Source organism: Brassica napus, chromosome C8 (genome assembly GCF_020379485.1).
Source record: "Brassica napus cultivar Da-Ae chromosome C8, Da-Ae, whole genome shotgun sequence".
NCBI lineage: Eukaryota > Viridiplantae > Streptophyta > Magnoliopsida > Brassicales > Brassicaceae > Brassica > Brassica napus.
Window position 1 is genome coordinate 22186094 of NC_063451.1, and position 67482 is coordinate 22253575.

At 38.7% G+C, this 67482-nt stretch overlaps 5 protein-coding genes, 1 long non-coding RNA gene and 1 pseudogene across 6 annotated transcripts in view; 4 read left to right on the top strand and 3 right to left on the bottom strand.

Annotated features, from left to right (window-relative positions):
* Positions 1-48, top strand: part of LOC125591545 — a 387-nt gene extending 339 nt beyond the window's left edge. The window contains exon 3 of the long non-coding RNA XR_007327604.1: positions 1-48. This exon is cut by the window's left edge and continues 14 nt beyond it. This is a non-coding gene — a long non-coding RNA (uncharacterized LOC125591545).
* A 29668-nt stretch (positions 49-29716) lies between these two features.
* LOC106377714 lies at positions 29717-32844 on the bottom strand. The gene is made up of 2 exons (XM_048766821.1): positions 32110-32844; positions 29717-32019 (listed from the first exon to the last, which is right to left on the bottom strand). The coding sequence occupies exons 1-2, from the start codon at positions 32842-32844 to the stop codon at positions 29926-29928; spliced, it is 2829 nt and encodes a 942-aa protein (XP_048622778.1). The 3' UTR covers positions 29717-29925.
* A 4320-nt stretch (positions 32845-37164) lies between these two features.
* On the bottom strand, positions 37165-37938 carry LOC125591904 (glutathione S-transferase T3-like). The gene has a single exon (XM_048766822.1). The coding sequence runs from the start codon at positions 37936-37938 to the stop codon at positions 37165-37167; it is 774 nt and encodes a 257-aa protein (XP_048622779.1).
* A 4945-nt stretch (positions 37939-42883) lies between these two features.
* Positions 42884-44331, bottom strand: LOC106450666. The gene is made up of 4 exons (XM_048765944.1): positions 43902-44331; positions 43609-43829; positions 43426-43531; positions 42884-43354 (listed from the first exon to the last, which is right to left on the bottom strand). The coding sequence occupies exons 1-4, from the start codon at positions 44036-44038 to the stop codon at positions 43069-43071; spliced, it is 750 nt and encodes a 249-aa protein (XP_048621901.1). The 5' UTR covers positions 44039-44331; the 3' UTR covers positions 42884-43068.
* LOC106438852 (26S proteasome non-ATPase regulatory subunit 6 homolog) lies at positions 44314-48181 on the top strand (the record flags this gene model as incomplete). The annotated part of the gene is made up of 15 exons (XM_048766823.1): positions 44314-44497; positions 44597-44711; positions 45151-45241; positions 45312-45457; positions 45541-45760; positions 45836-45944; positions 46063-46267; positions 46703-46754; positions 46854-47049; positions 47135-47215; positions 47314-47430; positions 47601-47651; positions 47729-47795; positions 47905-48010; positions 48083-48181. Coding segments are annotated over 7 exons (915 nt in total), but the record flags the coding sequence as incomplete, so codon positions are not given.
* On the top strand, positions 46184-48500 carry LOC106438851 (annotated as a pseudogene).
* Positions 48501-48558: 58 nt separating this feature from the next.
* Positions 48559-50031, top strand: LOC125591905 (60S ribosomal protein L7a-1-like). The gene is made up of 4 exons (XM_048766824.1): positions 48559-48651; positions 49534-49587; positions 49670-49819; positions 49918-50031. Exons 1-4 carry the CDS (start codon positions 48559-48561, stop codon positions 50029-50031), a joined length of 411 nt encoding a protein of 136 aa, XP_048622781.1.
* Positions 50032-67482: the final 17451 nt, after the last annotated feature.

Genomic DNA, 67482 nt, shown 5'->3' on the forward strand with positions numbered 1-67482 from the left:
GGCCAGAGGTGAAACATTTGACGATTGGATACGCGAGATGGTCGTTGGACCAAACTTTGTTGTGAAGTCATATCTGAGATTTTGTACTCGAGGATATGCATTCACAACTCAGAAGAGGAGACGTTCGAGTACGACTTATGATGCTGGCGTTTGTTCTGCATCAGGAGATGATGTATACTACGGACACATACATGAGATTTTGGAAATCAGGTATTTGGGCATGGTTGGATTGCGCTGTACTGTTTTCTATTGTGATTGGCACGACAACACTCCAGATCGAGGTGTGAGAACAGATGCATTTGGTGTTACATCAGTAAATTCGAGGCGAAAGCTGCAATATTATGATCCTTTCATTCTTGCTTCTCAGGCCGATCAGGTAATTAAATGTTAATTATTCAGAATGATTCATCATCATGTGTATTAATTTATAATTTTTCTAAATGTTACAGGTTTGTTATATCAAGTACCCCCGGGTAAGGAACAGAGATGATCCATGGGTTACTGTTACAAGACTCAACCCGAGAGGCCGAGTTCAGGGAAGTTCTGAGCTGGAAGACCCACTACAACCAAGCACATCCGGCAACTTAAGTGCAGCAGAAGATTTAGCTGGAGTTGGCCTTGTAGTCGATTTAACCGACTTCGGAGAGGAAGCCATCGTTCACGTAGAGGATGAACCAGTGATTGGAGAGTTTCACCAAGATCCAGATTCAGATTCATCTAGTGATGATGACTCGAAAACAGACTACCATTGATTTTTTTTTTTTTTTAAAGAAATACCGAGGAAATTCCGAGGAACACTTGATATAACCTCTTTCCTCGGATATTAGTTATTTGGTTTATCTAGCAAGGCAAAGCTGAATACGAATTAAAAACTACTCAAACCACAACCAAATAAAACGAAGAAACCATGTAAAAGATATAGGAACTCATAATTAAGAAAAAAAATAAAATTAAAGACAAAGTTCAAAACTAAGTTCAAAATTAACCGGAAAAAAAACATAGCTCCTACTCCTCGTCTCCTGCTCCAGATGTTCCTGCATCTTTGGGTCTCTTAGACCTCTTTCTTACTCTGTGTGTACCACTCGAACCCAAACCAGAGCTGGATGGAGAGTTGTCCCGATGAACTACATCATCCTTTTGGCAACGACACGGCCTGATACGTGAAATGGCAGCCCAGATCTTGTGTAGCATGTCGTTGTTTGTCTTTATGCTCTGATCTCTCCAATGTTGTTGCTGGCGCGAAGTGGCGTTCGGTGGAAGCTCTTGCAGCTTGTACTGGCTGGAGTCTGATGGGAGTAGCTGATGGGGTTGTGAATCATCTGGAATGGCTTGTGCAGCCTCATCTTCTCCTTCTTCATCATCCACGGCCTTGCCTTTGGTCTGATATTTTGGCGTGAAGAAGGATGGCTTGTCTACTAGTGCGGTAGCAGGGGGTAGGAACTCAACTGCAGCCTCTGAAAGTAGAGCAGTCAGGCCGATCTGAGGCAGGTGGCAGTAGAGTGTTTTCTTCGCTCGGTCCTGGAATACGTAGACGTAAGGACCATCCCGATGGATCCTCGAGTGGGGACCAGCTATGAACTCCTTACTTACTAGAGAAATGACATCCAGGTAGTTCCAAGCAATGTTGTTCGATCTGTCCAGTGCTACCTGATGGTTCTCGCAGTCTACACCCACATGTGTAAGGATCCGAGTAATCACTGCACCAAATCCACATGCACTGCTCTTGGATTTGGTTAATTTCCCCTTGTATCCTGCTAAGTTTGCGGCCAGCACCGCTCCCATGTTGAAGGCAGTAGCAGGTGGGAATGTAGAGTTTCCAAATGCCGGTAGCAAATGCCTCACACCTTGGTACAAGAGGCACAACTCCCATTGCGTGACTGATGCGGCTGTGGTTGTCCCGTATAGCAATGAGCCAATGAGGCGTGTGGCATATCTCAGTACTGGGCTTCGGATAAGTGACTCCTTTGCCTGAGAAGATCTATAAACCCCTGTGCCAATCGTTTCCCAGAAGTTCAACAGCTCTGAAGTCCAATAAAGACCAGATGTCCTCTCCCCTGCACTCAATCCAAATAGTCCGCAGAGGTCTGTGAAAGATACCTCAAAGTATACTTTCTGAACTACGAATGCCAGAAAACCTTCCTGATGGCTATCATCGGGATGGCTGACGTATGCGGATGCTATGAACTGGCGTACCAACTCCGGATAAGTGGGTTCGTTGAGGTTGCATAGTTGGCCTAGACCCATGTTCTGGAACAGCCCTTCAATGTCTGATTTGATTCCCAATATTGTCATCGTCTCAGGACATGCTAGTTGTGTAGCCGGAACGGCTACCTTCTTCATGTTGTTGTAGTGGGTGGTATAAAACTTATCCCACTTCTTTGGCCTTTGCTTCTCTCGCTGAGACGAACCCTCTTCTTGTGTGTTCTTCTTTGCTGATGTTTTCGTGCGCTTCATTCTCTACAAAATAGAATCTTTGAAACAAGTGAGTATGCAGTATATGTTTTGATAAAAAACAAGCGAGTTGTGATAAAAAAAACCAAATTGAAAAAAATTCTCAATCCCTAAATCATCTCAAATCCTGTTCCAAACTCCTTGATCACAGACAATTGTGTTCTATTCCATGTTTAAACATCTGTTTCATGCATATTTGATCAAGGAATCAACACGGAAATAAGAAATTCACAAAACCCAAAAAATTGCTCAAGAACACGATTTGAGAATGTGGAGATTCGCGGAGTATACCTGTCTTAGGGTGAAAACGAGTGTAGGAATCAGGTAGAGCTCGAAAAATCAAGGGGAATAGAGCCCAAAATTGTTCAAATCGGATGATTATAGAGAGATAAAAAGGGGGGGGGGTCGAATTATAGGGGAAATCGGAGGGGATGAGAGTTCTGAGGTTTAGATCCAAAAAGTTCGGGTTTTGCCTTATAATTCTGTTCGCACACGCATCGATCGATGCATTTTTGTACAAATACGCATCGATCGATCCGTTTATAAAAAAACGTATGAGATTTTCGGAGGATATTCCGAGGAACGCTTGAAATTTTGTTCGATCGATCGATGGTATAATCTAATCGATCGATCACATTGTTACGGCTTTCGTCCATCTGATGATCGATCGATGCGTTTTTGTACAAATACGCATCGATCGATCCGTTTATAAAAAAACGTACGAGATTTTCCGAGGATATTCCGAGGAACGCTTGAGATTTTGTTCGATCGATATGGTATAATCTCATCGATCGATCACAATGTTACGGCTTTCGTCCATCTAGTGATCGATCGATGCATTTTTGTACAAATACGCATCGATCGATCTGTTTATAAAAAAACGTACGAGATTTTCCGAGTAGAAACAAAAATTGACGTATTGAAACCCCAAACACTAGTTCCTCAGAATTTCCTCGGAATATTCCGACGGAATTACGAGGAAGAAAAGGGTTTCTTCGTAATTCCCTCGGAATAGTCCGAGGAAATTCCGAGGAAATAGGGGTTTTAAACCGAAAACAACGTTTTGTGGTTTGAATAACACCTATATAACCCTTATTAAGTGTCTTACTTCGTTATGAAGTCTAAAATTTGTTCCTTACCCCTTAATTAACACTTTTCCGATTGTATGAACGAAATCCCACAACATAAGAGAAACACTTGTACGTTTTAATGAACGGTATAGGGAATACTTTCAATTAGTTTTGAAATTTGTTATTTCATGGTTTATGCTCATCTATACGAAAAATCCTCAATGGTATACATTACAATTGTATAAGACAAAAAATTGATGTTTTGAAACCCCAAACACTAGTTCCTCGGTATTTCTTCGGAATATTCCGAGGAAATTCAGACGGATATTTTACTATCCGTCGGAATGTCCTCGGAATATTTTCATTTTACCGGGCAAATATTTCGCGAAAATTGAAATTAGAATCCCGTCGGAATTTTCCGTCGGACCCTAGGTTTTATAACCACAAGCCCCTTCTTCTTCCCCATTTCTTTCTTCTTCCTCTGCGCGACTCCTCTCTTTTTTCTCCGGCGATTTCTCCCTGAAATCCGACGATATCTCCGGCGATCTCTCCCTTTTTTTACACAAATCATGTAAGGACCCTATCCCACTCTCTTAGGTTCTATTTGTTAGGTTTTTGTGTAGTTTTGATAGATTTTTGTTAGGGTGATTGGTTAGGATTGTGATTTGGTTGTATAATAGGTTTAGAATTGTGATTTGGTTGAATAATTTGTTTTGTTGAATTGATTTATAATTTTTTTATAATTTTTTTTATTTTTTTTGTATTTATAAAATAGACTTTTGTATATAAAATCGATTTTTGTATTTTACAAAACGATTTTTGTATTTTACAAAACGATTTTTCTATATAAATTTGATTTTTTGGATTTTACAAAATCTTTTTTGTATATAAATTCGAACTTTTGGATTTTACAAAACATTTTTTAATATCTATAAAACTTTTTTTGTGATTAAAAACTATTATTTGGGATTTAAAAATATTTTTAATATATATATATTATTAAAAAAATTTTTTGTAATTATTAAACTATTTTTTATTTATTAAAACTATTTTTTTTATTAGAACTATTTTTATATATTTATTAAAAAATTTAATATCTATAAATCTTTTTTTGTGATTAAATTATTTGAGACTTTTTTATTTTAAAAAAATTAATTTATATATTTCTGTATTTATTAAATATATTTTTTTAATTTACAGGTCTCATGATGATCAGATCCGGGCTCGACAGCGTCGTGGTCGTGGTGGTACGGGGAGCGAGTCTCGGGATTCCAGCCATTTTCAGGATTCTCCTTCGCCCCACAGCTCCAACCATACATCTCCCTCTGCTGCACCCGCTTCTGCTCCTCTCGCTCCCGCTGCTGCATCCGCTCCTCCTCCTCCGGGTCCTCCGGGTCCTCCGGGAGTGATGAGTGTTGCGGAGTTGGTTCAACAGCCCGGTCGTGACCATCTTCCGTATCTCACTCCGTATCCACATGGACGGGGTCAAACATGGTAATTAAACATTTTTTTCTTTAAATTTGGATTCATTATTAACCGTTTGTTCTTTTTATTAGGTTCAACCAATCCGGGAACGGGATCAGCGCATGGATCAACCGTATGATGTACCCGGCCCTCGACAGGGGACATCCGACTTTCACTTACTTCCCTACCGACAAGCAGGTTCTGTGGTTTCGTCAGTTTGCGGTAAGTATTCTAATTTTTTACTTATATTTTTAATCTTTAATATAAATTTTCTACTAATTGTGTTTTTTTTCAGCAAGAGTTCAACTGGAATTCCGATGAGACGCTCTTTATCTATCACCACTTCGTCCATAAAGTTATGGACAACTATGGGAAGCAGATCCACGAGTGGAAGAAGAAGTGGAAAATCAATAAGGTTCGATTTAATTTATTAAACAATTTTTTAATTTAATAAACTATTTTTTTTATTTTTTATTAAAAGGTCTCAAAGTCGATGAACGACACGGTCTGGAAGGAGTTGTGTGCGCATTGGGATAAGGAAGAGACGAAAGAAACTTCTTCCACCAACTCCACCAACCGCAGGAGCGACCGTAAAGGGAAGGGCATCTACAAGCATAACTTGGGTGATCAATCTATTGCCACTCTGGGAGATCGCATGATAAGTTCAACCGTTTTTTCTTCAATTATTTGAGTTTCAGAATTTTAATTTATTGTGCATTTCTTCTAATTTCTAATGTTTCTTCAATTTATGTTTTTTTTCAAGGCGGAAGAAAATGATGGCGAGCCGGTTGATGATCTCGCCCTAATGAGGAGGGCGTATACCAACAAGAAGACCGGCCAAATTGATGACGGTCTTGTGAGGGACTTGGTCGACCTGGTCCAAACTCAGGTGGTAGACAAAGTGTCTCAGCTTCAAACCGAGGATGACGCTTCGACGGCTTCGACCAACTTGTCCCGGTTTCGAATCAACGAAATCGTTGAATCCGTAAGTTCTTTTTTTTTTAAAGTTCAATTCATTTATTTCTTGGTTTAAATTTGTAAATTTGGCTATTTTCTATTCAGACGGTTCCAAGGAAGAAGGGACGTTTGGTCGGTTTGGGTCGTCGCACCCGGTCGGTTCCTCCTTCTTCTGCACCACCACCCTTTGTTGATCCAGAAGTACTTACGGCTCAGTTGAAGGACAAAGATGATCGCATATCTTTGTTGGAGACCCAGATGGCGGCTCAACAGGCGGGCTATGAGGCACAGAGGAGGCTGAAGCAGCAAATGATGGAGATGATGCAGAGGATGTACCCGAACGAGGTGTTCCCGGACGTGCCAGACCCGTAGTTTTTTTTTTTCCAAAAACTCAGAATGTTTTATTTTTATTTCTGAAACTTTGAATATTAATTAATATGATTTCAATTTTAATTTTAATTTTATATTTTCGAATTTAAATTTCAAAAAATTTTTTTTTATAAAAAATTAATATTTTTTACATTCCGAGGAAATTAATTATATTTTTTAGTCGATCGATCGATGTGTTTTTGACATATATCCATCGATCAATCCGTTTATATAAAAACTTTCGGAATATACCGAGGGACATCTTCCTCGGAATATACCGAGGGACATGTTCCTCGGAATATTCCGAGGAAAGGTGTCCCTCGGTATATTCCGAACGTGTTTTTATAAACGGATCGATCGATGAATATATGTCCAAAAACGCATCGATCGATGTATATCCCGACGAAGTTCTCCCTCGGTATATTCCGAGGAGATTTCCGACAAACTAGTGCTCCTCAGAATTTCCTCGGAAATGTGTTTCCTCAGAATTCCGTCGGAAAAATCCGAGGGACTTCCGAGGAAAGAAGAAATTCCGAGGAATTATTTCCAAGGACTTGTTTCGTCGGTATGTCGTCGGAATAACGTTATTCCAACGAAATTCCGACGATTTTTTCCCTCAGTATCCATGTTGTTTTCATGTACTGTCCTTCCAATTTACTTTTCACTAACAACTAAAAGTTCTCACACTTTTAATATATTAAAACAAAAATACACACGCTCTTGTAAGATTCCAAAAACTGAGAGTACAGTAGTACACCACCGTTCTCACTTCCTAACGGTCAAACTTTATCTGCTCTGCCATTACAGCTGAGAAAAAAAATACACCAACAATGGAGCTATTAATAATCACACAGAGAAGAAGCAAGCAAAATGCATACACAAATAAGACAGTTCAGCAAGCTAATCTGGACACTGTTTTGTACTAACCAAATGCTGAGAAAAACGCCTCGTACTTGCACTCGTACAGGGACAATATTAACCGCGGCCAAATTCGTACTAACTTACTCGTAAAAGAAGCTTTACGAGGAATAAGCGAAGAAACACGATTCGTCGTTATACGTTCGTCATAACGCATATTTCCTCGCCAATTCGTCGTAAATTAGCGACAAAAATTTTCATCGTAAAAACGAAGAACATTATTCGTCGTAAAAACCACATAAACTTTCTACGTAAGGACGACGCTACATTTCCTCGTAAATACCTCGCAAGTGTTTCCTCGTAAATTACACATAAATCTTTCCACGTAAAATACTCGTTAAATATTCCTCGTAGTGTTGACGTAAATATTATGCTCGTTACTTCCTCATAACTTTTCGACGTAAAGTAGTCGTAATTTAGCTACGAATTTACTTCGATTTTGATATTTCCAGAATTAAAAAATATAATAAAAATTATTTATTTTTTTAATAAAAATCTAATTTAAAAATAAAAATAAATACAAAAATATTTTATACATAAATAAGTTTTGAATATAATACAACCAACGAAAAGTTAAAAAAAAAAACTACGGGTCATTCATCGCCCGGTAGAATTCCTTACTCTTCCTCTCTACATCCGCGTCGGCATGTGTGTCGGATGACGACTCGCCTGGAATGGGATTTTGTCGTCGCATGTTCCTCAACAAGGACTCCCATTCCGGATTTGTGGCCGCTATAACGTCCAAGAAGCCCTCAACTCCACCCACACGAGCTGTGAACGCAGTTCGCGTCGAGTCCAACTCGTTACGCAGCTGAGTGACTTCATCTTCCCGTCTCTGACCATAAGAAGATGTCGCTCTCGGAACATCGTTGACGGAACCAATCCCCAACGTACATCCCTTTTTCTTAGAGACAACCTTAAAAACAAAAAATAAATATTGTTAGTAAAAAGTTAAAGTTAAATTAAATGAATAATAAAAACATTTAAATTTTTTAAAAAGTTACCTCTTCGTAAATTTTATCCACTTCAAGTGTGGATAAGGTGACGGGTAATCCGTCGGTGGACTGCTGGGTCAGCTGGGTCTGGCGTTCTTCAACGTGACCAACCAAGTCGTTGAAGATCTACTCGGACCTAGCATCTAGAAATTGGTCCGCCTTGTTCTTGTGGGTCCTCTCGTAAAGTTGCAAAAGAGACGGGAGTTCTCCCGTCTCTTTGGACTAAAAAACATTTAAGAAAGTTAGAATATATATATATATATATATATATATATATAATGAATGGCGTCACGATTCCGTCAATAACAGATGAGGCCATCCCACACATCCGTGGTGAGCTCAGGGGGTTTGCCACACTCATATCCCTTCACGATCCAGTCACCCTTCCAGTTGGAGACCGTGTCCAACAAGAGTTTTTGCGCCTTCGCGTTAAACGCTTTCTTCACCATCTCATTGACCCCCATGGACCAATGGTATTTTTGCTGTAACACGAAAAAGATAAATTAAGAATTAGTTTTAAAATATTTAAAATTCTAAATCATAAAAAAATTAAAGTATATATAATTAATTAATAGTAACTTACATCAAAAATTTTGAACCACGTCTTTCTGACGTGGATCGGCGTCTTTCTCCAGTTTGGATGTGGCTCGGAGAAGTAACATTTGCTCGTCTCGGTTACGTTCCGAGCAACACATCCGTCAACCCCAAACCTGAAAAAAAAAATTTAAAGTATAAATTATTTATTATTTTTATAAAAAAATTTAAAAAGAATTTTTTAAAAAATGTAATGTACCACAAAGTTCCGTCCGGTCGGTCGGGGTCTAAGACTGGTAAGCCTTCTATGCCTGACTGAGCGAGAAGGTCTTCCACAGTGTACTGCGAGTAAGGAGCACTCGGCGGCACCATCAAATCGGGATGAATCCCAGCCGGCATCGGAGGAGCCATCGGAGGAGGCACATGATCATGAGGAGCCGGTGGTGCAACGAATCGAGGAGCCGATGGTGCACCAGAAGGAGGGGACGAGAGAGTCTCTGAGAAGACTGAGTCTCGGGGACAGTCTTTGGACCCGAAGAACCGGGAGCTGAAGAAGACGGGTCAAAACGACTACCAGGCTCACCGACATCTCTCTGTAATGGGGAGTAAGTCTGTTCTTTCGAACCGTCTAGAAAAAAATTAATTTTAAAATTAACATCAACAGTAATTAACAAATTTTATAATTAACCACCGAATCCGTAAACCTATCTAAATTCCCTACTCTAACCACCTAATGTACCCTAAACTAATCAAATTAGAGAGGAAATAGAGAGAGCGTACCATTGCTACGAAAGACAGAGGAAGTTGAGACGAAATGGAAGTCAGAAGCTCGCGTGTACATATAGAAAATTAGGAATCATCGTAAATTCGTCGTAAAGTTACGAGGAACTCGCGAGGCCCGTGTTTTTTACGAGGAATTAGCGAGGCCCGCGCTTGGTTTCCTCATAACGTCCTCGTTCATTTACGAGGAATTAGCAAGGCCCGCTTTTTTATTTACGAAGAATTAGCGAGGCTCGCGTTCTTAAAATTTCCTATAAATACTCACCAGTTTGCTTCTCAAATCAAAGATAAACTCACCAATTTGCTTCTCAAATCAGAGATAATTACTCACCAGTTTGCTTCTCAAATTAGAAAGATTTGAAAAAAAGAAGGAGATGAAAGATACTGGAACACATGTGGTCGGAGACAAGGCTAGACTTACGTAGGTCTCGCCTTGTTTCTTCCCACCTGTGATTGTAGTATCTTTCTTCTCTTTTTTTTTCAAATATTACAACGGTAGTCCCTAATTTGTCTTTTTATTTACGAGGAATTATCGAGACCTGCTTTTTTTTATTTACGAGGAATGAGTGAGGCCCGCGTTTTCTTATTACGAGTTTTTACGACGAATATGGCTTACGTGGAATTAACGAGTCTCGCGTTCTTTATTTTTAAAAGTCATCATAAGTTCCTCGTTAATATACTAGGAAATCACGAGGATTATGTTTAGATCCCTAAAATCCGAAACCCCAAACCCCATCTTCCTTATCTTCTACTTCATATATTGAAAACCCCAACCCCATCCTCCCTTTAACCTCAAATCCATTCCAAACTCCAAATTCTAAAACCACAATTCCTTAACTTATAATCTCAATCTCTTCTTTCTAATTCAAACCCCCCCCCCCCCCCCCATTACCTTACACAAAATCAAATTATATAAATAGATTTTCATGATTAAATCCGTCAAATAACATGCATTAAGTCTGAAAATCAATCTTATTAAAAACATCAATCGGATACATCGACATTCTTGTCATCAATAGAAACATCATCATTTCATTAAACTCGTCTTCAACAGCTTTGTCCGTGGCATCGTCGGTAAGATCTTCGTACTCATGATTATGCGGATCAATGAGAAGGATGTCATCAATTTGTTGTTCAGGTTCCTCGACTTCATTTATCTGTTCTTCTTGCAATGGTGGTTCTTCTCCACTGATGATTCGTCCACGAGGTGTAACTTTGATCACGACTAACCAATTTATTCATGATTATCTCATCCGAGGGTATGGAAGGAAGCTAACTTGGTCTGCTTGTGAAGCTAAGATGAAAGGCTCAAATTTGTTGTACCTGCAAAAATAAAGACAACGTAGAAACTAATCATACATATCATGTATGCCAAAAAACTTTGTTGTACCTTCGTCCACCATTGACATCAACTACACCGAATTTGTTAAGCCGAACACCTCTGTTGACGACGGGGTCGAACCATTCACATTTGAAGAGGATGCATTTCAGCTTCAATAACCCTGGATTTCCACTTCAGTAATATCCTGCAAGATCCCGTAGAAATCTGTCTCGTCTTTCACACATATTCCATAGTTACTGGTCGCCCGCTGTCTACCATACTCATATGTGTGAAAAGTATAGCCTCGTGTGAAATACATCTGTGATGTGGTGACCTTTGCAAGTGTAGCTTGAATGACTTCGTGAAACCACGTAGGGTAATCTGCGTCGTCGTCAAAATCAACCTGCGAAAATAAAGAGAACGTTGAAATACAGATCATGTATGAAAGAGTTTGATCGATCAACCTGCAAATGGTGATGATAAGAGTTTGAGTTAATACCTGATTCTTCAACCACTTAATAAAGTGTTGATCTTTCCTTCTGTCTACGTCACTTGTGGATATTCATGGAAATGTTTCTTTGACTTGAGAAACAAATAGGCTGTAAAATCATATTTTATATTTAATTAATCTTTGGAAATTATATTTCTTATACTTATATGTGTTTAGAAGTTTTCATAAAATACATTACCTTTCAAAATAACGCATCAATGGGTCCTCGCAATTGAGTAGAATATAGGTGTATGCACTATGAGCATCTTCTTCACTCGACCACCAAACCTCTTTCGATTTCCCATCGATTCACCCAATCTGGCTAAAGATGTCTGGAACACCAGCAACTGCATATGTTGGCGCGGCACCACTATCATCACATCTTCTTGGAGCTCTTTTCCGGGTACGTAATTTTGATGCAAAGTAGTACGATGTAAAGTGAGAAGTTTTTTCCGTCAAACTTCCATCAATTATAGAACCTTCAACTTTTGCGAGGTTTTTTGCTTTTCCTTCAAATATTTCATGGCTCGCTCATACTAATACATCCATCCGTAATGTACAGGTCCACGAAGCAATGCCTCATATGGAAGGTGGACAGCTAGATGCTCCATGACGTCAAAAAATCCCGGAGAAAATATCTTCTCCAAGTTGCACAATAAGATGGGGATGTTCTCGTGAAGCTATTCCACAACTTCTTCTTTAAGAGTGCGTGTGCTCAGTTCCCTGAAAAATGCTCGAATGCCTTGTATATTTCAAAAATAATTAAACACATTAGTAGTCATATATTATTGCAAACTAAACCATTATAAAATTAATGCGTTTTAATATACTACCTGCAAGTGCTTCATGTACGTTTGTTGGAAGTAGCTCCGCAAATGCAAAAGGAAGTAGTCGTTGCATAAAGACATGAAAATCATGACTCTTCATCCCTGAGAACTTTTGACCCTTTTGTTCCATTACAATATGGACAAGCTAATCTTCCATGTGTAATCCATCCAGACAACATCCCATAGGCAGGAAAGTCACTTATGATCCACAAAAGCATCGCTCGCATCGTAAAATTCATCTTCGTAGAGCAGTCATACGTCCTCACCCCTTTTGACCACAAATCCTTCAACTCTTTTATCAGTGGTTGTAGGAAAACATCCAGAGACCTTTTTGGATGGTTCGGACCAGGTATTAATATGGTCAAGAATAGCAACTCCCGTTGCATGCACATCTCCGGTGGCAGGTTGTATGGCGTAAGAAAGACTGGCCGCAATGAATATTGTCTCCCTGACATTCCGAATGGACTAAATCCATCTGTGTATAATCCAAGATACACATTCCGGTTATTGCTAGCGAATTCCGGATGTACTTTGTTAAAATGTTTCTAGGCTCTTGCATCTGATGGATGAGTCATCTCACCATCCGTCTGAGTATGCTCGGCATGCCATCTCATCCCTCCGGCTGTCTGTTCAGATTGGTACAATCTTTTCAATCTGTCTGTAATTGGTAGGTACCACATCCTTTGGTATGGTACCCTATTACGTCATCGTCCTTGCGGCTTGAATCGTGGCTTCTTGCAGAATTGATATTCTTCTAACTTCTCATCATCTCCCCGGTAGATCATGCAATTGTCGATGCAAACGTCTATCATCTCCGAAGGCAACCCAAGACTATAAACCAATTTCTGAATCTCATAATAAGAATCAGCAGACACATTGTCTTCCGGCAAATACTCTTTAAACAAGTCTGCCCATTCATTCATGCAACTTTCAGGTAGATTGGGATCAGTTTTAATATTCATCATTCTAGCAACCAACGACAATTTAGAGAGACCTTCTCTACAACCACTGTAAAGTGCCTGATTCGCAACATCTAACATTTCATAAAACTTTTTTGCATCTATGTTAGGTTCTTCATCTTCATCATGAGCTACGAATGCATCAGCTACCATATCATGAACCCTATCATAATCTATTATCTACTCCTCCTGATGGTAACTATGTTCATTATTCAAATGATGATCAACCGGTTATTCCTGAAAATTGTTATTACTACTACTAGCTTCATTCTCATAATTATAACCTTCTCCATGTTGAAACCAGATATAGTAATTTGGCGTGAAACCTCTATTTATTAAATGCTTCCAAACATTTTCACGATTTGCCAATTTTGAATTGTTGCATTTCTGACAAGGACAGAATATCTTACCGCTTTCTTGGGCGAGCGGTGTGGAATCGGCTTGATGCATAAATGTCTCCAGCCCTTCGAGGTATTCTTTCGTCACTATCCCGTTAGCATCTCTGTGCATATACATCGATCTCCGCAACTCGAAGATATTCCCGGAGCCCGACATTTTTTTTCTTTCATGTTTTTATTTTTTTTTCTTGTTGGTGTGTTTAAAGTGATGTTCAAACTTCCATATTTATAGGAAATTTTGAATCCGGTAGTTGAAATTTTACTACGAATTTATGAAGAAATTTACTTAGGTAGCCGTTGAACTCGCAAATTTCTCGTTAAATAAACGTAAAATATTTCATCGTAAATTAGTCGCTACGTTTACGTCGAACTGACGAGGAAACCATCTTTCATCGTAAAAACAACGTTATGTTACGTCGTTTTTACGACGAAATCGTTTCCTTGTTATTTTACGACGAATTAACGTTGATTTTAAATTTCTTCGTAAGATTCTCGTAAAGTCGACGTAAATTTACGAGGATTAATTTTTCTCGTTAAAATTCGTCGCTATAGTTGTGTTTTCTTGTAGTGGTTCAAGAACTCAGAAAGGAAAGGTATCTTTCCAAGCACTGTTAAGACCTCAGGTGCATCAGTAACCTGTCAAATTAGTAGCAATTTAGCAGTATACTCAAAAAAACATTCACATCCTCACAAAGGAACTTCAACGTTGGGCTTGTTACCTGGAGCTCTGCATATATCTTCGAAACCTGGAGCTCTGCATATATCTGCTCTGATACCGATTGTTGGGCTTGTTAAAGCCCATGTCCAACTCTATATTATTTGATTAGTATGATATTGTCCACTTTGGGCCTAATTGGCAAGCCCGCATGGATTTACTTTTGGTTTCCTTCCCAAAAGGTCTCGTACTATTAGAGTTGGACATCTATTTATATATTACACTCTTTGTCTAATTCTCCAATGTGAGACTTAATTTGTTATCTCACATTCTCCCCCTCAATTTAAGGATCACATTCATCTTGTGTTCCACAACTGACTTCCAGAATCTTTTGACTTGATCTCTGTCACACACCTCTCATTCCCAACTCATAGGATACCATTCATCTCTCGAAGGGTATATTGGTCTTTTGCAGATTTCTCGTCAACCGCTCTGATACCAATTAAAGTTGCATAAACACAAATATTATAACAACTTCTATTCTTATTAGATTTAGAAACTCACTCAAAACTAAACATTTCAATGTGTTTCTCTTGATGTTACATCTCTTCATGAGACTTCTTTATATAGGACTAAGGTACATCTTTTCCTAATAATAATATGGAAACATTCATAAGCTCAATATGTTTTTTTTCTTTAACTCATCAAACTTCACTTTAATGAGTTAACTTGCTCATCAAGTTAATTGGAATTATCCAACAAAAACAAGGTTCACATCACTGAGTACCTTTTGCTTGAGAGAAACTCTGTCCAGAGTGATGATGCTAGTCAGCACGGTGTAAAAAGTGAAGGTCTCGTAGGGAAAGCTCTCATAAGTGGTGAAGGTTGATATAGAATCGAGAAATAAAAGCTGGCAGCCTTCTTAAAATTTCTGGTGGACATGCAATGCAAGCCTTCATAGACCTTTAGCATGTTCTGCCTCTCCCAGCCACCACCCTCTTCAAACAACCTGTCATGTGAAAACAGATTAACGGTTTCAGTAGCAGTATACATTAAGACTAGTCACAAAAGATGTGGTAGCCAAAGAGCCTAAGCAACACCTTACTTTTTCGCTTTGTCGATGCTCTTCGATTCCAGATCAAAGTCCATGTAGAAAAAAAGCAAGCTGCAATGTATAGAACAGCAACAGTTTTTCCTTCTGTGAGTTTTAGTTGCTCCAAAGCTTTTTCCTACGACTCACCGAGAAAAAAATTATTGGCCAATGAAGTCCTTCAAGTGTGTAAAATCTAATCTATCTATAATATTAAAGCAAAATCCCTATTAAGATTCTGCCCTTGATTTTTTCTTTAATTACAATGCTATCCCACTGCATTTAATTTTGCTAATTTAATTTTGAACTAAACAATATTCCCTACCATATCTACGATTCATTATTTATTTTATAGTTAAAATATTAGCAATACACTTTACTTAACTAAATTCTATTTCTCTAAGTAAAAAGAAAAAACGTTTTTTTATCTTCTCATTTGTTTTGCCTCAGCCACTTGTCACGGACTGATTTCTTCACAGCAATCAGGACGTGCGGCCTTAGCAACTTTCACCCTTGTGGTTTGCTAAGTCAGCCTCTCGAACAACTCGCTCAGCACTTAGAGAGAGAATATGGACGTTTTTAGAGAGAGAGTTTGTGGAAGGGTTTTCTTATTAAAACTTGGTGATTTACAAGAGAGGGGATCACCCTTTTATATACACTTTCTCCTCCTCAACGGACGGTTCAGATCGAAACGATCTAACGGTTGTGAGGTTCTACAAAGCTCCACACTTTTCTACACTTCTCCCTACCTAAGATATTTTACAAAAGACTTAAAGCTTAAGAAAATACTTAGTGGAGTGGGCTTGATTCACCTCTGGCCCGACCCGATCTTTGGTTGTCTTCATGGACGTTTTGGGTTAAAACGGGCCTTGACATCCTCCCCCACCTAAGCCGGTGACGCCCTCGTCGCCGTGTATGCCTTCAGTATGTCCCGGAATTGCCACAAGTCCTCTTCTGATTCCCATGTTGCTTCTGCCTCTGGCAGTCCCTTCCACTTGATGAGAAAATGGGTCTGTCTCGGGACTCCCCGCTTCCTTACTTCTTTAGATGCCAAAACCTCTTCGATCTCTTTGTCATAAGACTTAGTCACCACGGGTGGTGCTCGAGTCGAAACTCCTCGGGTTTGGTCGTCCTCATCAGCATGGTACGGTTTCAGCATGCTAAAATGAAAGACCGGATGGATCTTACACTACAAGAAAACATCAATATTCTGACGGACATTCCGACGGAAAATGAAATCTTCGGAATATCCCGAGGAATTTCCGATGAAATTCTGAGGAAACACAAAATTTGGTTTCCTCGGAATTTCCTCGGAATATACCGACGGAATTCCGAGGAAATATCAATCTGTCGGAATATTCCGAGGAAATTCTGAGGAAATACATTTTCTTCGGAAAAAACCGATGAATTCCGAGGAAATATTATAGCCGTTGGAGAGCCGTTTGGGGATTTTACAAAATTCCGAGGAAATTCCGACGAACTAACCGCTGGCGTCGGAATTTCCTCGGTCTGTCGGCAGGATTTAACCTATAAATACAATCACTCCTCTTCCTCTTCATTCACTCCATATATTCATCCTCTCTCTTACTCTATTTACACACGAATTTGATTCATAAAAAATATGTCTTCTTCAAATTATTTTCGTTCTTGGATCGATCAACCTCATTTGGATCCGAACACGAGATTGCTTACGGAAGAATACCAACGAGGTATAACCGAATTCATGGGGTTAGTTCACCGACAACCGGAAGCAAAAACAGGTAAGTTAAGATGTCCTTGCTCTAATTGTAAAAATAGAAAGGTTATTAAAGAGTGGGATGTTTGGACTCATCTATATTTGAGTGGGTTTACACGAAGTTACAAAATTTGGTATCATCATGGGGAAACTGATTATGAACATGGTAGTACTAGCGAACCTCAGCCAGCGGTTAGATTAGAAGAACCAATTAGAACGGATGTAGATTATGGTGTAGGTACTGAGCAGATGGTAAATGATCATTTTAGAGGGGAAGATTTACCCAATGCACAAGCTAGGAGATTTTATGATATGTTGGATGCTGGAAAGCAACCATTGTACGAAGGTTGCAGAGATGGTCATTCAGCTTTATCATCTGCTACAAGATTGATGGGCATTAAAACAGATTATAATTTGGCTGAAGACTGTGTGGATGCGATTGCTGATTTTGTAAAAGGTATTCTACCCGAGGATAATGTAGCTCCTGGTTCATACTACGAGGTTCAGAAACTCGTAGCTGGTCTTGGTTTATCGTATCAGGTAATAGATGTATGCAGCGACAACTGCATGATTTATTGGAGGGCGGATGAACAGCGGGTTACATGCAAATTTTGTGGGAAGCCTCGTTATAAAGATACGAGTGGAAGAGTTCCAGTGCCATATAAAAGGATGTGGTATTTGCCTTTGACGGAAAGGTTGCAGAGGTTGTATCTGTCTGAACGCACAGCGCAACCAATGAGATGGCATGCGGAGCACTCAACAGATGGTGAGATCAGACATCCTTCAGATGCAAAAGCGTGGAAGCATTTCCAATCAAAGTATCCCGACTTTGCGTATGAGAGAAGAAATGTCTACCTTGGATTATGTACTGATGGTTTCAGTCCGTTTGGCAAGAGTGGAAGACAGTATTCTCTATGGCCCGTCATTCTTACACCATACAACCTACCCCCAAACTTGTGCTTGCGACGAGAGTTTTTGTTTCTCTCGATTCTCGTTCCCGGACCAGAGCATCCTAAGAGATCACTTGATGTGTTTCTTCAGCCACTAATATATGAGTTGCAACAACTATGGGCTCAAGGTGCTGAAACATACGATGTTTCGTGTAAAGAAAACTTTCAAATGCGGGCAGTACTAATGTGGACAATAAGTGATTTTCCAGCATATGGTATGTTGTCTGGATGGACAACGCATGGAAGGCTATCATGTCCATATTGTCAAGATAACACTGATGCTTTCCAACTAAAACACGGAAGGAAAACGTGTTGGTTTGACTGTCACAGGAGATTCCTACCACCTGATCATCCATATCGTAGGAGTAGGAATTTGTTTACGAAGAACAAGAGGGTGTTTGACAGTCCACCTCCGGAAATTTGTGGGAAAGATTTGAAGATACAACTAAGAGATTTTGGTGCAGAAAGGACGCCAGACGTCGGTGGACATGAGCGTTTTCCGGTAGATGCTGTTGGAGAACTACATAACTGGCACAAAAAAAGTATTTTCTGGGATCTGCCATACTGGGAGGATCATCTGCTAAGGCATAATTTAGATGTCATGCATATTGAGAAGAACTTTTTTGACAATCTCATGAACACGATCCTTAATGTTCAAGGTAAAACAAAGGATAATTTGAAGTCAAGACTGGATTTAGTCGATATATGTGCTCGTTCAGAACTTCATGTTGATGAGAATGGTAGGGCTCCTTTTCCCATATACCGACTTGATGCAGAGGGAAAAGATGCGTTCTTTGATTGGATTTCAAACGATGTGGAATTTCCAGACGGTTACGCATCAAATTTGCGTAACTGTATCGACAGAAAGGAAGGAAAGTTTACTGGCTTGAAAAGCCACGATTGCCATGTAATGATGCAGCGCCTCCTTCCGTTTGCCTTCAAGGAACTATTACCACGAAATGTTCATGAAGCAATTGCAGGGATAAGTGGTTTCTTCCGCGATTTATGCACGAGATCAGTGACTCTTGAAGGTATTGAAAATTTGAAGACTAACATAGCCGTGATTCAGTGCAACCTTGAGAAGATATTTCCTCCTTCATTTTTTGATGTTATGGAGCATCTTGTTATTCACCTGGCAAGAGAATTGGAACTTGGTGGTCCTGTGCAGTATAGATGGATGTATCTGTATGAGCGGTATATGTTCCATTTGAAGAAGATGGTGAAAAATTTAAGTAGGGTGGAAGGTTCTATAGTCGCACAGATGATCAATGAAGAAACTTCAAACTTTGCCGAGTACTACTTTCCAGCAGAAGTTCAGACCAAAAACAGAAGACCTGCTCGGCATGATGATAGAGGCGAACGGGCAACATATCATGTTACGGTTCCAGACATTTTCACAGACGTTGGACGACTTAGCGGAAAACCAAAGGACCGTCGACTTACTGAGCAGGAGCGCAGTCATTTGCAAACATATTTGCTCACCAACTGCGAAGATGTTCTTCAATATGAGAGGTAAATAAATTAGCTTACAAATTTTTATTTTAACAAGTTGAAATTTAAATCTTAATTAATTACATTATTGTCATCATATGTACAGGATTTTCATGGCAGAAAAGCGGTTCGAATATAGATACGCCACAGAGGACGAACTAGAAGAAATGAAGCAGAGAGAATTTGCTGGATGGATGTTTATTTATGTGAGTGCTTTAAACAAATTAAAATATCATTTATCACATATTTATACTAATTCACATTTATTGATATAACATATATATGTGCTATTAATAGGTGTCTGCTGGTTTGGCCAGAGGTGAAACATTTGACGATTGGATACGCGAGATGGTCGTTGGACCAAACTTTGTTGTGAAGTCATATCCGAGATTTTGTACTCGAGGATATGCATTCACAACTCAGAAGAGGAGACGTTCGAGTACGACTTATGATGCTGGCGTTTGTTCTGCATCAGGAGATGATGTATACTACGGACACATACATGAGATTTTGGAAATCAAGTATTTGGGCATGGTTGGATTGCGCTGTACTGTTTTCTATTGTGATTGGCACGACAACACTCCAGATCGAGGTGTGAGAACAGATGCATTTGGTGTTACATCAGTAAATTCGAGGCGAAAGCTGCAATATTATGATCCTTTCATTCTTGCTTCTCAGGCCGATCAGGTAATTAAATGTTAATTATTCAGAATGATTCATCATCATGTGTATTAATTTATAATTTTTCTAAATGTTACAGGTTTGTTATATCAAGTACCCCCAGGTAAGGAACAGAGATGATCCATGGGTTACTGTTACAAGACTCAACCCGAGAGGCCGAGTTCAGGGAAGTTCTGAGCTGGAAGACCCACTACAACCAAGCACATCCGGCAACTTAAGTGCAGCAGAAGATTTAGCTGGAGTTGGCCTTGTAGTCGATTTAACCGACTTCGGAGAGGAAGCCGTCGTTCACGTAGAGGATGAACCAGTGATTGGAGAGTTTCACCAAGATCCAGATTCATCTAGTGATGATGACTCGGAAACAGAATACCATTGATTTTTTTTTTTTTTTTTTAAGAAATACCGAGGAAATTCTGAGGAACACTTGATATAACCTCTTTCCTCGGATATTAGTTATTTGGTTTATCTAGCAAGGCAAAGCTGAATACGAATTAAAAACTACTCAAAACACAACCAAATAAAACGAAGAAACCATGTAAAAGATATAGGAACTCGTAATTAAGAAAAAAAATAAAATAAAAAACTAAGTTCAAAACTAAGTTCAAAATTAACCGAAAAAAAAACATAGCTCCTACTCCTCGTCTCCTACTCCAGATGTTCCTGCATCTTTGGCTCTCTTAGACCTCTTTCTTACCCTGTGTGTACCACTCGAACCCGAACCAGAGCTGGATGGAGAGTTGTCCCGATGAACTACATCATCCTTTTGGCAACGACACGGCCTGATACGTGAAATGGCAGCCCAGATCTTGTGTAGCATGTCGTTGTTTGTCTTTATGCTCTGATCTCTCCAATGTTGTTGCTGGCGCGAAGTGGCGTTCGGTGGAAGCTCTTGCAGCTTGTACTGGCTTGAGTCTGATGGGAGTAGCTGATGGGGTTGTGAATTATCTGGAATGGCTTGTGCAGCCTCATCTTCTCCTTCTTCATCATCCACGGCCTTGCCTTTGGTCTGATATTTTGGCGTGAAGAAGGATGGCTTGTCTACTAGTGCGGTAGCAGGGGGTAGGAACTCAACTGCAGCCTCTGAAAGTAGAGCAGTCGGGCCGATCTGAGGCAGGTGGCAGTAGAGTGTTTTCTTCGCTCGGTCCTGGAATACGTAGACGTAAGGACCATCCCGATGGATCCTCGAGTGGGGACCAGCTATGAACTCCTTACTTACTAGATTTTTGACATCCAGGTAGTTCCAAGCAATGTTGTTCGATCTGTCTAGTGCTACCTGATGGTTCTCGCAGTCTACACCCACATGTGTAAGGATCCGAGTAATCACTGCACCAAATCCACATGCACTGCTCTTGGATTTGGTTACTTTCCCCTTGTATCCTGCTAAGTTTGCGGCCAGCACCGCTCCCATGTTGAAGGCAGTAGCAGGTGGGAATGTAGAGTTTCCAAATGCCGGTAGCAAATGCCTCACACCTTGGTACAGGAGGCACAACTCCCATTGCGTGACTGATGCGGCTGTGGTTGTCCCGTATAGCAATGAGCCAATGAGGCGTGTGGCATATCTCAGTACTGGGCTCCGGATAAGTGACTCCTTTGCCTGAGAAGATCTATAAACCCCTGTGTCAATCGTTTCCCAGAAGTTCAACAGCTCTGAAGTCCAATAAAGACCAGATGTCCTCTCCCCTGCACTCAATCCAAATAATCCGCAGAGGTCTGTGAAAGATACCTCAAAGTATTTTTTCTGCACTACGAATGCCAGAAAACCTTCCTGATGGCTATCAACGGGATGGCTGACGTATGCGGATGCTATGAACTGGCGTACCAACTCCGGATAAGTGGGTTCGTTGAGGTTGCATAGTTGGCCTAGACCCATGTTCTGGAACAGCCCTTCAATGTCTGATTTGATTCCCAATATTGTCATCGTCTCAGGACATGCTAGTTGTGTAGCCGGAACGGCTACCTTCTTCATGTTGTTGTAGTGGGTGGTATCAGACTTATCCCAATTCTTTGGCCTTTGCTTCTCTCGCTGAGACGAACCCTCTTCTTGTGTGTTCTTCTTTGCTGATGTTTTCGGGCGGTTCATTCTCTACAAAATAGAATCTTTGAAACAAGTGAGTATGCAGTATATGTTTTGATAAAAAACAAGCGAGTTGTGATAAAAAAAACCAAATTGAAAAAAATTCTCATTCCCTAAATCATCTCAAATCCTTTTCCAAACTCGTTGATCACAGACAATTGTATTCTATTCCATGTTTAAACATCTGTTTCATACATATTTGATCAAGGAATCAACATGGAAATAAGAAATTCACAAAACCCAAAAAATTGCTCAAGAACACGATTTGAGAATGTGGAGATTCGCGGAGTATACCTGTCTTAGGGTGAAAACGAGTGTAGGAATCAGGTAGAGCTCGAAAAATCAAGGGGAATAGAGCCCAAAATTGTTCAAATCGGATGATTATAGAGAGAGAAAAAGGGGGGAGGTCGAATTATAGGGGAAATCGTAGGGGATGAGAGTTCTGAGGTTTAGATCCAAATAGTTCGGGTTTTGCCTTATAATTCTGTTCGCACACGCATCGATCGATGCGTTTTTTTACACAAATGCATCGATCGATCCGTTTATAACAAAACGTACAAGATTTTCCGAGGATATTCCGAGGAACGCTTCAGATTTTGTTCGATCCATCGATGGTATAATCCAATCGATCGATCACATTCTTACGGCTTTCGTCCATCTGGTGATCGATCGATGCGTTTTTGTACACAAACGCATCGATCGATCCGTTTATAACAAAACGTACAAGAATTTCCGAGGATATTCCGAGGAACATTTGAGATTTTGTTCGATCGATCGATGGTATAATCTAATCGATCGATCACATTCTTACGGCTTTCGTCCATCTGGTGATAGATCGATGCGTTTTTTTTTACACAAACGCATCGATCGATCCGTTTATAAAAAAACGTACAAGATTTTTCGAGGATATTCCGAGGAACGTTTGAGATTTTGTTCGATCGATCGATGGTATAATCTAATCGATCGATCACATTCTTACGGCTTTCGTCCATCTGGTGATCGATCGATGCGTTTTTGTACAAAAACAAATCGATCGATCCGTTTATAAAAAAACGAACAAGATTGAAACCCCCAAACCCTAGTTCCTCGGAATTTCCTCGGAATATTCCGACGGAATTACGAGGAAGAATAGGGTTTCCTCGGAATTCCCTCGGAATAGTCCGAGGAAATTCCGAGGAAATAGGGGTTTTAAACCGAAAACAATGTTTTGCGGTTTGAATAACACCTATATAACCCTTATTAAGTTTCTTACGTTAATTATGAAGTCTAAAATTTGTTCCTTACCCCTTAATTAACACTTTTCCGATTGTATGAACGAAATCCCACAACATAAGAGAAACACTTATACGTTTTAATGAACGGTATAGGGAATACTTTCAATTAGTTTTGAAATTTGTTATTTCATGGTTTATGCTAATCTATACAAAGAATCCTCAATGGTATACATTACAGTTGTATAAGAAATGAAATACGGCAAAAAAAATTGATGTTTTGAAACCCCAAACACTAGTTCCTCGGTATTTCCTCGGAATATTTCGAGGAAATTCCGACGGATATTTTACTATCCGTCGGAATGTCCTCGGAATATTTTCATTTTATCGGGAAAATATTTCGCGAAAATTGAAATTATAATTCCGACGGAATTCCGACGGATAATATCCGTCGGACCCTAGGTTTTATAACCACGAGCCCCTTCTTCTTCCCCATTTCTTTCTTCTTCCTCTGCGCGACTCCTCTCTTTTTTCTCCAGCGATTTCCCCCTGAAATCCGACGATATCTCCGGCGATCTCCCCCTTTTCTTACACAAATCATGTAAGGACCCTATCCCACTCTCTTAGGTTCTATTTGTTAGGTTTTTGTGTAGTTTTGATAGATTTTTGTTAGGGTGATTGGTTATGACTGTGATTTTTGGTTGTATAATAGGTTTAGAATTGTGATTTGGTTGAATAATTTGTTTTGTTGAATTGATTTATAATTTTTTTATAATTTTTTTTAATTTTTTTTGTATTTATAAAATCGATTTTTGTATAGAAAATCGATTTTTGTATTTTACAAAACGATTTTTCTATATAAATTTGATTTTTTGGATTTTACAAAATCTTTTTTGTATATAAATTCGATTTTTTGGATTTTACAAAACATTTTTTAATATCTATACAACTTTTTTGTGATTAAAAACTATTATTTGGGATTTAAAAATATTTTTAATATATATATATATATATATATTATTAAAACTATTTTTTGTAATTATTAAACTATTTTTTATTTATTAAAACTATTTCTTTATTAGAACTATTTTTATTTATTTATTAAATATTTTTAATATCTATAAATATTTTTTTTGATTAAATTATTTGAGACTTTTTTTAAAAAAAAAAATAATTTATATATTTCTGTATTTATTAAATATTTTTTTTTAATTTACAGGTCTTATGATGATCAGATCCGGCCTCGACAGCGTCGTGGTCGTGGTGGTACGGGGAGCCTGTCTCGGGATTCCAGCCATTTTCAGGATTCCCCTTCGCCCCACAGCTCCAACCATACATCTCCCTCTGCTGCCCCCGCTCCTGCTCCTCTCGCTCCCGCTGCTGCATCCGCTCCTCCTCCTCCGGGTCCTCCGGGAGTGATGAGTGTTGCGGAGTTGGTTCAACAGCCCGGTCGTGACCATCTTCCGTATCTCACTCCGTATCCACATGGACGGGGTCAAACATGGTAATTAAACATTTTTTTCTTTAAATTTGGATTCATTATTAACCGTTTGTTCTTTTTATTAGGTTCAACCGATCCGGGAACGGGATCAGCGCGTGAATCAACCGTATGATGTACGCGGCCCTCGACAAGGGACATCCGACTTTCACTCACTTCCCTACCGACAAGCAGGTTCTGTGGTTTCGTCAGTTTGCGGTAAGTATTCTAATTTTTTACTTATATTTTTAATCTTTAATATAAATTTTCTACTAATTGTGTTTTTATTCAGCAAGAGTTCAACTGGAATTCCGATGAGACGTTCTTTATCTATCACCACTTCGTCCATAAAGTTATGGACAATTATGGGAAGCAGATCCACGAGTGGAAGAAGAAGTGGGAAATCAATAAGGTTTGATTTAATTTATTAAACAATTTTTTAATTTATTAAACTATTTTTAAATTTAATAAACTATTTTTTTTTTTATTATTAAAAGGTCCCAAAGTCGATGAACGACACGGTCTGGAAGGAGTTGTGTGCGCATTGGGATAAGGAAGAGACGAAAGAAACTTCTTCCACCAACTCCACCAACCGCAGGAGCGACCGTAAAGGGAAGGGCATCTACAAGCATAACTTGGGTGCTCAATCTATTGCCACTCTGGGAGATCGCATGGTAAGTTCAAACGTTTTTTCTTCAATTATTTGAGTTTCAGAATTTTAATTTATTGTGCATTTCTTCTAATTTCTAATGTTTCTTTAATTTATGTTTTTTTTCAAGGCGGAAGAAAATGATGGCGAGCCGGTTGATGATCTCGCCCTAATGAGGAGGGCGTATACCAACAAGAAGACCGGCCAGATTGATGACGGTCTTGTGAGGGACGTGGTCGACCTGGTCCAAACTCAGGTGGTAGACGAAGTGTCTCAGCTTCAAACCGAGGATGACGCTTCGACGGCTTCGACCAACTTGTCCCGGTTTCGAATCAACGAAATCGTTGAATCCGTAAGTTCTTTTTTTTTAAAGTTCAATTCATTTATTTCTTGGTTTAAATTTGTAAATTTGGCTATTTTCTATTCAGTCGGTTCCAAAGAAGAAGGGACGTTTGGTCGGTTTGGGTCGTCGCACCCGGTCGGTTCCTCCTTCTTCTGCACCACCGCCCTTTGTTGATCCAGAAGTACTTACGACTCAGTTGAAGGACAAGGATGATCGCATATCTTTGTTGGAGACCCAGATGGCGGCTCAACAGGCGGGCTATGAGGCACAGAGGAGGCTGAACCAGCAAATGATGGAGATGATGCAGAGGATGTACCCGAACGAGGTGTTCCCGGACGTGCCAGACCCGTAGTTTTTTTTTTTCCAAAAACTCAGAATGTTTTATTTTTATTTCTGAAACTTTGAATTTTAATTAATATGATTTCAATTTTAATTTTAATTTTATATTTTCGAATTTAAATTTCAAAAATTTTTTTTTTAAAAAATTAATATTTTTTACATTCCGAGGAAATTAATTATATTTTTTACTCGATCGATCGATGCGTTTTTGGACATATACCCATCGATCGATCCATTTATATAAAAACGTTCGGAATATACCGAGGGACAACTTCCTCGGAATATACCGAGGGAGATATTCATCGGAATATACCGAGGGAGATGTTCCTCGGAATATACCAAGGGACATGTTCCTCGGAATATTCCGAGGAAAGGTGTCCCTCGGTATATTCCGAACGTGTTTTTATAAACGGATCGATCGATGGGTATATGTCCAAAAACGCATCGATCGATGTATATCCCGACGAAGTACTCCTTCGGTATATTCCGAGGAGATTTCCGACAAACTGATGCTCCTCGGAATTTCCTCGGAAATGTGTTTCCTCGGAATTCCGTCGGATATTTCCGACGGAATTCCGAGAAAAGAAGAAATTCCGAGGAATTATTTCCGAGGACTTGTTTCGTCGATATGTCGTCAGAATAACGTTATTCCGACGAAATTCAGACGATTTTTTTCCTCAGTATCCATATTGTTTTCTTGTAGTGTTAAGTGTATCCGGTAGGTCGATTCGGTAGGAAACCTTTCCCACCTTCCCAACTATCTCGAACGGTCCTTCATACTTCCGGATCAAGCCCTTGTGCAGGCTCCGGAATGCCTTGAACTGTTGTGGAAGTAATTTCACAAGTACAAGGTCGCCCACTGAGTATTCCGAAGGCCGTCTCTTCTCGTCTGCCCATTTCTTCATCCATTTTCGGGATTTCTCCAAACATGCTCGGGCAAGGTCAGCATGTTCTTCCCACTGCTTAGCCATTATGAACGCTCCGGGACTCTTCCCTTCGGTCCTTGGTGTGACCAAGGTGTGCGGAGTCAATGGCTGTTGCCCCGTTGCAAGCTCAAACGGACTCCGTCCCGTCGCCTCGCTGCGTTGAAGATTGTATGAGAACTGGGCTATGTCCAGCAACTTCGCCCAGTCCCGTTGGTTGGCGCTTACAAAGTGACGGAGGTAGCCTTCAAGCAAGGCATTCACCCTTTCGGTCTGTCCATCAGATTGCGGGTGAAAACTTGTTGAGAAGCTTAGTTCCGTCCCAAGAATTTTGACTAGTTCTGTCCATAAACGCCCAGTGAACCGGGGGTCCCGGTCACTTACAATGTTCTGAGGCAGTCCCCAAAGTTTTACCACGTTTTTGAAGAACGCCCTTGCTGCCTCTTCCGCAGTGCAGTCCCGATCACAAGCCACAAACGTCCCATATTTAGAGAATCGATCCACAATCACCAGGATGGATCCAAACCCTTCGGACTTAGGTAACGCACTGATGAAATCAAGCGAGACCGAGTCCCATGGTCGCTCTGGGATTGGTAGTGGCTGTAACAATCCAGCAGACTGCTTGTTTTCCGACTTGTCTTGTTGGCAGACTAGACAAGTTTTTACATCAAGCTCCACGGTATCCCTCATCTGTGGCCAATAGTATCCAGCTTCGACAAGTGCCATCGTTCTTTTCTGTCCCGGATGGCCCGCCCATCGCGTATCATGGCACTCTCGAATGATATCTCTTCGAAGACTTTCCCACTTAGGCACATAAAGCCTTCGACCTTTGGTGTAGAGTAACCCGTCTTCTACCCAAAATCGATGTACTTTCCCCTCGTTGGATAGCTTCACCAGCTCCTTAGCGACTGGATCCCGTTCCAGCCCCCCTCGGATTCGAGCCATAATGGTCCCCTCGACTTGGCTCATTGCTGCCAACTCCGCCTTCCGACTTAGTGCGTCGGCCACCACATTCACCTTCCCTGGCTTGTACTCCAAAGTGTAATCGAACTCAGCCAGGAAGTCTTGCCATCTTGCTTGCTTCGGGGACAGCTTCTTCTGGGTCTGGAAGTAACTCGTCGCCACATTGTCCGTTTTGACCGAGAAATGCGCCCCAAGAAGGTAGTGTCTCCAAACTCGCAAGCGATGGACTATTGCAGTCATCTCTTTCTCTTGAACCGTGTACCGCCGTTCAGTCTCGTTGAGCTTACGGCTTTCAAAGGCAATTGGATGTCCATTTTGCATCAGCACTCCCCCGATGGCAAAGTCGGAGGCATCCGTGTGTAACTCGAAAGGGAGACTGAAGTCAGGTAAGGCCAGGACGGGTTCCTGGTAGCGCTGGGAATTTGGTTCTTTGCCCGTGGGACCCGGCCCATTTGACCCGCTGCGGGGCGGGTGCGGGCCCAAAAAAGTTTGGGGTTTTAAAGTTGCGGGTCAGGCGAATCGGGTTAGAAAATAGCGGGGCGGGCGCGGGTTCTAATAATTTTGGTAGCGGGTTAGCGGGCACCCGCATATGCTAAGAAACATGTTGTTTTGGTTTTAAGGTTGTGTCGTTTTTGCGCTTTAGGTTGTTAGTGTGTGTCGTGTTTTAGTTATAGGTTGTAACTGTGTGTTGTTTTCAATTTTTTGGGCAATAAAATTAAATCTGAAAGCCCTAATTCTCTGTCGAACCCTAATCGACTTCAGTCTCAATTCTCTGCCGAACCCTAATCGAATCTTACTCTCTGCAGATCGTCAATTCTCATTCCGAGTCTCGACTTCTCAGTTCTCAGCCTATCTCTGTATCTCTAGACTCGACTCTCTGTTGATGTCTCTCTCTCTCTCTCTTGGTCAAGGGCAAGGTATATGTCGATCTCTGTCTCTCTCTCAACTATATGTATATGTCTCTGTCTCTGTCTCTCACGATCTCTATCTCTCTCGACTCTCTGTCTCTCTCGACTCTCTGTCTCTGTCTCTCTCGATCGCTGTCTCTCTCTGTGTCTCTCTCGACTCACTGTTTTTGTCTCTCTCCCTCTCGACACTGTCTCTGTCTTTAATATCTCTGTGTCTCTCAATTTCTGTCTTCTTTACACTCTGTTTCTCTTGTTGTTGAGTTTTCGTAGTCTTCCTGTTGTATTTTTGTTCTGAACAGGTACTAAAATGTATTCAGACCAACAAGATGGAGCTGATGGTGGGATAGCCACAGCATAGTGTTGGGAGTGAGGGGTCGAGCTTTCCACATAAAATTTTAGAGGATTCAAGTCAGACAAAAGATGTCTTCTCCCACAAACAATATGGCAGCTTGAACAATATGACAATGGTAATTTTACTTGATTCATAGTTTTGTAATTTTATTGTACAGAAACAGAGACTTCATTCATGAAATATTTTGCTGGTTTTGGACAGAAACAGAGGTTGCTGAATCAATAAGTGTATATTTTTCCTGCGTTTGTGACGTTTGCATAGACGTGTAAGTGATCAATTATTAGTCATTTGCCTTCATTCCATTTATTTGCTGATCATATACTGAGCTATTTTATCATTTAGGCAACTGATCAACTTGAGGTCGTGGCAAGAACAAGAAGGAAGACCTCTACGTAATTTGTTTTTAAGTTTGATTTCAGTTTGGACAAGAACTTATTTTTCTGTGTTGTATGTTGTTCTTTAGAACTTAAGATTATTGCATGGTGTTTATTGAAACTTAAATTCATATATGTTGTTTAAACTTAGGACTTCTATTATGTTTAATATGTTTATCAGTCATTTTTTGTGATTTGGACAAAATTTTTTTTTTTTTGATTTGGGCGGTTTACCCGCTTGACCCGCTTGATTAATGCGGGGCGGGTGCGGATATCTTGTACAACTCTCAGCGGGTCATGCGGGTAATTTTTTTTGTTAAAAATTTGACTCATACCCGCTGCGGGCCGGGTCGGGCGGGGCGGATCCGACCCGCTTCCCAGGACTAGTTCCTGGCTTACCGCGGTCTTTAGTTCCTCAAAGGCCTCTTGGCACGGTCCGAACCAGTCCCATGTTTTCCTTTTCTTGAGAAGGTTCGTCAGTGGTGCTGCTTTCCTTGAGTATCCCTCAATGAACCGACGATAGTAGTTGACCAGGCCAAGGAAAGATCGCAACTCCGTTACCTTGGTCGGGGCCTCCCACTCCTTAATTGCTTTAACCTTCGGTTCATCCATCTTCAGCTTTCCATGGCCGATAACATGGCCAAGGAACTGAACTTCCTCGGTGGCAAAGGTACACTTTTCTCGCTTCACAAACAACTCATTCTCGCGGAGAACACGGAATACGGTCCGCAAGTGCTCCACATGCTCCTCCATCGAGTTGATGTAGATAACGATATCATCCAAGTATGCCACCACGAACCGATCCAAGTAGGGCTGTAGGATCTGGTTCATCAGGGTGCAAAACGTGGCTGGGGCGTTTGTAAGACCAAATGGCATTACCAACCACTCGAACGAACCATACCGCGTTATGCATGCAGTCTTCGGCTCATCCCCTTCCGCTATCCTGACTTGATAATAACCCTTCTGCAAGTCCATCTTTGTATAGACTTTCGCCCCACCAAGTCTATCGAATAGGTCAGCAATCAGCGGAATAGGATAACAGTTCTTGATCGTTACCTTGTTAAGGGCCCGGTAGTCCACGCACATCCTCAATGAGCCATCATGCTTCTTTTGGAACAAGACTGGGGCCCCATAAGGTGCCTTTGATGGCCTTAGCTTCCCCGTTGATAACAACTCATCAAGTTGTTTACGTAACTCCTCCAGCTCGGATGGAGCCATTCTATAAGGCGCCATAGAAGGTGGTTTGGCTCCTGGCTCCAACTCGATCTGGTGGTCCACCGCCCTCCTCGGTGGTAGCTTCTCGGGCAACTTTGCCGGTATAACGTCCTCGTTCTCCTCAAGGACCGTTTTGATGATTTGAGGGATATCCTCCACGTTATTGGGCTCATCCTCCATCTTTATCATGGCCAAAAACGTGGGTTCACCCCTCTTCACTCCCTTGGTGAGTTGCATCGCCGATAGTTGCCTCATTCCATCGGTGTTCTCTTCCAAGGCCGGAATCATGCACGGTGATCCCTTCTCGAGAATGCATACCGAGCTCAACGCAGGCATGGGTACGGCTGAGACTTGTCTCATGAAGTCCATACCCAAGACTACCTTGAAATCGTCCATGGGAACGACTGAGAAGTTCACCGGACCGCTCCAGCTTCCCAGCTTCATCCCGACCCCTCGAGCTATACCATCGACGGGTTGAGCCCTTGCGTTCACCATCTTCATCCAACCGTCTTTCTTGGACCACTTGACGCCAAGTCTCACAGCTTCGTCTGTTGTCATGAAGTTGTGAGTGGCACCCGTGTCCACCAACACTCGGGTTGGCTTATCATTAATCCGAGCTTCCACGTACATGAGCCACTTGCTCGTCGGCTTCACTCCCGGGTTAGCCTTCAGGGCGTTGAGAAGTTGCAACGACCCCATCTTTCCTGGTTCCTCTCCTGGAGTCTCGGTGTCACGACTCTCCATGATAGCCGATAAAGACCCCATCTTCGGGCAGTCCTTCATTGCATGTGGCCCCTTGCACACAAAGCATCCTCCCTTCGGAACGAAGGACTTTTTCTTTGCCTCGAAGTCTTCCCGATGAGCACCCTTGTCAAAACTCCTTGAGCTGGATGGTCGGGCAGTATCCCGTCTCGCTCCCCCACCTTTAGCCACGCCCTGTTCCTTCTTCTTCGAGGACTCGGACGGACCAGAGGTACGGAAGTCAGTCAGCGACTCAGCCACCGCGATGGCTTCGTCCACCGTCTTGACTCCCCGACGCTGCAACTCTTGCTTGGCCTAAGATTGCAGTCCATCGGTAAAGTAGAACACAAGATCCTCCGCGGTCATGTTCGGAATCTGAAGCATGAGCGTTGTGAATTCCTTCACATAGTCCCGGATCGAGCCACGCTGTCGAAGTTCCCTCAACTTCTTGCGGGCCTCATATACAACGTTCTCTGGGTAGAACTGCCGCTTCAACTCTTTCTTGAAATCATCCCAAGTTTCGATCCGGCATGTTCCTTGCTCGATCTCGGAATGTTTCCTTCGCCACCATAGCATGGCTGTGTCCGACAGGTAAGACGTAGCGGCCTTCACCTTCGCATTCTCAGCCACCAGGTTGAGATTGTCGAAGTATATCTCCATCTGCCAAAGGAAATTCTCGACCTCCTTGGCATCCCGCGCACCGTTGAACCGGTTTGGTTTCGGAAATTCAATCTTACCAATACTGGTTCCGCCAACGGCTTCAGCATTCACACTAGCCCTCTTGACCAACGTGATGTCTTCCTCCATTGCAGTAAAGCGTGCCTTCATCCCGTCGATGTCATCACGCAACGCCTGCATGGATCCCGTCACCAACTCCTCGAGTCGAATGAACCGAGAGTCCAAGTCGGCAGCATTTTGCTTGACCTCCTCAAGCCCACCGAACACAACACTCTCTAGCTCAGTGACGGTATGCTCGACCCTCTCGAGCTTCTCACCAATCTCACCCACAGCCACCCCCAAAAACTCACGAGAAACACTCTTTTCCCGCTGGGTGCCAGCACGTGTGGACGTAGCCTCCCGTCCGCGCTCCTCCACGCCAGACTGAGAACTCACCTCTTTTTGTTTGTCTCCCTTAGCCATTTTCTTTACTCGGACAGAGTCTCCCCTTGTCTGGATCGTAAACCCGCTCTGATACCAACTGTCACGGACTGATTTCTTCACAGCAATCAGGACGTGCGGCCTTAGCAACTTTCACCCTTGTGGTTTGCTAAGTCAGCATCTCGAACAACTCGCTCAGCACTTAGAGAGAGAATATGGACGTTTATAGAGAGAGAGTTTGTGGAAGTGTTTTCTTATTAAAACTTGGTGATTTACAAGGGAGGGGATCACCCCTTTATATACACTTTCTCCTCCTCAACGGACGGTTCAGATCGAAACGATCTAACGGTTGTGAGGTTCCTTCTCAAGGGTTCTACAAAGCTCCACACTTTTCTACACTTCTCCCTACCTAAGATATTTTACAAAAGACTTAAAGCTTAAGAAAATAGTTAGTGGAGTGGGCTTCACCTCTGGCCCGACCCGATCTTTGGTTGTCTTCATGGACGTTTTGGGTTAAAACGCGCCGTGACACACTGCTGGCTACTCTTCCCTTTTTCTGTTTATCTTATTGATCGATTCATGATGTGTCTCTGGTCGCCGGTTTGATGAGGACGCTCACTCTCCCTTCCCAGCAACGGTGAGGATGTATCTGAATCTTATTATATTTAATATTATATTATCCTTCTTATACATGTAAACCCTAAACAGTATAATATGTTTTAGATTATGTATCACAAAATCTCTTTAAGTTTTTTTTTCAACAAGAAATAAAATAACGAAATTACTCTATAAATTTATTTATATTTAATAGTATAGATTCCTAAAGTATTGGTTTAGAATATGTTCTAAGTATATCCACACAAGAAATCATTTAGCAACTAAATATGTAATAAGATTTGGTTTCCCGATTGTAACAACAGTCCTAAGACCATATTTGTTATTTACCAAAAAAGAGTTAGTCAACAAGCTCTAATTTATTTAATTAATTAGTCATAACTTTTTACCAATGTTTGACGAGTTAAAAACAATAATTACTTATTCTAATTTTAAAATATTAAAAATAAAAAAAAATCGCAAATATTAAAAATCAAAGTAAAACCAGTGTAAAACATGTTAATAGAAAAATTATCATTTTTTGTTTTCATAAAGTTATATTTATACACAATTTTAATTTGATTACAGAAAGATCTATATGATGAACATATGTCAGTTTGTATAATACAAATACTTTAAATCAACATAAGAATAAAATTGCATTTTATTAAAATATTTTATTTAAAAATAGGATTTGCAATATATTAGGGTTAAAAACATTAAATCTTACATTGTTATCATAGATATAAACTGTTTGTATTGAAAATTATTTTTTTCATAAACTCAAATGTTTAATATAACTAACATCTCAAATTAATATTTCAGTTTCTACTTACAAATTTAAGAATGAAAAAACAAAATTGCATCATCTATGCCAAAAAAAAAAAAATTTTAATATAATATTAATTATTTACCATATTACTTTAAATATTTAATTAAAAATCTTCCATAGGTTAGATTTTTTTTGAAAACTCAGAAATAATATCATCTAAAAGAATTAAAATAAATCATATCAACAAATTTAATAATAAATATATAGAAGAAAACGAAAGAAATTTCCAAAATTTGTATTATTTTAGTTTAATATTTTGTCAATAAAATAATTTCGCGCTTCGAAAGTGCGGATCAAAATCTAGTATACTATTAAATCAGAATCTCTCATATGATTCTGCCCTTATTTTTTCTATATAATTACAGTTTCATGCCAGTTCCCTATTTATACCTAATAACATTAATTATTTTGATCCAAAAATAAACTAACGTATTGTAGCATTCAATAAATCTTATTAAATAAATTAACCTTTTAGATATTATTCCATAACTATCTATCCTATAAAAGCTTAACACTAACACCTAAGAGCAAGAGCATTAGTGAACTCCCCCTTGAAGTTCATAAGGATTTTTTAATATTTTTTGGTGAGTCTATGAATAGTTATGAACATGTTTCTATTGTTTTCTGCATTAGTGAACCTGAAGAAGGAGTTCATAGGAATAAAATAATAATATTTATATATTTTTTTTAAGAAAATCAAATTATTGAGAATACATGAATAAAATATTAAAATATATTATAAATATTTTAAAACCTTTTATTCAATACATTAAGAGTAGATTACATAAATCGAGAACATACAAACATACAAACATTATTCATCTTCATTACCAAATTTTTGCCATATATTTTCCATTAAATCAGCTTTCAAACGATCATGCTTCTCTGTATCTCGAACTTCTCTGCGAATGCCTAACATATCACCGACATGGATACTTTCTCTCCTTTTCACCTTCGAACTTCTGCTTGACTCTCCTGACTCGAACTCAGATGTATCAATTTGAGCGTATCTGTGTCGTTCGTTCTCTACTATCATATTGTTCAATATGACACAAGTACTCATTATCTTTCTTATCTTTTCCTTGTCCCATAGTAGAGCTGGGTTTTTAACAATTGCAAACCTCGATTGCAATACTCCAAAAGCCCGTTTGACATCTTTTCCGGTGGATTCTTGACGTTCAGCAAATAGCTCTGCTCTAGGACCTTGAGGAAGTGGGACGGATTGGATAAATGTTGCCCAATTCGGATAAATTCCGTCCGTAAGGTAGTAGGCCATACGATAAGTGTGGTTGTTGACCTTGAACTTAACTTTAGGTTCTCGACCTTGTAAGATGTCATCAAAAACTGGTGACCGATCAAGAACATTGATATCGTTGAGGGTACCTGGTAATCCGAAAAATGCGTGCCATATCCAAAGATCATGTGATGCCACGGCTTCTAAGACAATTGTCGGCTTTCCTGAACCACGTGTGTACTGACCTTTCCAAGCCGTTGGGCAGTTTTTCCACTCCCAATGCATACAATCGATGCTGCCTATCATCCCTGGAAACCCGCGTACCTCTCCAACATCGAGTAATCGTTGAAGATCCTTTCCAAACATAAACGTGATGTACTGTCACCAAGTCGGAGATATTCGTCATATGTATCTCCCGATTGACCATATGCCAGCATACGTATAGCTGCCGTACACTTTTGAAGTGCAGATAGCCCGTTCCTTCCGCAAACATTTCGTATTTGCTGAAAGTATGGAACTTCATTACTTATACGTTCGACAATGCGAAGGAACAATGGCTTGTTCATTCGAAAACGCCTCCTAAACATTTTCGGTGGGTGTGTAGGATTTTCCTTGAAATAATCGTTCCATAGTTGATTGTGTCCTTGCTCCCGATCTCTTTCGATGTAATCTCGTCTCGTCGGCTTGTTGGGGTGAGCATGAATCACTGAGTCGATGAAATTATCAACTACTTGGTCGACCATTTCTTCTAAAGCTTCATCAACTTCATCACTTGATGAGGAAGACATTGGTGTTTTTTTTTTTTCCTAAAATGACAAAAGGGGATTTGTAACTAAAATTTAATCAATTGTACATATCTCTATAATTCTATTATATTTTTTCATAATTTTTTTTTTCATTAGTGTATCATTTTTTATCAAAATTTATTTTCTTTTCCATTATTCTATCATCTTTTTTCATAATCTATATTTTTTCACATTATATCATTTTTTTGCATTATCACTTACCTTGATTTGGAGCTTGAAATTTGTTGTTGAATTCACTACTACAAGAGAGAAGTTTGAAGCTTCAAGTTTGATGTTTGAGCACCACGATCAGCTTGCTTGAAGGTTGTTGTTACAGATTGTTACCACAGTTTGTTGACAAGAGAAGAGAAGAGAGAGACAAGAGAAGAGAAGAGACAAGAGAAGAGAGGTGATAACGAGAGAGAGACAAGAGAAGAGAAGTGAGACAGTTTTTTTGTGTGCTTTTCTCAGTTGTAATAATAAGAGACAAACATAGAGAAGAGAAGTGATGCACATTTTATAACCAAACTGAAAGACATAGTTTATATAGAGAGAGACATTGTTTTACATCCGTGAATCAACATATTTTACATCCGTGAATCAACAGCAAAAGACATCAAGTCCTACACATAGTACATCCGTTTACATCCGGGATTAAAAGCTGACATAAAGTCCTACTACCCGTGGCTTAAAGTATCCGCAAATAACATATAGAAAAAAACAAAATCCTTCACCTGCAACACCCCGCAACCTTCCAACCCGTGACCTGCAACACCCTGGCCTTCCAACCCGTGACCTGCAAAACAAAGGAGAACAGAACCAATAAACAAGCTAATACACTAACCAAATACACTGCTACTACTCAAAGAAAGGAAAACATATTGAATAAACAAAAACAAGCTAATACACTAACCAAATCAAAGCATTTCAGAGATTAGCTTATTCTTAAGAGCCACTTCATGATCAGAAAGTGTGTCTATGTTTTTGGCTAAGAGGCGATCTAGGATCATTTGTTTGGATAGGGTGTTTTTCTGAGATAGGATGGTTTGTATCCGATCAAAAGCTGCTTCGTTTGGCTTCTTGCGTTTGGCAGCTTTGCTAGCTTTAACACTCGGAGGCCTAACCTCTTCCTCGTCAGCCACCACTTGTGGACCACCTTCCTTACTTTTCTCCTTCGGCTGAGAGTGTGATCTCCATTTCTGATCGAACCGAAGTTCCCTCCAGCAATGTTCAAGAGTGAACTTGACATTATAGTCATTGAAGAAGATGTCATGCGGAGCCTTCATGACATCATTCTCTGTTTGGCCACTCGATTGCTCCTTCAACGCACTTTCATGGCATCCCACAAACCTGCAGACCTCCGCATTCACCCTTCCCCACCTCTGGTTACATTGACTCCAGTGTCTTGGGAGGGAGCCAACGAGGTGAGGACTCGAATTGAAATACTCCCCTATCCTCTTCCAAAAGGATCCTAACTTCTGTTCATTACTGACAATGGGATCCTTGCTGGTGTTCAACCAAGCACTGATCAGCACAATGTCTTCTTTGGTTGACCACTTTCCCCTTTCCACTGGTTTAACTAACCCGGGAGAGGTAACAGGTACCTCAGCAGAGTCTACATCTAGTGGTGGACTGCTCTGTGAGGCTAACAGGTTAACAAACCCGGGAGAGTGTAGGGAAAAAGGGTCCATTTTCTGTTTTGATTTTGTTTGATGTTTAGAGGTTTTAGTGATTTTTAAGGGTGGATTGTTTGTGTTTTTATAAGTGGATTCCCTATGTTTTAAACTAGTTTCACTTAGGTTAATTACACAACAACAACCACAGTTAATTACACAACAACTAAATTTAAATACACAACAACTTATTCACAGTTAGCATTCATTACACATCAAATCAGGTTTATTTAACTCGAACAATTTTTAAACTTTAACCAACAAACACAACAATGAATGATAAAGCAAATTCAAGTACGAGTTATACTCTAGCTAGTTCAGATCATTTAAAGCTCTACTCAACCTACTTCAGTTCTAGTTAACGTCTAGCTACGAAGCAACCAAAACGCGTAGTTCTAGTTCAATTAAGATAGAGTCTAACCTTTGGTGGTTATTCGAAGCAGAGCTTCTCCAGGTCAGCTACTTGCACCATGAGGTTATAAACCTCCGCAGTGAGGCGATCAACCTGCCGAGTGAGCCCTTTAGCCTGTGCCTGCACATGGAAACAACAATGAAAATGTCTTATTCACATAATAAGTTATTAAAAAAAATATGTAGAGAAAAATGTGACAAAAAAAAAATTTGTTTACTAACCTCTAGTGTCTCAATCTGGTTTTTCAGACTCGGTACGAACTTCATCACCTCCTCAGCCTCCTCCAGAGGCTTAGTCAAGCTTTCGATCTGCTCCTGGACACCAATCACCCAAGGCTGGCGATAGTGAAACCCATCAGCCTTGTTTAGAACCAAAAAAATATCAGCATACGTATGTCTATAAACATAATGAATGAAAATGTTCTTCAGAGTCTTACCTCGTAGTTGGCGCAGGTGAAGAAACGCTTCCCAGGAAGAGTGTCGTACTCCTACTTCACTCGAACCTCGTCGATGATTCTCCCACCACAGGAACACCTTCTCGGAATCCCGTATTCTGAATCGCAAGTGTATGAAAGCATGTTGATGTAGTCCTTTTTACTCTTTGAATGCTTTCTCTCTTCTGAGGGATCCATCTGTAAAAAAAATCAAATCTATTTTAGAACATTTAAATCCAAACAATATAATAAACGACCCCTATATCGAACCCTCTTGAGGATTTACAATTATTAAACGAAACCCCCGAATCAATTTAGAACCCTAACTCGAAATCCCTCTATCGATTTGAAATCTCAGAGAAACGAACCCTAAATGAAACGACCATGACGATTTACAGCAATTATTCGAAACCCATATATCGATTTACATCCCAAACTCGAAAGCCCCAAATTGATTTGAAATCCGAGAAAACGGTTTCGAGTTTCGACCACAAAATCGACCCAATCCAACCCTCAATCTACTCGATACTCACCTGAGCAAGTGGAGAAGACACTCCGTCGTCGATTAGAACGAGAAAACCTCCGGGAGACGGCGTCGCACGAGAAATCGCCTCTCACAACGAAACCCTAGCTTTTTGGTCGAGAAGAGCAAATGAGTCGATACACGGGGAAGCCCAACTTTCCTCCTCCTCTACGCGCTTTCGTTCAACAAATCAACACACGACGCGTGGCTTGAACCCGCTTCATACGATATCACTCGTAAGGCCCGGTTCATCAAAACGAACCCATTTTTTATTTTCTTTTATTCATCGGCCCCTTAGAACTCGAGCCCATGAACCTCACTAAAACCCCTACTATGCATGGTCTAAGTTACTAAACAATGACCCTATATTACATTCCTGTTGAAAATAATAAATACTAACCATACAAATCCTAAACCCTTGTGTACCTATATTATATTATATTATATTTTATTTGCCTTTTTATATTATGAGATGACACTTATAGGAGATGGTATATTGAATTGTTAAGTAACTTAGGGATTTACAATGTGATTTAAGTTTTGTTTGATTTTTATTTCAAAATAAAGAATAACGTTGAGAACTTTGAGATATTTTCAAAATAGGTATATTTTCAGAATAGGTTTGAAAAAAGAATAAAATTTAGCAAATATATCTAATGTTAAAATATACACAACTCTACACTCTTCAATTATTCTCACCGTCTTTCATTTGTCACTAAAAAAAACTGACTTTTAAAATACAATAGTATTTATGATAACAAATGCTTAATAATTATATTTAGGTACGGAATGTATAGTTATAGAAATTAAACTTATAAATATATGTAAACTATACTAATTTATTTGAAAAGAAATAGTTCTGCATTTTTAAAGCGCGGATCAAAATCTAGTTATATTTTTAAAACCTTTTCAAAATTATAACCAGAGAAAACATTTTTCTTAAATATAAGTAATCTATTTGGTACTCTTTTAGTAATCAGTGATCCGGTAAGATTTAAATTGTTCGAAAGTCTTGAAAAACAACAACTAGCTTCCAATTATATTGCTTCCACTAAATACTCTAAAAATTTGAGCAAATAAATCATATAAAAACTTAGACCATGCTCATTATCTATACTATTAATTTAGATTCTTATTTTTATCTACTGATAAAAAAATTTCTTTTAACTTTTGGAACTACTCATAATTCTATCATTTACTATGCACACGCTTTTTATACATCATACTTAATATTGACTGATTACTTAATTTAAACAGATATTCTTTTAAACCATACTTTGGTTTTCAAATACAAATAAAGAAAAATACAAAGAATCGCAACAATACAAATAAAGAACAATTTAATATTCATATTTTTTATATAAATGTAAACAATCTTATATATTAAAATAGAAGTCATGACTTCTTTCATGTGTGATTTTTTTTTAATTTGAACCATCACTTAAAATTTTTATTAAATGTATTATATTAAGACTAATAATACATAGAATCTTTAAAATACTTTAATCATAATATCTTTTGATATCTTTTCATTTTAAATATAAATATATTTATTTTAAAATTCTAACAAATCTGTTTTAAAATATTTTTACAAGATCTTCATTTTCGAAATTATATTTAAATATTTTCACTAATTTCAAAATTAATTTGAAATATTATTATACATTAATAAATTCAGTAATCGTTTATAAAATGAAAAATAAAAAAATTTTGTAATATTTTATATATTATATAATCATAATCAATCACATTAAAAGAAATTTATTATATTGAGCTAAATATAATAAAATTGTATTAAATTTATAAATTTTATATATTTTATTTTCGTAAGTATAAAATATTTATGTTCAAAAATAAAATCTAATACGTTGGTAAGATGGGTTAGCATTAGCAAACTATAAAATACATGTATAAAAATTAACATGTATTTCTTTAAAGTTTATAATATAAAAATTTTGAAACTACTGTAATCATAATATATTTTCATTTTAAATACAATATATATATTTATATAGTATATTTTAAAAATTCCAATAAATCTGTGTAAAAATATTTTAACAATAATTTAATGTATTTTAAGTTATCGTTTATAAAATAAAAAATAAATAAATAATATCCTATTTTATCTCTTTTATAGTTATGATCATATTAAAATACAATTATTATACTTAAATAAATATGATAAAAGTATATTCAATTGATAAATTTATAAATTTTATTTTCATAAATATAAATTATTTATTTTAAAAATATAATATGATGATAGAACGGTTTAAAATTAGCAAACCATATAATATATGTCTAAAAATTAACATATCTTAGACTTTTGTATATACAATAATATATTATCTAAAATGAATAAGCATAAAAATATATCAGTAAAAAGAAATACAGCTTTGAAACACGTGTCATAATTTAGCATAAATTAAATACAAAATAATTTTCAAATATGTTTTTTCATGAATATATTAATTTTTTTAATAACTAAATGCAAATACAATAAGATAAATATATAATAAGAAATGAAAATATATACGGTTTTAAACAATTGATTAATTATAACATGTAAATTATAAAATTATTGTTTTTGGAATAGTTATATAAACATTTACATATATGACTAACGTTAAAAATATATACCACTAATGTTTAAAAACAATAATTTATGTATAGAAAAGTGAAAACAAACATCCGCGCGATTGCGCGGATCAAAATCTAGTATTATATTATAAAAGTTTTTTATTCTCCAAAATTCTCGTGTTGTCGTTATAGCAAACTTTTTTTGTATATTATAGCATAAAACTAAAATCAGTGATTTTGAAATATTTTTAAACTTCTTCATTTTTAGGTACCAAATATTGTAACAAGTTTTATATATATATTTTTAGATTTTGCATGGTAAAATTTTGACTATTGAATATATTACCGGATTAGGAACTTGGATTTGTTAGGATAAATAGGATGGATATTCTTAAGAAATTTTATGCTCTAATCTATTTATGTTATACACTGTAGAAGCTTTTGTTTTTGAAACATTTTGTAATAAAAAAATACAAAATATTTGTAGACATTCAAAATGTTGCATCATTAAACTATATATATAAATATTTTATATAAACATTGATATTATGTATAAATTAAAAAAAAATACTTAAAACAACTTGAATATCCAAAAAATCATTTCACATCGATTCACAACAATATCAATGAGTACAATACTTTAGATGTTCTATGAATTTGCATAACTGTTCCATCAGTTGAATAAATCAGTATGGTTCGATGTATATTAAATCTCATGAGAACTTGACTATTTCATGAAAACTACTTAGTAGTAGACAAATAAACTGTTAGCATTCTTATTTTTACAATGAGAGATGTAACTGAGCAACATTGCATCTCCCACTTAAACGTAGAAACCTATATTAGTGATGTGTTATTTAAGCAAAACAGAGTTAACCCCAAGCATTAAGTCAGACTCCTGCAACACAAGTCCCATTACTTGGTGGGACCTAAAAGAGTAGACAGACTTCTAGTCTACACATTTGACTGATAAGACAAGACAATATTACTATGCATGAACAGAGACAACAACAACGACAAAAATCTCTCTCTTCTTTTTATTTATTTACAGCCACTGCAACACAACTCTGATTCAAGTCTATGGCTATGCATGAATAGTTGCGAAGTCTGTTACAGAAAGTCTATGAAAGTTGCGCAAAATCAAACAAAAGTGTCTCCTCTCATATATTTACTACCTGAGTCACTGCTCTGCAACTGGCCTCACCTCCTTAAAGCAGCTTCAAGCGCCCTCTTCTTAGCCAGAAAGGTTGCAGATGGTTGTGGTGGGTCTACTACCACATGTTCCTTCGGCAGTGGTATCTCATCAGCATACTTCAGCACCTCCATCTTCTCAAGTCCACGAAGATGCAAGAGTTTAATCTTCCTGTCCTTGGCAGTCTCCTTCATGTTGAGTAAAGCACCAGACTTTAATACAGATATCTCGCAATGCCTGAGTGCCTCCCCATGCTTCTTTGCTTGCTCTAGGCAAGATGCCATAGCAAAGTTCCTGCGTAGTGAAGTAAAGTCAATAACAAGAAGAAGCAGATTTCACCAAAGGTAAAGAGAATAGATACATACATTATAGCCTGATGCTTAGTGTAGACTAGGCTACTTAGTAAATCTGCCACACTGTCTACAAAAAAGAGCGCTCCACTGTAGATTTTCAAAGCCAAATCAACCTCACCTGTTCCACAAAACACAAGTCACCGAAGAACTCATCGTCTAAGTATATAGTACAAGATAATAAAAATAACAAAGTACCTTTTTTAAGAGCAGAATCTCCAAGATCGCAGTACACTTTAGCTACTGAATCATAATCAGCCTTGCCTGCCAAGATCTTCATCTGGTTGAATATTATCATACCCTCCTCAATCATGTTCTTTATGCCATCCTTTTGGGTCTCAAGGGACACCTTCTCAACCAAACAAGAAAGCAGCTTCATGCTTACACTGAGAATCGCAACATCTCCCAAGTGGTATTCACTACAAACATCATCATCATCATCATCAGATATATATCTACATTAAAGATATAAACCTAATTGTGTAAGCTACCTCAATTCCCGAGCTATCCTGAGACATACGATTGCTTCGTCGAACTTCTTGAGTCCGAGCAACTCAGAAGCTTTATCAGTGAGGCTTTGAATGAAAACCTCCACGGGCAATGAACTTCCTCCATCTGAAGCAGCCATCGAAGGAAAACGCACCGAGAGAGAGAGACGACGGCGACGATACTAAGGGTGAGAGCGAGAGCGATACTAAGGGTGAGAGCTAGAGCGACTTTTTCTTGAACTTAATGAACGTTAATCAGTTTCTAAATCTAAATTAATGAGCGTTCTTTTCTTTTTATCCTCACATTAATCGGGTTTTTAGTGGTTTAATTCTTTTTTTTTTTGTTTTTTTTTTTCATTTTTAGCTGTTAAAATATCTCTTTTTAATATGGAGATTTTTTTAAAAAAAATGTTAATACTTGGCTGTTTCTTTAAAAAGTTTCTTTCTTTCCCTGAATCGAATTGAGTGTGGAGCAGAAGGAACTCAGCAGCCTCACCTGATTCTAGCCCACAAGCTCTTCCTCCTCACTCACCCCGATGTCCAAGACATCGAGAAAGTCCAGCTCAAGTCTGACGTCTTGGATTCGATCGAATCCGATGGTAAAGTTGCTTCCTTTCTCTAATCTCTGAACACAAGTTTGAAACTTTCTATGTGGGTTTTCGTTTTCTGATGTTGGGTTGCTGTTTTTTTTTAATAAGGTATGGCTCCTTTGTTCGAAACCCTAGCGGCGTCTTCGGTGCTCGAATTGGATCAGAGCTTGTTGGATCCTATGCGGGCTAGTAACGAGGAAGAGCTTAAAAAGCTCGACGAGAAGTAAGCTAAGCTTCCTTCTTCCTCTTGCTTCTATATCTAAGTTTCTGCTTGTTTCCAATTAGACGATTCTGGAGAGTTTTGTTGCGTCTTCAGCTTCTGACTAATAGATGATGGCTTTCCACTGCTGATGCAAAAGATTACAACTTTTTTGCGTATGGATACAAGTCCTATCTCTCGTATTATGATAAGTTGGTGTCTTGAATTGGATGTTATAGAGTTATGTGCAGTTTTAGAATTGGATGGTTGGAGTTAGGTCTTGGATTGGATGTTACCGTGTGTAGGTGATGTACTGATTTTGAGGGACTGTGTTTAAGATTTGATGGAGCTTTTCTATCATAGATAGCATCATGTCTTAGTTTTTTTTTTTTTAATTGGAGCCACTGCCTAATCAATGTTGATGTTCACTTACTTTATTCCTTCGGTTCTCTGCTTTGAATAGGATTGTAGACGCAGAAGAAAATCTGGGAGAAAGTGAAGTCCGGGAAGCTCATCTTGCTAAAGCTCTGTATTTCATCAGGATCAGTGATAAGGTACTTGAGTTATTCATTCCGCACTTCAAAGGACTTCCGTGGCCAATAAAGTTTTGCTTTGTGAGTCTAGTTAAAAGCTCTGGAGCAACTAAAACTCACAGAAGGAAAAACTGTTGCTGTTGGGCAAAAGATGGACCTTGTCTTCTACACACTGCAGCTTGCATTTTTCTACATGGACTTCGATCTGGTATCAAAGAGCATTGACAAAGCCAAAAAGTAAGTGTTGCTTAGGCTCTTTGGCTGTGACTACCCTTAATGTAAAGGGAAAATAAAACCGTTGATCGGTTCTCCCATGACAGGTTGTTTGAAGAGGGTGGTGACTGGGAGAGGAAGAACAGACTAAAGGTCTATGAAGGCTTGTACTGCATGTCCACCAGAAATTTTAAGAAGGCTGCCAGCTTGTTTCTGGATTCTATATCAACCTTCACGACTTATGAGATCTTTCCCTACGAGACCTTCATTTTTTACACCGTCCTGACCAGCATCATAACTCTGGACAGAGTTTCTCTTAAGCAAAAGGTATTTTTATCCATGTCTCAGTTCCTCTGTGAATCTTTTTGGGTAAAATGCTAAATTGCTACTAATTTGGGACAGGTTGTTGATGCACCTGAGATCTTGACCGTTCTTGGGAAGATACCGTTCCTTTCTGAGTTCTTGAACTCCCTGTACGAGTGCCAGTACAAGGCGTTTTTCTCAGCATTTGGTTAGTACAATACAGTGTCCAGATTAGCTTGCTGAACTGTCTTATTTGTGTATGCATTTTGCTTGCTTTTTCTCTGTGTGATTTTAATAGCTCCATTGTTGGTGTATTTTTTTCTCAGCTGGAATGGCAGAGCAGATAAAGTTTGACCGCTTGGACCAAAAAGTTTAGACCTTTGAAGACTTCGCAAGCTCCATTTTCTGAAGGCAAAGATTTGCTGAATTGTGAGATTGAGTTTGAAAATGGAGGGAGAAGAGCTGACGGAGCAGGAGACTGCCTTGTACGATCGCCATATTAGGGTTTGGGGGCGCTAATGCTCAAAGAAGGTAACTTCTTTCTCATTCACTCCAAAACACTGATTCTAGTTTCTCTCAATTTCTCAAAGCTTTGTGTCTTTCAGCCTTTATCCAGTTTTGATTCAGCTCGCTTTGGTTCGAGTGCTAAACTCTTAAAGTCGATTTCTTTTTATGCACTTCGCATTCCGTGTTAGTACAGAGTTTGGATTCTACTCCTAGGCTAGTAAACTGGTAACTTCTGAGTTTCGTTATGTTTGGTCTGAGATGAGACATTATCATAGTGTTGAGTTCATGTTCTAGTAGAGTATTAACTTGATATGTTCTTGGTACTACTACTGATAGATGCAATACTCGTTTCATTCACAATTTGCATTTTGCTGAAGCTTTTATTATTGATACTATACAGTCCATGTATTTACATTGGCACCTCATGATATACTGTGAGGTTGATGTTTTTGCTTGCAGATTGACCAAATTTCATATCTTAGCATCTGGAATAAAGGGGACTGTTGCTGAGGTAGCTGTAACTCTTTCATCTTTTTTCTTAGATGTCATGCTTTACTTAATTGGAAGTGATACATTGTTTTTTTGGCTTTGGTTCCATTTGTGTGTGTAGTATTGCAAAAACACTGTGCTGGCAAGAGTTGGTAGTGTGACGTTAATGGATGATCGGTTAGTGACTGAGGAGGCCTTGAACGCAAACTTCTTGATTCCTCCCGATGAAAATGCTTACAGAGGCAAAACTTTGACTGAGATCTGTTGTGATTCACTCAGGGACTTTAACCCTATGGTCCTTGTCTCTGTAGTGAAAGGTTTTACCTCTCTCGTCAAAACGGGTTTTATAGCTTCAGACTATAATGACTTTGATCATCTGATCATTCTTTCAAAATCTTTCAGGTGATTTGACAACACTTGGCACTGGATTTTTTTGAGAAGTTTGATGTGGTCGTTATTGGCTACGGCTGTCGTGCCACCAAGGTATTGATAAAATCTTCAGTATAGCTCCCAATCCATTTCATGCTTTTGGTTGCTCCATACATTTCTGTATAACGTTGCCTCTCTCTTTTCTTTTGCAGATGTCTGTCAATGAACAATGTCGGAAGTTATCAAAGCGTGTGGCATTCTATACAATAGATTGTAGAGACTCATGTGGTGAGATATTTTTTGATCTTCAAGATTACAAGTACACAAAGGTACTTACATGATTTTGATGTTGCATCTCTTACACGCATTATATACTCTGTTTTGGCGTTCAGCCACATATTACATTCCATTGGAGATTTTTAGACTCCATTAACAGTTCCCTCAATACGCTATTTGATCTTCATTTGTATTGTTTTCCTTGGAAAATTGTTTTCCACAGAAACAGCTTAAAGAGACAGTTGAATGTGAACAACATTTTCCGAGTTTTCAGGTACTTCTAACACTAAGTGTTGCTATGAATAGTGTTTACATGTGAATAAGAAGTAAGAAGTTGGTTCATTGACACAGGAAGCTATATCAGTACCTTGGAAGCTGATTCCTAGGAGAACAGCAAAGCTCTACTTTGCTATGAGAGGTGATTACTAGTTACTACTGCAGCTAACAGTTATTACTACAATTGATATTTGGGATCCTAAGAGAGAGAGATACATACAACATAGTAAACTTTGGTGTTAATATTTCAGTAATAGAAGTGTTTGAGGAGAATGAAGGGCGTAAACATGGAGAATGCTCACTGCTTGATCTTTTGTTAAAGTCTTGGAAACCAAAAAGAAACTCTGTGAGGCTAACGTGAGTGTTTCTTTTCTTTCTGTCTTTATAAATCTCACTCAAAGCTCACTGAGAAACTAAATATTGCAACAGTCTGTGAGCGAGAGCCATATACCGGATACTCTCTTGGAGAGACTTATCAGTGGTACAATCGAATTCCCACCAGCTTGTGCCATTGTAGGAGGAATATTAGCACAGGTTTCTCTCTCTCTCTTTTTGGCATATTTGTATATCTTCTCCCTGGAAACTTGTAATTTTGACAAGAGAGGGGTTTGATGGTATTGCAGGAAGTGATCAAAGCAGTATCAGGGAAAGGAGACCCAGTAAAGAACTTCTTCTACTATGATGCCCAAGATGGGAAAGGTGTGATGGAAGACATCTTCAACTCTTTTACCTGTTAAAACCACCGAGTCCTGAGTTTTCATCTAACACTGATTATCTATGACATTCTATTTACGTTATGAAAAGTTCTAAAATAATTTTACTAAGATTTTGTATTTTTGTAAACCAAGTTCTGTGTTCATTCTACTCTTAATTCATACTGAAGTTTTTCTTATAAAGAAAAAAAAATGGTAAAAAAGAGAGGAAAGTCCTCACGTGCGATTAAGCATCAGATGAGTGATGTTGTGCCACCGTGCAAACAGGCAAAAGCTCATGTGCAGGTTCGGATATCACTGGTGAAAGAAGCTCTTGAGTTTGTGGAAAACTAACCCTCCGAGAAAGCTGATGCTCTCTCCAACACGATAGGGTCATGTGCAGAGGCAGAGGTGATACACATGAGATGAGGAACTCCTTCAAGACTGATAATGAGAGACCAGTACGACTTCATTTTCTTATTTGACTTGCCGGTCTTCGAATGTGATGAGAGTGAGAGATAATAATAAGAAGAGAGGAAGGATTGTGTCTGTTTAGGGGGTGTTATTGGTTGCTTATGTTGAAATCAAGTCCATTAGATTTTGAATTGATCAGATTTTGTAAGCTTGCTACATTTTAAAAGTGAAGACATGCTTTATCTAAATATTTTAAATCCATATCAATGTATTTATAAAACTAATATAATAACATTTTATTTCTGTTACAGAATTAAACTTTATTTTAAAGGGATTCTAATCTTTCATATATATTTTTTTTTTGGTAAAATAAAACTATATAGGTTGAACTTTTTATAGTGACTGGGCTCACCTCAAATGACCACCTCGCCAGAAATCCCCGTAGGGATTTTTTAGCTAATCCAGTACCATTCCGCTGTCCCCGAGTATCGAACTGACGACCTCGGGTAGTCGTGTGTGAGAAACGTTCAGTACTGCCGCTAGGCCACCTGACGTTCTCTAATACTGTATAGGTTGAACTTTTTATAGTGAATGGGCTCATCCCGAAGAGCCATCTCGCCAGAAATTCCCGTAGGGATTTTTTAGCTAACCCAGTACTATCACGCTGTCTCCGAGTATCGAACTGGCGACCCCGTATAGTCGTGTGTGAGAAACGTTAGTACTGCCGCTAGGCCACCTGATGTTCTCCTAATCTTTCATATTGTTGTAATAAAGAGGCTGAAGGTCCCACCTGCACTCAATAAGCTCACTAAGACCCTTGACAAGAACGTACGTCTTCCATCTCTTTCCATTTCCTTGCTCTGTTTTGGTTACCTTGTAGCTAATTTACGCAATATTTGTATAACTGCAGCAACTTCTCTGTGCAAGATTCTCCTCAAGTATAGGCCTGAAGACTGGGCAGCCAAAGAATGTACGTCTTCTCAAGAAGGCTCAGTCTGAAGCCGAGGGAAAGCCTCTTCAGTCCAAGAAGCCAATTGTTTTGAAGTATGATTTTAACCATGTTACATACCTCATTGACCAGATCTGTAACTCCAGAGGAACTAAAGCTTTTCTGCAGGATTCTTGCCTGAAACTCTTTCTGTTTTCTTACGATTGCAGAACAAGGTAGTTGTGATTGCTCATGATGTGGACCCAATTGAGTTGGTTGTCTGGTTGCCAGCATTGTGCAGGAAAATGGAAGTTCCTTACTGCATTATCAAAGGAAAATTATGATTGGGATCGGTAACTATGATTGTTTACTTACTGTTAAAAAGAATCTTGTACTTGATCTTTGTTCTCTCATTCCTTTGTTGATGACTTGTTTGCAGATTGTTCACCAGAAAACAGCAGCTTGCTTGTGTTTGACCACAATAAAGAACGAGGACAAGCTCGAATTAAATTCAGCAAAATTCAATAGGCTATGCGTGTTTGGTTTCTGTAAAATGAATTCTTAGACGGTGTTTCTATCGTTGGATATATGTTAACTTCAACTCGTCACTGTAAACTTTTATATTCTCAATCCTTCAATCTTTGAAATCTCTCTCTCAACTCTATTTTAAGAAAGGTCTTCGTTTATGTACTATCTATGTGCTACTGACCAATAAAACATTTTGCACTTGTAATGGACTACAAAAACTGTGTGTTGCCAATTCGTAGTCTACATTAGCTTCTTACAATGTTGATTGGTCCTTTAATAATGTGTAAAGAATCCATGATATTGAAGAAAATAGCAAAGCTTGGACCACCCTGTTTCTTCTTCTCTTTTCATGTTACATAGTAGTCATGTTCGTTTGATAAACGCTGAGATCAGCCGCAGCGGCGAACAACAAAGCTACAACGAAAACAAATTTAATGGTGCTGAAACTAAAAGCAATCGCTGCTGGACTATCGGAGTTAAGAAAATGGAGATGTAACTGCCGCAGAAATTTTCCGCGTCAGATTTGTTGGCTTCAACTTACCGCAGCGACTGAATAAACAATTCGGTGTTGACTAACCTGTGTTGTATTCGCGGAGTTTATAGTGCAATTTCGAGTCGCCACCGCTTGCGGCCGCGTTTTGTAAACGAACAGGGTTAGTGTTTAGTTAACTAAAACTCAGCGTGTGAGAGTAATCATTTATGATTATGGAACGAGCGGTTTTGGAGTGGCCTGAAACAAATACATACCATCCCACTTTCCTTGTCTTGCTCAGTTACATCTGTCTATATGTAAAGAAGAAGAAGCTAGTGAGTTTTATTTCACCGACTATTTCTTTTGCTCCACATCTTATCATACTTATCTTCTGTGACTTGTAATCAAATTTCATCTGGTTTATCTGACCGCTACTAGGCAAAAACATTACTCCATGCATCAACAACCTATCAAATTAGTAGAATTTCACTCAAAAAAAGATTCACATCCTCTCTTCACAGAGGAACTTCAACAAAAAAGAAAACAAGTCTCACATTACTTCACTACTAAGTCTACATACTGAGTGTTATCTCTAAATAGAAAACTCAAAGTAGGGAACTGAGACATCCAAAAATACCTTTTGCTTAAGACAAACTCTATCGAGAGTTATGATGCTCGTCAGCACAGTGTAACAAATGAAGGTCTCGTAGGCTATCGTTATCTCCTTCAAGTATCCTTTCATCTGTCGTCCCTGGTTCTATCGTTATACATTGGTTTTCCGGTACAAGATTGTTCTTTTTCTCTGAATGACTAGAAGACTTATACATTATCATAGGAAGTGGCCCAAACCAAGTTTAACTTTCATTATTTAGGAGAATAGATTCCTCACAAGGAAGATCGTATCTATTTTCAGATTTCTACTAGGTGATCTAAGAGTTTTAGTAACCATTTGACCTACTTATTGATTCTTGCTGGTCAGATGAGCCAGCTCCAAGAGTCGTGAATGAAACTCCCAAGAAAAGCTGAAAGAGATTGGCCGTGTTGAAAAAAGGCTGAAACATTTTTTTTTTAAGCTGAAGCATTCATGATAAGATAAAAAGGGTTAGTTTTGTTACTTTTATACTCGTGAAATCCATAATACTTGGGGGGAAATGGCTCGCCTGCCCCTCCATGTAATTCGCAAATCTCCTATGGGTCTACATAATCCCATATGCCCCTGATTCATTAAAGGAGCGCGAAATGACGAATTTACCCTTTATTTTTTTTTAAAAAAATCGAGAATTTTATAGAATTAAATAGTCTTCTTCTGCTTTTAGTTTCGAGTTCAAGTCTACTGGTGTCGCAAGAGGTTTACAGTCTTTCATGCCTGCCCTATTGATGATGTCAGTTGTGTACGCCTGTTGACTGAGAAAGATCCCATCATGAATGAACTCTGCTTTAACACCAAGGAAGAAGTGCAGTTTTCCTGAATCGGACATGGGAAACTCAGTCTGAAGGTCTGTCACAATTTTGTTGAGGAAGTGATCGTCTGATCCGTCAGGATAATGTCATCAACGTAGAGTAGAAAGTACACTCGCTTTGAACCTTTGTTGTAGATGAACAGAGATGCGTCGCTCCTGCTACACTTGAAACCCATGTTAGTAACAAAAGAGGCGAAGCGAGAGTTCCAAGCTCAAGGAGCCTGTTTCAAACCATAGATGGCCTTGTTGAGTTTGCAAACATAGTCTGGATGAGTCTTGTTTGTGTATCCAGGTGGCTGATGCATATATATAGTTTCATCAAGTAGGCCATGGAGAAAAGCGTTTTTGACATCAAGCTGATGTATTGGCCATCCATTTGCAAGACTGACATCAAGAACCGTGCGTATTGTGACTGGTTTCACAACGGGAGCAAACGTTTCATTGTAGTCGACACCTTCTTCTTGAGACTTTCCATTAGCAACAAGCCTCACTTTGTGTTTAAAAGGTTTGCCATCTGCATCAAACTTGTGCTTATACAGCCACATCGAATTGACAATGTTAGTGTTCATTGGCCTTGGAACAAGATCCCAAGTCTTTGTCTCAATAAAAGCATCAATGGCATCATCCATTGCCGGTGTCCAGTTCGGATCCTTCAAAGCAGTTTTATGGCTAGTGGGAATTGGCGAAACAGTTGAAAGAAGAGAAAACTTCTTCTTTGGCTTTGTGATACCCGCTTTACCTCTTGTTTGCATTGACTGAAAAGCCGGTGGAGCTGCCTGAGGTTGTTGAATAAGCGGTTGAGAAGGCGCTGGCGCTTGAACAGAAGCAACCGGCACTTGAGAAGTTGTGTTTTGGTTGTTTTGAAGAATGGCTTTGAAGATAGGGGATGGCTCATCTCCATGTTGCAGAAAGTGATAAGTTGAAGGAGAAGTAGCTTTTTCTGCAGCAGAGAACACACTTTCATCAAAGTAGACATGACGTGATGTTATGATCCTGTTTGTCTTAAGATCAAGACAACGGTATCCCCTTTGTTGAGAAGGATAACCAAGAAACAGGCAAGGAGTTGAGCTAGGAGACAATTTAGGAAGGTTGGAGTGGTTTAGATTTGGAAAACAAAGGCACCCAAAAACTCTTAAGTGATCGTACCTCGGTTTCTGTTTGAAAAGAGCAGAGAAAGGGACTTTATTTTGAATAGCCATTGACGGTAAGATGTTAAGAATATGCACCACAGCGTGAAGAGCTTCAACCCAATAACCGGATGCGAGGTGAGCTTGGAAAAGAAGGCACCAGATTGAGTTGTTTATAGTTCTGAGCAAACGTTCTGACTTTCCATTTTGTTGAGATGTATGAGAGCAAGAAAAACGAAATTGCATCCCATTTGAGTGAGAGAAAGTCTGAAAGTTGGAGTTTTGATATTCGCCTCCATTGTCACACTGCAATGCTTTAATGCGAGTTTTAAACTGAGTTTCAACATATTTAAAAAACTGCAGAAACTTAGAAAACACTTCACTTTTTCTTCTCAAAAGAAATACCCATAAGAAATGAGAAAAATCATTCAAGAAAATAACATAATATTTGAAACCACTGATACTTGTAAGAGGAGAAGTCCAAATATCAGAGTGAATGATATCAAAAGGTTTGGTAGTGAAAGAATCTGATTTTTGAAATGGAAGTTTTATTTGTTTGCCAAGTTGACAAACCTCACAAGAAGAAGAGAGGTTGTCATTAGTAGAAGCAATTTGATATAAAGCACGTAAAGAAAAGAGAGACTTATTATTCAAGTGAGCTAGTCTCGTATGCCAAACATTGGGCGTGAAAGAAAGAAAAGCAGTAGATGAGTTGGATGGTTGATGCAGATTTGTAGGAATGGAATAGAGGTCCCCAGAGCTGTTACTGCAGAGAAGAACCGTCTGAGAAAGAAGATCCTTCACAGAAAACCCAAAAGGATCAAACTCAACAGAACAAAAGTTATCTCTAGTGATTTTTCTAACAGAGATCAGGTTCTTTACAATTTGAGGTTTGATAAGCACTTATTCAGAGATAAGGGGAGAGTGAATGAAGGTAAAGAGGTGTTACCAGAGGAGATTACAGGAATCCGAGAACCGTTGCCAACAGTTACACAATGATTGATATTTTTATTCAGATTAGACTCAAGAATACCTTCACTTGCGGCCATATGGCTTGTTGCACCTGAATCCATATACCACTCGCCTGCGGATGGATCAGTTAACGTCATGGTATTGAAGGCGTGTGCTAAATCAGTTGTAAGCTGAGGTTGAACTATAGCCATATTAGCCTGATGAGCGACTGAGGGACATGGTCCTAACAGGCCGCGCTGGAACTGGTTCGGCGGCATAGCCCATGGTTGAAGTTGTTGCTGCTGCCATTGAAAGAATTGTTGTGGCCAGAACGCATTAGGACCCCAAGACTGATTGTTGTAGCGGTTGTTGTTGCTGCCATGACCCATGTTTCCTCTGTTATTACGCATGTTTCCTCTGTTGTTGTTGTTGTATGCCGGATTGTTGGAGCGTTGAGCAGAGTTGTTGACTGGCTTGTCCTCTGTGACCGTGAGAACAGTAGAGGAAGAGGCTGTGTCAGATGGAGACGTTGTTGTTTTTGTCGGTTTGGTGATGCGCTTTTCCTCCATCTCAAGCATAGACTGCGTTGGTCAAATGTAGGGAATGGCTCCCAATGTTTGATGACATTTAGAATGTTATCAAACTTTTCGTTAAGTCCATTTAAGAGATACATGACAAGAGTTCGGCCAGTTACAGGAGCATCAACGTTAGCAAGAAGATCTGAGATAGATTTCAGCTTCTGACAATAAGTCTGAACGGTCGTATCTCCAATCTCAGTGGTACATAACTCATTGTCGAGTTGAATCGCCCTTGCTTCTTTGTTGTTGCGAAATTGATTCTCAATGCGGATCCAGACATCCCTTGCCGTGCCACCTGGTTTGAACGAGCTTCGGAATAGCTTCTTAGCCAATGTACCGTAGATCCAGAGCTTGACAAGTCCATCACGTTTGTTCCAAGCCGCATCATTGTCACCATCAGGGAGCGACGTACCATCGATATGGCCCGACACATCAAACGTGAGACAGTGCATGTGGAAGAGTTCATGCCACACATCATAGTTATGATCTTCCAAATCAAGGATGATTGGAATGTGAGTTTTGATGTTTGTGACACCAAAAGCTCTATCGAGATGAGTTTGAGGAACAACCATCAAGAAGAAAAAATAAAAGAGATTGCGATAAAGAGGAAAAGAGAAAGATAGAGAAGAGAGATACCATGAAAGTTTGGTTAATCTCCTTGAGGAGAGTGGTTCTATTCACACGGCATAAATAGCCAAGGTTGTTACACAAGTATCGTAACTACAAGATTTCACAAAGATTGCATCTTATCTATTTACAGAATATTCTATATTCTAACACCTCCTTGACAGAGCGTGCCTTTTCTTTCCTTGCAGGTTTCTCAATCATCATCATCAAAGCAGCAACCTTTTCAACCCTATCTTCTTTCTGGATCCAGATCCCTTCAGGTATGGACTCCATATCCTGTGTCTCGCCAGTAAGTGCTTCAGAGAACAACAACAAGCGACTTTGGAGGCGAAAGGGAGCATGACTCCTTACCGAGTTGATTACACTAAGAGACACTTTTTGACTTTCTATTACACCTAGAGACACTTCTTACATGTGACACACTTTGTTGTGGGCCAGCAACAGATTATGGACAATTTTGTCCTTAATGGAAAGGATAGTTGTGGATGGGTGATTTGTGGACGAGTGATGTGTGGTTGGGTGATTTGTGGACGGGTGATGTTTGGATGAGTGATGAGTAATGTGTGGATATGTGATGTTAATGTGTTTATAGTAGATAAGTGGACAAACTCTCTGTTTTGATTCCATAAAACTATACAACAATACGTGGACATAGACTCATGTTACTAAAATTATACCATAAAACGTGGACACAGACTCTGTTATCTCCAATACAAACACTTGGCTTCTTCAGCTCAATTGATAAATTATATGCATTTAAACTTCAATCAAGATGAGAAAGAGATGATATTGTGAGTATGAGCGGAGAGAAAAATCGAAGAAGCGTTTACCTTTTGTCGGAGAGTAATAGATCTTGTAATGTTGATTAGAATTGAATTTAGATCCCGAGATGATGAATGTAATCGAATGAATATTGTTCATGTCCATAACTAGTTTATAATTCTGTTAAGATGCTCATGTCCACGACTAATTTATAATTCTGTTATCCACGCTTTCGTGTCCACGTCCACATTTTGTTTACACATTAATATATATAATATATATATGAACATAGATCTTAAAAGATAGAAAATTTTATATATAGTTTATTATGACAATTATTTTTGTTTAATATATTTTAGAACTTGAGATAAAAGTAAATAAATACATAAAATAGAATAAAAAAAATAATAAAATGAAATAAGAAGAGGAGAGAGATTCTCTTTAGTTTATGGTCATAAGAATATTTTTGACAAAAAAAAGTGTGTCTCAAATGATAAGTGTCTTGTAATGTAATTTGAATGTGAAAAAGTGTCTTTAGATGTAAAAAATTCTTAATTTAGAGTCCTATTTGAATTGGGTCACTATCTATCCCCCAAAGCTACACTGACCCTATTTATTCCCCCCCCCCCCCCACCCCCCAAACTATCAAGCTTTTCATAAACCCACCCAATCATATACTTTCTCTTTAAATCTCCTCCCCCCCCAAAATTTTTTAATACCCCCTCTCTAATCAATCTCGAAATCGCAATTAGATAAATTAAAAACGCGTCCAATTAAAAAAACCACACCCGACCCAACATATAAAAAAACCCGACCTGACTTAAAAAAACAGATTGGCATCTAATTGAAATTAGCCTCTGCTTCACGACAATTACGAAGAAGATGACAGAAAAAGAGAGAGAGAGAGAGAGAGAAACGAGAGAAGAGAATGCTGAGGAGAGAGAGACAGTGAGGAACAAGGAAGATGCGGAGGAGAGAGAGACAGTGAGGAATGTTGAAGGGGCTGTTGTTTTTAGGTATGGAGAATTTTTAAGCTTGTTTAACTTAGATTTCGTGATTGTTTATGTCTGGATTTGAGTTTGAATTTTTTTTTTACAGAGATGAAAGAGGTGAAAACGAAAGTGCTGACACCATGGTTGAAACAAAGAAGAAAGACTTAGAAGGAGGTTATGAGACAGAGTACGAGGAAGATATGCAATCTGGAAAATGAGATAAGATGGATGAAGCTGAGGATAATCTTGGTCGATTTGAGTATGAGATTGAGGAATCAGTAGCTGATTTTGAGGATGAGATGCCAACTGAGAGAAAAGAGATTCTAGAAAGTTCGGATGACTCCTCTCAGGATGAGATTGATGTTCGTAAGAAGAGAGTGAAAAGAAGAACAGGAAAAACAAACACTGTATTCCTTAAAACTTTAAGCATAAACATGCAAAACCAAGCATAATTTTCGATCATAACAAGTCAAACTCATGTTCTGAACTTAACATCACAAATCCACATAAAGAACATGACCATTTTCGATACTAAATACATAACATATGAGTCTTTCATAAGTCTAAAACACATAAGAGAATGTGATCATTTCAGTTAGCAGACCCCTTTCTACCATATCCTATCATCGCTTTCAATCATCTCTTCATTCATCTTAGTTCTCATAGCTTCTTCTTCCATCTTCTCAAGCCTTGTTTCTTGAAACTCAAAGTGCTTCATCACACTCTGTCGCAGATCATGAACATCATTCACAAGTTCATCATGTTCTGCATCCACCTTTCCTATCTCATCTATCACAGCCTCACCTCCCATTGTTCTCTGTCGCCAAGAAGATGAGGCTGAGCTGCTCATGATCAATGGAGAAGTTCTTCGTCACTCTTTCGGATTGTTTTTCTCTCTCTCTCTCCTCTGTACGTGGTCACTCTTCTCTTTGTCTCTCTCTCTCTCCTCTGTTCTTAGTCGCCGTCCTCTCTCTGTTTCTCGTCGTCGTCGTCTCTGTCTCTGGTTCTCGTTGTCGTCGTCTCTGTTTCTTGTCGTCGTCTCTTTCTCTCTCTCTCTCTCTGTTCTTCGTTGTCCGTCTGTGTCGTGAGTGAAGAACACAGAAACTCTAATTTTAATTTTATTCCCAATTTGTTATAAAAAAACTAGAATTTTATTGCATCGAAGAAATTTAAATAAGGGCAAAATTTTATATCCGTAGGAGAAGATAACACTGATAACAAGAGAGGATGTGTTATTAGAAGGAGAAGGAATGGTGTGTTTACAATGGATCGAAACGATCGTTTATATAGAAGAGAAATTCACTGTGCAAATAGTGCAGCGGACCCCACATCTTTTATATTTTTCAACGTTTGCAGCTAATCTTTCATAACACTCCCCCTTGGGGACCGGTGTCACTATCCACTCTCGCTTAACGTCTTTGCTGCCTCGTTAAAAACCTTTCTAGGAAAACCCAATGGGAAAAACCATAGTAAGGTAAAAAGAGTACAACTACGTAAGCTCCCCCTCGAATGAGCAGTCACAGATCCTTCTGATGACGCATTCCAATGTTATGGACATGTTTTCTGAACACCGAAGTCGGAAGTGATTTTGTGAAGAGATCAGCTGCATTGTCGCATGATTGGACATATCTTACTTCAATCTCTTTCTTCTTCACGAGCTCTTGAGTGTATGAGAAGAACTTCGGATGAATATGCTTCATTCTATCACTTTTGATATGTCTGTCCTTTGTTTGAGCAACACATGCTGCATTATCTTCATATAGAATAGTTGGCTCTATATTTTCGTCAATTCCACTGCTTGAACAGATGTGTCGGCTTATTGATCTTAGCCATACACATTCTCTACTTGCTTCATGGAGTGCAATGATATCAGCATGATTTGAAGCAGTAGCCACGAGCGTTTGTTTCTGAGAACGTCAAGATATAGCAGTGCCTCCGATCGTGAAAACGTATCCTGTTTGCGATCGGGCTTTGTGTGGATCTGAAAGATATCCTGCATCTGCAAAACCAACCATTTGACCTTTTGAACTTTTAGGATAAAACAAGCCTAAATCAATGGTCCCTTGGAGGTAACGAAAAACATGCTTAATCCCATTCCAATGTCTTCGAGTTGGAGATGAGCTGAATCTTGCCAAAAGATTCACAGCAAATGATATATCAGGCCGTGTACAATTTGCAAGGTACATCAGCGCTCCAATTGCACTTAGATATGGTACTTCCGGACCAAGTATCTCTTCTTTCTCCTCAGGTGGTCGAAATAGATCACTTTCAATATTAAGTGACCTAACGACCATCGGGGTGCTAAGAGGAGTTGATTTATCCATGTTAAATCGTTTCAACACTCTTTTAGTGTATTTGGATTGATGCACAAATATACCATTTTGTGAATGTTCTATTTGTAGGCCAAGACAATACTGTGTCTGTCCAAGATCTTTCATCTCAAATTCTCCTTTGAGATAGTCTGATGCCTTTTGTATTTCCTTTTGAGTTCCGATAATGTTAAGATCATCAACATATACCGCGATTATTACAAATCCGGATATCGTTTTCTTGATGAAAACACATGGGCATATAGGATCATTCACGTATCCTTCTTTTATTAAATGATCACTGAGACGATTATACCACATACGTCCAGATTGCTTTAACCCATATAATGATCTTTGCAATTTTATTGCACATAACTCTTTAGGTTTGGAACTTAATGCTTCTGGCATTTTAAATCCATCAGGAACTTTCATGTAGATATTAGTATCTAATGATCCATATAGATAGGCTGTAACAACATCCATGAGACGCATCTCTAGATTTTTATCAGCTGCTAGACTCATCAGGAATCAAAACGTAATGGCATCCATAACTGGAGAATACGTTTCTTCATAATCGATTCCAGGTCTTTGAGGAAAACCTTGAGCCACTAGACGGGCTTTGTATCTCGTAACCTCATTTTTCTCATTTCGTTTTCGAACGAAAACCCATTTGTATCCAACTGGTCTCACATCTGCAGGTGTGAGCACAATAGATCCAAATACTTCTCGTTTATTAAGCGAATCAAGTTCAGCTTGTATTGCATTTTTCCATTGTTCCCAATCATGTCTCTTTTGACATTCATCGATTTCTTCATTTATTTCACTTGACACAATATATGAGAAAGCATCATCAAGATCATTTTGTTCATTTCTATTCCATATCCTTTTATTATGGATGTAGTTGATAGAAATTTCATGATTACTTTCCGACTCATGATGCTCAACTTTCTCAGTATCCTCATTATTTGTTTCTTCCAAAATACTTTCTGCTATTTTGGATGTGTCATTTACCTTGACATCTTTTTGTTTTCTAGGATTTTTATTCTTAGAACCAGTAGGTCTGCCACGCTGCAGGCGTGTTTTAGACTCTCGTGTATCGTCCGTTTTTCCTTGCTCATTTGATATTTTGATACAAGCAGGAGCATTCACGGCTGGTATATGAGATTTAGTTACCGTCTTGGTATCCGCAAATGCATCAGGTAGCTGATTAGCTATACTCTGTAAATGCATGATTCGTCGAACTTCTAGTTCAGACTCTTTAGTAGGAGGATCAAGATATAGTAATGAAGGTACACTCCATTTGATATCATTTTCTACATTTTTGTTTTCTCTCCCTAGAACTGGGAATACTTTCTCATCAAAATGACAATCGGCAAAATGAGCCGTAAAGACGTCACCAGTCTATGGTTCCAGATATCGTATAATTGATGGAGAATCACAACCAACATATATTCCCAATCTTCTTTGTGGTCCCATCTTTGTACGTTGTGGTGGTGCTACAGGCACATATACCGCACAACCAAAGATTCTAAAGTGGAAAATGTTTGGTTCTCGACCAAACGCTAACTGTAGTGGGGAATACTTATGGTATGCACTCGGTCTGATCCGAATGAGTGCTTCTGCATGCAAAATGGCATGTCCCCATACAGAGGTTGGAAGTTTTGATCTCCTGATCAATGGTCTTGCAATCAATTGCAGACGCTAAATTAAAGATTCAGCCAAACCATTTTGCGTATGAACATGAGCAACTGAATGTTCAACTTCAATTCCCATTACCATACAATAGTCATTGAATGCTTGGGATGTGAATTCACCAGCGTTGTCTAGTCTAACTCTTTTAATAGTATAATCAGGAAACTGTGCTCGCAGTTTGATTATCTGAGTTAGAAATCTCGGAAATGCCACATTTCGAGATGATAATAGACAAACGTGTGACCATCTACTAGATGCGTCAATTAATACCATAAAATAGTGGAATGGTCCACAAGGTGGGTGTATAGGTCCACATATATCGCCTTGAATCCTTTCAAGAAACTTTGGTGATTCTTTATCGATTTTGGTTGGCGATGGCCTTACGATCAATTTTCCTAGAGAACATGCAACACATGTCATTTTATTCCCTTGAGAAATCTCCTGGATTTTCAGTGAATGACCATGTGAATTTTCTATAATTTTACGCATTATTGTAGTGCCTGGATGGCCAAGGCGATCATGCCATAATGTGAACTTTTCTGGTTCCGTTTTACTACAAGATTTGATTCGATCTCATCGATATAAGTATGATGTAGTCCCGAAGGAAGTTCTGGAAACTTTTCCAATATGTGTTTTCTGCCACATTTATCAGAAGTTACATACATGTACTTCTTTCCATCCTCAGTTGCAGACTGAGTATCATATCCGTGAAGATATATGTCTTTAAAACTCAACAAATTCCTTTTAGAACTTGGAGAATATAAAGCATTATTTATGGAAAATTTTGTTCCATTCGGCAATATAAAGTTTGCTTTACCAGTTCCTTCAATCACGTCTGCAGGACCTGATATTGTATTGACGACAATTCTTGTCGGTTTTATATCAGAGAAATATCTCTTTTGTCTCAGAATAGTGTGCGTTGTTCCACTATCTGGTATGCATATTTCACGAATCCGTTTCTTGGATTTGCTCCATTAGCATTTTGATCCATTTCTGAAATTATCAAAATATTAATAAAAGAAAAAATAAAATTCATTCATATAAGGAAAAACACAATAATTATACATTAAGGTGATGTTAAAACATCATTATTTGTTTAAAACAGGAAATGTAATAATTATACATGACAATATTGAAAACTATTCAATAGTCTTATTATTTCGGCTCTCTTCAGGAGTAATCTTAGTCCAGCTCATTAGCGAAGTCGGAGGCATCGAGGTACGATGTCCCTTCAAAGTTTTCAGTGAGGTTCACTTCTTTAGCTTTGCCTTTCGTGGATTCTTGATATAACTTACAAAGATGTGGAGGAGTACGGCAGGTACGGGACCAATGTCCTTTACAACCACATTTGTAACACACTGTCTCACGCTTCTAACCCACTTGTTAGATCCCTTCCATTTGGGATTGTAAGTTTTTCCACGTTTATTATTGAAACGGCGACCATAACCTCGGTCGGTCTAGTTCCTTCTTTCCGAATTTTCTACCGCCGTAGCCGTAGCATTCACTTCAGGGAATGCTTTGGCTCTCGTAGGTCGGGAATTTTGGTTTTTGATGAGGAGCTCATTGTTCTTTTCAGCCAACATGAGCGCAACCATCAATTCAGAAAATCTCGTGTACCCGCATTTTCTGTAAATTTCGGGCAAGAAGTGAATCTGTTTGTGGAAAGTGATATATGTTTTATTCATCATTTCTGCCTCAGAGACAGGATTACCACAATACTTCAGGAGTGCAACTATCCTCAGGACAGCGGAATTGTAATCCTCAACCTTCTGAAAATCTTGGAACCTCAGATTTTTCCACTCTTCTAGAGCGTGAGGGAGGTTGATTTGTCTCTGGTTATCGAACCTTTCTTTTAAAGTTTGCCACAGTTCAGCTGGGTCCTCGACGCTTGCATAGTCGTGCGTTAGATTTTCATCTAAATGCTTCTTCAGGAAGATTATCGCTTCGGCTATATGCTCGGGTGGTGATTTGTTACCGATTACAATTGTTTCGGTTATCTTTTTCATCACCAGATATGGTTTCACGTTTGTGACCCATCCGGCGTAATTTTCGCCAGTTATTTTTAACGCCGGGAACTGGAGTTTCTCGATGTTTGCCATTTGTATTTCTAAAGCACATAAATAAAAATTATTAGAATATTATTAATATTAAAATGAATCGATTACATTAATCATGCAAGCAATTACAAGGAGAAGCGATGTAAAGAAAAGTAAACCGATATTCATCTTAAATTCACCCGGAGTAAATTCTCCAACGAATAAACCATAAATAGAAACACAAATAAAAATAGCACATAAAAACAAAAATGCGCGAATCATCTTTCTTGAAATGAAAAATCGGAGGAGAGCGATTTGAAGATATTAGAGAGAAGATGAAATGTTTTGGATGAGAAAATGAAGTGAAAATGAGTGTATTTATAGATGAAAATACTGTTCATAACCGTTTGGAAAGGGGAAAATTTTTGAAATTTATTCTTTGTGACCGTTGGGGTTAAATCGAGTGCACCAAAAATCAGTTTGAAAATATTGTATTAAACGGTCAATCAAATCTATAAAATTTCATAAAAATTAATAAAAGTAAAAAAAATTATGGCAATGAAATATTTATGTTATGACAACAAATCACGCGACGGCTCAGCCGGTCAATGCAGAGTAATAAATAAATTATATGGCGGCTCGGCCGACCAATTAACAATAAACAGAATATAAGGCGACTTGGCCGACCAATTAATTAAATTATCAATAAATAATATAGGCGGTATTCCGGCCATTTTAACATGATATAAATAATAGTAGAGAAGGTATACCGACCATTATAGCAGGGTATAAATGATACAAATAAATTTTACCGAATTGCAGAGTGATCGTGCTGATAACGTGTTATAAAAAAACTAGAATTTTATTGTATCGAAGAAATTTAAATAAGGGCAAAATTTTATACCCGTAGGAGAAGATAACACTGATAACAAGAGAGGATGTGTTATTAGAAGAAGAAGGATGGTGTGTTTACAATCGATCGAAATGATCGTTTATATAGAAGAGAAATTCACTGTGCAAATAGTGCAGCGGACCCTACATCTTTTTTTATTTTTCAACGTTTGCGGCTAATCTTTCATAACACAATTCACTTTTTTTTTTTATTTAAGCCGAGTCTGTTTTTTTTTAAATTGGATAATCACTGTTTTCTATAATTTATCTAATTGCGATTTCGAAATTGATTAAAGAGGGGGATTAAAAAAGTTTGGGGGGGAAATTTAAAGAGAAAGTATATGATTGGGTGGGTTTATGGAGAGCTTGATAGTTTGGGATGGAATAAATAGGGTCAGTGTATCTAGGGAGGGGAATAGGCAGGCAACCCATTTGAATTTAGTGTGCGTGTGACATGTCATATCACTTCAAGAAAACGTGGGAGTAACGACTACGATTTACGACTACAAATGTGTAGTCGTAAATTACCTTCGCATTTACGACTAAGTTACGACTACCTGAAAGTTCGTCGTAACTTAGACGTAAGTTTTCTACTAATAGTTCTCGTCGAAAATTGGTCGTAAATTAACTTCGCGTTTACGACTACACTTTAAAGTAGTCGTAAAGTAGTCGTAAATATGCGACTAAGTAACATCAAAAATCTACCATCTGATTAACGACCAATTTACGAGGAATGCAGTTGCACATTGGTGGTTAAGTTATTATCAAACGTAAATTCGTTGTAACATTGTTACCTACCAAAATCGAAATTTCCCAATAAATATGATCTTCTCCCTCATTCTTAAGATGCACAAAAAAAAAACGAGAAAGAGTAAAAAAAAATGCCTAGAAATATCTATGAGTTTCGGAGTTGGATGTATGCGCATAAAGATTAAAGCGGAAGAGTAATAGAAGAATTTCTCAACGGAGCAGAGATGTTCATGTACCACGCCAGACAGACGTCTCTCACACTAAAAACGGGTAAAATGTTCTGTCTCTGTCGTAAATGCAACAATACCAAATTTTCTGCTAGTGAAACAGTTTGGAAACATATAGTAAATAGAGGATTTACTCCACATTACTATATCTGGTTTAACCACGGAGAAGCTGATAATAGGAATGAAGCTAGTAGTAGTAATCAGGTTGAAAATGTTCGTAACAGAGAGGAACCACATTTACCTTCTGAAAGTTGTAACCTTCAAGAGGATCATATGGTAGATCATGATAGGATGCATGATATGGTTACAGATGCATTTTGTGAAACAAGATCAGTAATAGAGGAGGTAGAAAATGTAGAGGGGCCTAATTTGGATGCAAAAAGATTTTATGAAATGCTAGCAGCAGCTAATGAACCAATTTATGAAGGTTGTAGAGAAGGTCTTTCTAAATTATCCTTGGCAGCTAGGATGATGAATATCAAAACTGATCATAACTTACCTGAAGTTTGTATGGATGCATGGGCTGAGTTGTTTAAAGAGTATTTGCCTGAAGATAATCAGTGTGATGAATCTTATTGTGAGATTCAGAAACTGGTTCATAGCCTTGGTTTACCTTCGGAGATGATTGATGTGTGTATAGACAATTGTATGATATACTGGTGAGAAAATGCAGAATTGTTAGAGTGTAAATTTTGCAAGAAGCCACGATATAAAACGCAAGGACGTGGGCAGGATAGGGTGCCGTACCAGCGGATGTGGTACTTACCTATCAAGGATAGACTGAAGAGATTATATCAATCTGAAAAGACGGCAGCAGCGATGAGATGGCATGCAGAACATACTAAGAAGGAAGGCGAGATCAATCATCCCTCTGATGCAAAAGCGTGGAAACACTTGAATTCGGTGTACCCTGATTTTGCAAGCAACCCCCGCAACGTTTATCTTGGGCTCTGCATAGATGGCTTTAATCCATTTGGAATGTCTGGAAGACAATATTCTCTTTGGCCAGTCTTCTTAACGCCATACAACCTTCCACCAGAGATGTGTATGGAAAGGAATTGCTTTTCATGAGTATATTGATACATGGGCCAAAGCATCCGAAGAGGTCCCTTGATGTTTTTCTACAGCCTTTGATAGAAGAGTTGAAGGAATTATGGTCAACAGGCGTGCAGACATATGATTGTTCAACGAGAACAAACTTTACAATGCGAGCAGTTCTTTTGTGGACCATTAGTGACTTTCCTGCATACGGGATGTTGTCAGGTTGGACGACGCATGGAAAGTTATCTTGTCCTTATTGTATTGGAAGCACAGACGCATTTCAGCTGAACATCTAACGTCGATGTAAAGTGGTCGTTACATTACGACAAATAAACATCGACGTAGAAGCAAATTGGTCGTAAGTTTACGACCTATGTCCATCAAATTTATGAGACGTAAATGTGCGTCACATGTACGACTAATGATTTTACGTTTAACTTACGACCAAGTGTCTGAGTCGTACATTTACGTTTGGTTTACGACTAATGCATTTACGTTTAACTTACGACCAATTAATGGAGTCGTACATTTACGTCTGCTTTACGACTAACACCATTAGTCGTAACTTTACGACCAATGTGCCTCGAATAATTATTTACGACCATCTTCTAACGACCAATCGTTTTTCGAAGCTAATTAGTCGTAAAGCCTATATTACGACTAAATAGCTACTAATATTGTAGTCGTTAAGGTTATGTTTTCTTGTAGTGTATTTTGTAGTTGGACCTATTGAACACGTTCTAACTAATATAATATCTAGATATGCTTCATGCTTTCATCAAAGATCCACAATACGTTAAACCAACAATAATAATATGTCTCATGTCTTTGAAAAATCAATTTATCTCATCGACGATGTGTAGCCATGCCTCTAAATATTACATTCATTATGCAACCGGTTATGTTTCTCATTTTCAGTGGGAAATCTGACTTATGTATTGTATATTCCTTATTTGTGATTTCAAGTTTGTGGTCTTTTGTCATTTTTAAAGTAAAATTTTGATAATTCATCTCTGATGGCTGCCTTTTATGATATAAAGATTTGTATTCAGAAAATAAACAGAAGCATTTTGTTTACGAGGAGTCTCATCAGGGAAGTTGGAGATTTTGCTACATATGAATAGAGGATCACTAAGCTGTTGAAGGTGGACTAAGGACAAGCTATAACTTTCAGAGTTGGAAAATTCATTTCACTAGATTTTAAGCTCTTGAGAACATGAAGATAATCTTATACATGATGCGTATGCAATTTTTACCGCTGTGCGCTTTAATAGAGGAGCCTGTAGCAACTGATCTTACTTTCGACAAAGGAGATAGTATTACAATATTTCAGTTTTTTTTTCCTTAGGAAA

Excerpts from the sequence above, each read along its gene's own strand:
- LOC106377714 (XM_048766821.1), bottom strand. The coding sequence starts at position 32,844 with ATGGCTAAGGGAGACAAACAAAAAGAGGTGAGTTCTCAGTCTGGCGTG. Across the intron at positions 32,020-32,109 it reads GTGGCTCGATCCGGGACTAT|GCCAAGCAAGAGTTGCAGCG; the intron begins GTGAAGGAATTC and ends CTGCAATCTTAG.
- LOC125591904 (XM_048766822.1), bottom strand. The coding sequence starts at position 37,938 with ATGGACCCTTTTTCCCTACACTCTCCCGGGTTTGTTAACCTGTTAGCC.
- LOC106450666 (XM_048765944.1), bottom strand. The coding sequence starts at position 44,038 with ATGGCTGCTTCAGATGGAGGAAGTTCATTGCCCGTGGAGGTTTTCATT. Across the intron at positions 43,532-43,608 it reads AGATTCTGCTCTTAAAAAAG|GTGAGGTTGATTTGGCTTTG; the intron begins GTACTTTGTTAT and ends TTTGTGGAACAG. Across the intron at positions 43,355-43,425 it reads ACTAAGCATCAGGCTATAAT|GAACTTTGCTATGGCATCTT; the intron begins GTATGTATCTAT and ends TTCACTACGCAG.
- LOC125591905 (XM_048766824.1), top strand. The coding sequence starts at position 48,559 with ATGGTAAAAAAGAGAGGAAAGTCCTCACGTGCGATTAAGCATCAGATG. Across the intron at positions 49,588-49,669 it reads CTAAGACCCTTGACAAGAAC|CAACTTCTCTGTGCAAGATT; the intron begins GTACGTCTTCCA and ends GTATAACTGCAG. Across the intron at positions 49,820-49,917 it reads TGAAGTATGATTTTAACCAT|AACAAGGTAGTTGTGATTGC; the intron begins GTTACATACCTC and ends TTACGATTGCAG.